Genomic DNA, 72,089 nt, shown 5'->3' with positions numbered 1-72,089 from the left:
CCCTGCATCCTCAAAATGTACTGGTCTGGGCCGCCATTTCTTCCAAAGGAATCACTGGCCCATTTTTCAGATCCGAAACGATTACTGCATCACGCTATCTGGACATTCTTCGTGAATTTGTGGCGGTACAAACTGCCTTAGATGACACTGCGAACAGCTCGTGGTTTATGCAAGATGGTGCCCGGCCACATCGCACGGCCGACGTCTTTAATTTCCTGAATGAATATTTCGATGATCGTGTGATTGCTTTGGGCTATCCGAAACATACAGGAGGCGGCGTGGATTGGCCTCCCTATTCGCCAGACATGAACCCCTGTGACTTCTTTCTGTGGGGACACTTGAAAGACCAGGTGTACCGCCAGAATCCAGAAACAATTGAACAGCTGAAGCAGTACATCTCATCTGCATGTGAAGCCATTTCGCCAGACACGTTGTCAAAGGTTTCGGGTAATTTCATTCAGAGACTACGCCATATTATTGCTACGCATGGTGGATATGTGGAAAATATCGTACTATAGAGTTTCCCAGACCGCAGCGCCATCTGTTGTTGAAAATTGTAACTACTGTAATTTCGAAAGTTTGTCTGCCTGAAAATGTACTGTTGCCCCAAGCATATTGCAACAAACGGTGTATTTCTATCGCTGCTCGTTTAGTTTTTATTGCCGTTTCAAATATACTGGTCATTTTTGAAACACCCTGTATAAAGTTCTTGGTAAAACTGTTTGAGTTTCTCTTGCATTTGACACATCATTTATATCTGTATGTTCAATGTAATAAATATTATAAAGCGTTAAAACCCCGTACTTGCATTCACAGACAGCAGCAATTCCGGCGGCTTAGAAGCGATTGTCATTAAAAGAGGGTGGCACTAATCTCCCGTCCCTGTCGGTTAGGGCCTTATTTATATCTGTTTTTCTTATGCTGTCCTATATTCATATGCTTAATTTTGATGTTTACTGTGTACGACAATTTTCATGTCCTCCTGAAAACGCGTATTTTTAGGTACAATTTATTGCGATAGCAGATGATAGTGACGTATCGTATGTTGTTAGGACTGCTAGCAGCGTCCGAAACTGCTCAGAGCCGTGACAGCAGACTTCAGTAAAAATATTACACGCTGTACATTCTTTAAGAAAGCAGTATTCACGTGACGCAGCAGCACTGTCCTAAATCATAAGAGCGAAGCGATGGCATCCATGATGTTAAATTAAAGAATAATATATTTCAAGTCAGCGCTAAGCTTTCTGACAAGTGCTTGGCTCGGCTGGTTGTCAGTAGGTGCAGTGATCATTGATGAAACACTCAGATTTCGGTTGTGCTGTTTCTTCTCACACCAGTTTAACGTGAGTGTTAAAACCGTTCAAAATAACCAGTTTCTGAAATAACCAATTTTCAGCTTTGTTCCTAGTATTTCCCGCAATTAACACAGAAGTCAAACAATGATTGAAAAACTTTGACCCTTTTAGTTTCAGAATTCATAGAAAAAAAAAAAAGCTCCGTCTTTAGGCCACAAGTGGCCCTTCCGGGACCGTCCGGCCGCCGTGTCATCTTCCGAGGAGGATGCGGATAAGGAGGGGCGTGTGGTCAGCACACCGCACTCCCGACCGTTAGGACGGTATTCTTTGACCGAAGCCGCTACTAATCGGTCGAGTAGCTCCTCAATTGGCATCACGAGGCTGAGTGCACCCCGAAAAATGGCAACAGCACGTGGCGGCGGGATGGTGACCCATCCAAGCGCCGGCCACGCCCGACAGCGCTTAACTTCGGTGATCTCACGGGAACCGGTGTAGCCACTGCGGCAAGGCCGTTGCCTAGAATTCATAGAATGAAAGCATTAAATTAAGTAGACAAATAAAAGGAAACTCTACATCTACATCTACATCTACATCTACATTTACATTTATACTCCGCAAGCCACCCAACGGTGTGTGGCGGAGGGCACTTTACGTGCCACTGTCATTACCTCCCTTTCCTGTTCCAGTCGCGTATGGTTCGCGGGAAGAACGACTCTCTGAAAGCCTCCGTGCGCGCTCTAATCTCTCTAATTTTACATTCGTGATCTCCTCGGGAGGTATAAGTAGGGGGAAGCAATATATTCGATACCTCATCCAGAAACGCACCCTCTCGAAACCTGGCGAGCAAGCTACACCGCGATGCAGAGCGCCTCTCTTGCAGAGTCTGCCACTTGAGTTTGATAAACATCTCCGTAACGCTATTACGGTTACCAAATAACCCTGTGACGAAACGCGCCGCTCTTCTTTGGATCTTCTCTATCTCCTCCGTCAACCCGATCTGGTACGGATCCCACACTGATGAGCAATACTCAAGTATAGGTCGAACGAGTGTTTTGTAAGCCACCTCCTTTGTTGATGGACTACATTTTCTAAGCACTCTCCCAATGAATCTCAACCTGGTACCCGCCTTACCAACAATTAATTTTATATGATCATTCCACTTCAAATCATTCCGCACGCATACTCCCGATATTTTACAGAAGTAACTGCTACCAGTGTTTGCTCCGCTATCATATAATCATACAATAAAGGATCCTTCTTTCTATGTATTCGCAATACATTACATTTGTCAATGTTAAGGGACAGTTGCCACTCCCTGCACCAAGTGCCTATCCGCTGCAGATCTTCCTGCATTTCGCTACAATTTTCTAATTTCAATCCTTCCACCGTTTGCTGCTTTTATCGAAAACTGGTAAGTGGTTGAATACTACAAAAAAATAAGTAGTATTGTCATACTGATTCGCTGTTTTTATCGAAAACAAATAAATGGTTGAATACGGCAAAAAATTACGATTATAATCCTATTAATTCTACGAGGGTGAGTCAAATGAAAACCTTAAATTTGTAATAACAAATCGAAAATTCGCGCCGTTATCCTGTAAGTTGGTAAGCGTGCTACAAACAGCGGGCAGAATGGCCTGTAGGTGGCAGCATAGTGCAGATGCACACATACCGTCGCAGTATCAGTATACAGATGGCCACCCCACTTGCGACTTGCGCGAGGGAAGAACAGCGTTCTGTTATTCGGTTTTTGCGTAGTGAAGGAGTGAAACCTATTGAAATTCATCGACGAATGAAGGTTCAGTACGGTGATGCATGTTTGTCACAGCAGCAATGGAGTAGGAAGTTCGCAAATGGTGTGACTTCAGTGGAAGATGCCCCTCGTCCAGGTCAGGCACAACGAGTTGTGACTACACAGAACATTGCAGCAGTTGAAGCCATAGTGAAGGAAAACCGCCGAGTGACACTGAACGACATTGCAGCAAGTTTAGAGATAAGTCATGGGTCAGCACACCACATTGTGCATGATGTGCTCCAGTTCCACAAAGTGTCTGCAAGATGGGTGCCACGGCAGCTGACTCCTGAAATGAGAGAGCGGCGTGTTGATGCTTGTGAAGAACTTCTTCGGCGCACTGAACGAGAATGTGATGGCTTCCGTGCAAGAATCGTTACTGGGGACGAAACCTGGGTTCACTTCCACCAACCGGAAACGAAGAGAGCGAGCAAGGAAAGGCGCCATTCCTCATCACCAAAACCAAAGAAGTTTCGAACAGAACCATCAGCAGGGAAGGTTATGCTGACTCTCTTTCGGGATCACTCAAAGACGCAATGGGAAGAAAGATGTTCCGTTCTGATGAAGAGTACGCCACGTAGTGCATGAGTGGTTGCGCGGACTACCAAAATAATTTTTTTCTAAAGGAATTTATGCACTTTGTAAGCGCTGGAGGTCTTGCATTGAGCGTGGGGGAGATTATGTTGAAAAGTGATACACCTTTGTACCATTTCTGCACTATAAATAATATATTAAAAATATTTAAGGCTTTCATTTGACTTTCCCTCGTAAGTTTTTGAAACTCTGCTCAAAAATAATGTTGTAATCGAAGATCGTAGTACTGTTTCCGTATTATGCATTGTAAGTGTAAAGACTGACATCGAAGAACTCTATTTTTCGTGTTAGTTTGTCCGTTTTCAAGGAGTGCAATCAGATAATGGCTTATTGTGTAGACAGGGGCAGGAGATGAGCTATTTTCTATTTTCATTGTGTACCGTGAATGAATTATTGTCAAGCTTATAATTCACTGGGCAACGACCTTGACGCAGTGGATACACCGGTTCCCGTGAGAGCACCGAAGTTAAGCGCTGTCGAGCGTGGTCGGCACTTGGATGGGTGACCATCCGGCCGCCATGCGCTGTTGCCATTTTTCGGGGTGCACTCAGCCTCGTGCTGCCAGTTGAGGAGCTACTCGGCCGAATAGTAGCGGCTGCGGTCAAAGAAAACCATCGTAACGACCGGGAGAGCAGTGTGCTGACCACACGCCCCTCCTATCACTGAGCTGAGGATGACACGGCGGTCGGATGGTACCGGTGGGCCACTTGTGGCCTGAAGACGGAGTGCTTATAATTTTTTAGTTATACCATAATTTCGTTTCTCTTTTATTATTTCATAGAAACGGCAGACAAATCCTCAACCTTTCAAAGCAAATGGAGCATTGTCTTTCATTGGTACATCATTTCGGAAAAATGCTTCCAGGCTAGAGTTGGTGCCATTCTGCACTAAAACCGATGTTCGAGGACCACAGCGAGGAACTACCGTGGAGACCAGGTGGGGGAAGCCACGCACACATAATATAAATTCATACCATGCAGCAGGCCACACCACACAGTAGCATGTACACAACTGTCTCAGGAACACTGTACCAATTCTTATACCACGTGGCCGGCCGCGGTGGTCTCGCGGTTCTAGGCGCTCAGTCCGGAACTGCGTGACAGCTACGGTCGCGGTTCGAATCCTGCCTCGGGCATGGGTGTGTGTGATGTCCTTGGGTTAGTTAGGTTTAAGTAGTTCTAAGTTCTCGGGGACTGACGACCACAGACATGAAGTCCCATAGTGCTCAGAGCCATTTGAACCATTTTTTATGCCACGTGTCTGTGGCTCATTTCTGTCGGCATTGTTATTAAAATAGCGCTGGTCGCTTTTCCCATCTATTACAACGCAATATTTGAAATGAATGTAAACTGTACGAATGAAGTTACTCATTTTTTAGGATTATTTAAAAACCAAAAATTTTTAGCACTGCTGCTGTGTCTCAGTTATACACGGTGTATCAAAAAGAATCATCCTATTTGACACGTCTATATTTCTGAAACTAATAAACATATACAATGAATTCTGTTTTTTGATGAACGGAAAACTCAAAAAGTTTTTTTTTCATACCCTTTCATAGGTATTCAATATGCCCCCCTCTTGAGACGCACGGCATATGTCAATGCGGTATCAAATTGTTCCCAGACTGCAGCGAGCATGTCTTCAGTTATAGCTTCGACATCTGCTATTATGCGATATCTCAGTTCATTGATTGTTGTTCGTAACGGAGGCATATAAATAGAGTGTTTTATAAACCCCCATAAGAAATGATCACACAGTCAGGACCGATGACCTTGGAGGTCAGTAATGTAAGGCTGAATCATTTGGTCCAGTGCGACCGATCCGTCTTTCAGTAAACCTTTCATTTAAAATTTCCCGTACTTCCCGATGCCAGTGTGGCGGTGCCCCATCCTGTTGGTAATCTACATCTACGTGATTGCTCTGCTATTCACAATAAAGTGCCTGGCAGAGGGTTCAATGAACCATTTTCAAGCTGCCTCTACCTTTCCACTCTCGAACGGCACGCGGGAAAAACGAGCACATAAATTTTTCTGTGTGAGCCCTGATTTCTCTTATTTTATCTTGATGATCATTTCTCCCTATGTAGGTGGGTGGCAACAGAATGTTTTCGCAATCGGAAGAGAAAACTGCTGACTGAAATTTCATGAGAAGATCCAGTTGCAACGAAATACGCCCTTGTTTTAATGATTGCCATTTCAATTCACGTATCATGTCTGTGACACTATCTTCCCTATTCCGCGATAATACAAAACGAGCTGCCCTTCTTTGTACTTTTTCGATGTCATCCGTCAGTCCCACCTGATGCGGATCCCACACTTCACAGCAATACTCCAGAATAGGGCGGACAAGCGTGATGTTAGCAGTCTCTTTAGTAGACCTGTTGCACCTTCTAAGTGTTCTGCCAATGAATCGTAGTCTTTGGTTTGCTCTACCCACAGCATTGTCTATGTTCTCTTTCCAATTTAGGTTATTTGTAATTGTAATCCCTAAGCCTTCAGATTTGTGTGACTTATCGCGTAACCGAAATTTAGCTGATTTCTTTTAGTACTCATGTGAATAACTTCACACTTTTCCTTATTCATGTCAAATGCCACTTTTCGCACCATACAGATATCTTATCTAAATCATTTTGCAAGTCGTTTTGATCATCTGATGACTTTACAAGACGGTAAATGACAGCATCATCTGAAACAATCTAAGACGGCTACTCAGATTGTCTCCTATGTCATTAATATAGATCAGGAACAATAGAGAGCCTATAACACAACGCCAGGTATTACTTCTGTTTTACTCGATGACTTTCCGTATATTACTACGAACTGTGACCTTTCTGACAGGAAATCACGAATCCAGTCGCACAACTGTAGGAAAATTAAGTTCTCAAGCATATCGAGGTATGTGCTTCATGTAAACTGAGTTCTCGCCAAAGAAAAATGGACCATACACCTTTTCCCGTGTAACTGCACAAAACACATTAAATTTTGGAGAGTCCCTCCCATGCTGTACAACATAATGTCGTTGTTCCGTACTCTATATTCCCACATTATGACGGTTCACCTTGCCATTTAAATGGAATGTTGCCTCGTTACTTAACACTAAGCGTGCAATAAAACTGTCTTCCTCCATCTTGCCCAGAAAAAAATTACACAACTCCACACGTTGTTCTCTGTCACCTACAGGAAGAGCTTTCAGTAGCTGAATTTTGTGTTCTTTCATGTGTAAACGTCGACGCAACACATGGCAGACGGACATCGGGGGCATGTTGAGCTGTCGAGCTGTACGGCGAACGGATCTCTTTGGACTCCTTTTGAGACTATGGCGCATGCTTTCGACGTCTGTGTCAGACATTCGGGGACGGCCCGGCGATATGCCTTTACACAAACGACCTGTTTATCGGAACTGTTCATGCCATCGCCTAATACTCTGTGCTGTACGTGGATCTATGCTGTACCTCACACGAAAATTACGCTAAACAGTAGAACAAAAAAAAAAAAAAAAAAATGTTCAAATGGCTCTGAGCACTATGGGACTTAACTGCTGAGGTCATCAGTCCTCTACAACTTAGAACTACTTAAACCTAACTAACCTAAGGACATCACACACATCCATGCCTGAGGCAGGATTCGAACCTGCGACCGTAGCAGTCGCGCGGTTCCAGACTGTAGCGCCTAGAACCGCTCGGCCACTCCGGCCGGCAAACAGTAGAACAAAAATCGCTTTCTGTTGTCCCGACACCAGTTTTACTAGAACTGAACACTGTTGCTACCTAGTGAGAACCATGTAAAACTCGAGAGTTTGCTCTTTGCAGCAGTACGTTGTTCACGCGCATATCCCAAATAACATAAGAGTTATGATTTTTATAAATCGGATGTTTGTTTTTGATACAACTTGTATTTTGGTTTATACCCAGTTATTAGTAAAAAATAAGAAAATAACAATTGTTAGAACCGATACGAAACAAATACCGAGAAATCCAGAATGTGGTTTTCACTCTGCTGCGGAGGGTGCGCTGATATGAAACTTTCAGACAGATTAAAACTGTGTGCCGGACCTAGACTCGAACTCGGGACCTTTGCCTTTCGGGGGCAAGTACTCTATCATCTGAGCTACGCAAGCACGACTCACGCCCCGTCCTCACAGCTTTACTTCCGCCAGTACCTCGTCTCCTACCTTCCAAACTTCACAGAAGCTCTCCTGCGAACCTTGCAGAACTAGCACTCCTGAAAGAAAGGATATTGCGGAGACATGGCTTAGCCACAGCCTGGGTGATGTTTCCCGAATGAGATTTTCACTCTGCAGCGGAGTGTGCGCTGATATGAAACTTCCTGGCAGATTAAAACTGTGTGCCGGACCGAGACTCGAACTCGGGACCTTTGCCCTTCGCGGGAAAGTGCTCTACCAAGGGTCCCGAGTTCGAGTCTCGGTCCGGCACACAGTTTTAATCTGCCAGGAAGTTTCATATCAGCGCACGCTCCGCTGCAGAGTGAAAATCTAATTCTGGAATCCACCATACTCACCAAACCTTGTCCCAAGTGATATCCATATGTTTGGACCACTCAAAGACGCAATGGGAGGAAAGAAGTTTCGTTCTGATGAAGAGGTGCCCCACGCGGTACATGAGTGCTTACGCGGACTAGCAAAAGAACTTTTTTATAAAGGAATTTAATGCTCTTTGTAAGCGCTGGAGGACTTGCACTGGGCGTGGGGGATATTATGTTGAGAAGTGATACAGCTTTGTACCACTTCTGCACAATAAACAATATTTTAAAAAATATTTGATTTTTTCATTTGACTCACCCTTGTAGTAAAAATTAAGAAAAAGAAAAATAGTTGTTAGAGCCGAGACGAAACAAATACCGAGAAATACCGGTATCGGTATCAACCGGCATCGGTATTAACCGGTCGGTTTCTGCCACCACTACTTGTCAGCCGCCTTCATCACTTGTCATCCGCCTCGAGGTGAGTCACAGTGCGGAGTGCAACCTAGGTCACAGGCGTGGCGCCCGCCCGTCGCTTTCCCACGGCGCGGTTCCAGCCGGCGCCACGCCGCCACCCAGGCACAGGTATAGGTATAGGTATAGCTGGAGGCAGGGTAGGGGTGGGGAGCGGCGCCTCGCGTCGCCTCTCCACGGCGCCAGCTCCGGTGTCGCCGACCGCCTGCCTTGTGCCGGGTCGCTGAACACGACGCGTGCTGCCAGCCGGGGTTCGCCTTCTCACAGACCCCCCTCTCTTCTACTCACGCGTCCTGTCGCACCCACGGTGGTCCACACCCAACAGCCACACTCAGTGCTCAAAATTCCCACCCGACACACGCTATGCTACTACAGTGTCCACAGGGACTCCAATAAGAAGTGCAACACATTTTTTTCTCGACCAATTTAGGTGGAAAAAATGTGGAATTTGTAGTGGGACGACGTGGAATATTACTGCTACTGTGCTATACGTTACGTTAAAAATTGACGTCTGTAACAGAGTTGCGCTCCAGGCATACAGCTTTCACTGTGTTTTGGAGGCAAACCGGAGCATCTCAGATATTCACAGGCGCTTACAGAATATCTACGGAGACCTGGCAGTGAACAAAAGCACGGTGAGTCGTTGGGCGAGGCATGGGTCACCATCGGATCAAAGTAGCGCAAAACTGTTCGGTATCCCGTCTACCGGCCGGCCGCGCACACCTCTACATCTACATGGATAATCTGCAAATCACATTCAAGTGCCTGGCAGGGGGTTCATCGAACCACTTTCAAAAAAAGGCTATGAGCACTATGGGACTTAACTTCTGAGGTCATCAGCCCCCTAGAACTTAGAACTCCTTAAACCTAACTAACCTAAGGACAACACACACTTCCATGCCCGAGGCAGGATTCGAACCTGCGGCCGTAGAGGTCGCGCGGATCCACACTGTAGCGCCTAGAACCGCTCGGCCATCCCGGCCGGCGAACCACCTTCACAATTCCCTATTATTACAATCTCGTATAGTGCGCGGAAAGAATGAACAGCTATATCTTTCCGTACGAGCTCTGATTCCCCTTATTTTATCGTGGTGATCGTTAGTCCCTATGTACGTCGGTGTCAACAAAATATTTTCGCAATCGGAGAAGAAAGTTGGTGATAGGAATTTCGTGAGAAGTTTCCGTCGCAACGAAAAACGCCTTTCTTTTAATCATGTCCATCCCAAATCCTGTATCATTTCTGTGACGCTCTCTCCCATATTTCGTGATAATACAAATCGTGCAGCCTTTCTTAGAACTTTTTCGATGTACTCCGTCAGTCCTATCTGGTAAGGATCCCACACCGCTCAGCAGTATTCTAAAAGAGGACGGACAAGCGTAGTGTAGGCTGTCACCTTCGTAGGTGTGTTACAGCTTCTAAGTGTCCTGCCAATGAAACGCAGTCTTTGGTTAGCCTTCCGCGCAACATATTCTGTGTGTTCCTTTCGACTTAAGTTGCTCGTAATTGTAATACCTAGGTATTTAGTTGAATTTACGGCTTTTAGATTAGACTGATTTATCGTGTACCCGAAGTTTAACGGGTTCCTTTTAGCACTCATGTGGATGACCTCACACTTTTCGTTATTTATGGTCAACTGCCACTTTTCGCACCATTCCGACATTTCTTCTAAATCGTTTTGCAGTTTGTTTTGATCTTTTGATGACTTTATTAGTCGATAAACGACAGCGTCATCTGCAAACAACCGAAGACGGCTGCACAGATTGTCTCCCAAATCGTTTATATAAATAAGGAAAAGCAAAGGGCCTTTACCACTACCTTGGGGAACGCGTGAAATCACTTCTGTTTTACTCGATGACTTTCCGTCAATTACTACGAACTGTGACCTCGCTGACAGGAAATCACAAATCCAGTCACGTAACTGAGACGATATTCCGTAAGCACGCAATTTCACTACGAGCCGCTTGTGTGATACAGTGTCAAAAGCCTTCCGGAAATCCAGAAATACGGAATCGATCTGAAATCCCTTGTCAATAGCACTCAGCACTTCATGTGAATAAAGAGCTAGTTGTGTTTCACAGGAACGATGATTTCTAAACCCATGTTGACTGTGTGTTTTTCTTCGAGGTAATTCATAATGTTCTAACACAATATATGTTCCAAAATCCTGCTGCATATCGACGATAACGGTTTGGGCCTGTAATTTAGTGGATTACACCTGCTACCTTTTCTAAATATTGGTGTGACCTCTGCAACTTTCCCGTCTTTGGGTACGGATCTTTCGTCGAGCGAACAGTTGTATATGATTGTTAAGTATGGAGCTAATGCATCAGCATACTCCGAAATGAATCTACACTCCTGGAAATTGAAATAAGAACACCGTGAATTCATTGTCCCAGGAAGGGGAAACTTTATTGACACATTCCTGGGGTCAGATACATCACATGATCACACTGACAGAACCACAGGCACATAGACACAGGCAACAGAGCATGCACAATGTCGGCACTAGTACAGTGTATATCCACCTTTCGCAGCAATGCAGGCTGCTATTCTCCCATGGAGACGATCGTAGAGATGCTGGATGTAGTCCTGTGGAACGGCTTGCCATGCCATTTCCACCTGGCGCCTCAGTTGGACCAGCGTTCGTGCTGGACGTGCAGACCGCGTGAGACGACGCTTCATCCAGTGCCAAACATGCTCAATGGGGGACAGATCCGGAGATCTTGCTGGCCAGGGTAGTTGACTTACATCTTCTAGAGCACGTTGGGTGGCACGGGATACATGCGGACGTGCATTGTCCTGTTGGAACAGCAAGTTCCCTTGCCGGTCTAGGAATGGTAGAACGATGGGTTCGATGACGGTTTGGATGTACCGTGCACTATTCAGTGTCCCCTCGACGATCACCAGTGGTGTACGGCCAGTGTAGGAGATCGCTCCCCACACCATGATGCCGGGTGTTGGCCCTGTGTGCCTCGGTCGTATGCAGTCCCGATTGTGGCGCTCACCTGCACGGCGCCAAACACGCATACGACCATCATTGGCACCAAGGCAGAAGCGACTCTCATCGCTGAAGACGACACGTCTCCATTCGTCCCTCCATTCACGCCTGTCGCGATACCACTGGAGGCGGGCTGCACGATGTTGGGGCGTGAGCGGAAGACGGCCTAACGGTGGGCGGGACCGTAGCCCAGCTTCATGGAGACGGTTGCGAATGGTCCTCGCCGATACCCCAGGAGCAACAGTGTCCCTAATTTGCTGGGAAGTGGCGGTGCGGTCCCCTACGGCACTGCGTAGGATCCTACGGTCTTGGCGTGCATCCGTGCGTCGCTGCGGTCCGGTCCCAGGTCGACGGGCACGTGCACCTTCCGCCGACCACTGGCGACAACATCGATGTACTGTGGAGACCTCACGCCCCACGTGTTGAGCAATTCGGCGGTACGTCCACCCGGCCTCCCGCATGCCCACTATACGCCCTCGCTCAAAGTCCGTCAACTGCACATACGGTTCACGTCCACGCTGTCACGGCATGCTACCAGTGTTAAAGACTGCGATGGAGCTCCGTATGCCACGGCAAACTGGCTGACACTGCCGGCGGCGGTGCACAAATGCTGCGCAGCTAGCGCCATTCGACGGCCAACACCGCGGTTCCTGGTGTGTCCGCTGTGCCGTGCGTGTGATCATTGCTTGTACAGCCCTCTCGCAGTGTCCGGAGCAAGTATGGTGGGTCTGACACACCGGTGTCAATGTGTTCTTTTTTCCATTTCCAGGAGTGTAATTGGTATGCAGTCTGGACCACAAGACTGACTCCTGCAATGTTGGAACGTGCGGACACTCTCATTTGAGGTGGATCACAAACACTACGCTGTTGGTTCCTCGACATCTAACACAATACCATAAAAAGCAACGAAGGACCATCTCTGCGGAACTGCTTGCTCGCTACGAACCTGATTCTGACAAATTTTTGTCGAATATTATTACAGAACTTCAGCGGACTCTTCTTCCTCATCCACCGTACGGCCTGGATCTCGCGTCTTCCGTACTGTTTGGCCCAATGAAGGATGCACTCCGCGAAAGCAGTACGTGGATGAAGGAGAGGTTATTGATAAAGAAAGACTTTGCGACCGATCTAAGGCGCTGCAGTCATGGACTGTGCGGCTGGTCCCGGCGGAAGTTCGAGTCCTCCCTCAGGCATGGGTGTGTGTGTTTGTCCTTAGGATAATTTAGGTTAAGTAGTGTGTAAGCTTAGGGACTGATGACCGTAGCAGTTAAGTCCCATAAGATTTCGCACAGATTCGAACATTTTTTGAGAAAGACGTTTTGCTCGAACGTCAATAGAGTGGTACCAAGTGAAATATTGCGCTTAAGCACGAAGTTAATCACCTAAAAAGAACTTAGGGGTGGGAAGGATAATATAAAGCCAATATCGTCATTATTATGACTAGGTCAAGAAATTCTTAAGACGTAATTGTTAAGCACTTGCTTAGCTACGGTTACAACGCATGAACATCCTATTGACGTAGCACACAAATGGTCATGATTGAACTTATCAACAAGTCCATATCTAATCTGTAACATCCGGCAATAAGGGCCCTATAAAATAGATGGTCATTAATCAAGATTACTCTATTTGACGTGAAATGGTCTAGAATCAAGTCAAAAACAAATGCACGTGCCTGATTGAGCTTCTTGGCGAAGTTGTGGTTATGAGGTGCATAAAACACTACAGTAGGGGATAATGTGGCGGCAATGGGGTACTCAATTTGCCTTCATGGAGGTGATCCACACACATACTGGAAAAACTATGTGTGTACCCCTGCCATCATAATTCGGGCCTGGTGACCACTGCCACTGAACTTAGGGAATGACCAGCGGAATTATGTTTAAAGCTAAAGTGTGACTTGGCGAACACCGCCCCCGTCAACTCACTTAAAACTAATGACCGACAGAGGTCAATTATGCTCAAAGCTAAAGTGTGACTTGGCGAACACCGCCCCCGTCAACTCACTTAAAATAATTGACCGACGTATGTCAATATGTACTTAAAGGGCTAGTCTAAATTACGGGAGGATGACGGGAAAATGGTTAAATTATGATGTGATTTGGCGAGCAGCGCTCCAAGAACACCTTTAAACGTCATTGAGTAAGATCAATTCAAACTGATCCGGCTAGTCTGAACCAAAACTTCGTATCCAGTAGATTGGGCAAGGTGACGTTACCATCCAGTGATACTTATATGGATATGACTGCCAACAATTAAGTTAATAAAAAGTTGTGTATGACTAGGTGGTGGCATCACTGCTACCATATACACATAGTATTGACCACAATCGGTCATACTGAAGGATTATGTGGTAGCACCTATATTCTGTAAAGGGGTAGTGACTTGGTTCAAAATGGTTCAAATGGCTCTGAGCACTATGGGACACAACAGCTGAGGTCATCAGTCCCCTAGACTTAGATCTACTTAAACCTAACTAACCTAAGGACATCACACACAGCCATGCCCAAGGCAGGACTGGAACCTGCGACCGTAGCGGTCGCGCGGTTTCAGACTGTAGCGCCCAGAACCGCTCGGCCATCCCGGCCGACAGTGACTTGGTGATCGTCATTCCGTTTACTACACGTACATGCTATCGACTGATGAAGTTATTATCCACTAATTAAATCAAGTGTTGAAGCCGTTCTTAACTCTAGACGTGCTTACCGACTGTCGGTTGAGCATCTGTGTGCATGTTCAAGGTGCTCAATACGTCAAATATTAACCATTTACGCTGCTACCCTATATAATAATGAAATATTAATTAGGTAACTGAATATTAATATATAACTAGTAGACAACTTCATGATGGGTCCAATAATTTTTTACGGTGTTACACTAACAGGGTGCGATTTGTGCTTTTACCAGTGGGGGGGGGGGGGGGGGATGTCTTAGGGGATTAGTAGAATTATATATGTTACTAGCTTGGACCGTGGCGTTACGCATGGTTAGACAGCTATTTATAAATAGATGTTAATGCCGAAACTCACTATTGACGCGTATGCACTATCAGAAAAGCCATCCCTTGTTATGTCTTTAAAAGTACATTATAGGTAAAGCTTATTTAGAAAATTATCTACATACGGGTACAGATATACGAGGGGAATTCAAAAAGTAGAGGCACATTTGTGGAAAGTTGTACTTATTCTGATGATACAAAACTGAAACATATTAATAGTATTATTAAAAACTTTCAGTGTTCGGCTCCACAAATTTAAATTCTATGTGAAGTTTTACTCCAATGCGTGGGAAATAAACATCCCAGGTTGGGATGCATAAGCTAAAACCACAGGAGGGGATGGCCTGATGCAGAGGGGGGAAAATCCCCCACCCCCCATCCCCCCCTGCAAATCGCACACTGTAGACTAATATACCTAGCTATTCAACCTAAGGGAGTACAGACATATGTTGGTAAAGCATACCCCGCATTAACATTACGGTGGATGAAATGGGCTCATGCACCCAAACCCCCCCCCCCCCCCCCCCCCCGCCTTAGAATACTCAGATCTTGCATAGTGGAGTAAAAGGTGCAAGATTAGGCATTTTCGAGGTATTGCAAATTATTAAACATATACTACATGAAAAGAACAATCTTCTTAACGACCAACTGCAGCTGCGAAATAAAACTTCTTTGAAGGTTCAAAATGGCTCTGAGCACTATATGACTTTACTTCTAAGGTCATCAGTCCCCTAGAACTTAGAACTACGTAAACCTAACTAAGGACACCACACACATCCCTGCCCGAGGCAGGATTCGAACCTGCGACCGTAGCGGTCGCGCGGTTCCAGACTGTAGCGCCTAGAACCGCTCGGCCACCCCGTCCGGCTTCGTTGAAGGGTTACATCCATTAGTTCATCCACCGCAATGTTAATGCGGGGTATGCTTTACTATTGCCAACATATGTCTGTACTCCCGTAGGTTAAATAGCTACGTAAAACCATACTACACTGAAGAGCCAAAGAAACTGGTAGACCTGCCTAATATCGTGTAGGGGGAGCGCGAGCACGAAAAACGTCGCAACATGACGTGGCATGAACTCGACTAATTTCTGCGGAAGTGTTTCGTCGACAAATGTTTCGTCGAATAGAATTCGGTGTCCATTTTCTACGTTATCCAGAAAAATCAGCCGTGCCAGAACACGCCTTAGAAAATGGACACCGAATTCTATTCGACGAAACATCTGTGGTTATGAGGACGAAGGAATTTTGGGATAGCGTCATAAAAGAAGCTATTGAAATAAAAAGCTCTGAAAACACCATCAACAAGGACGGCGGTTTGCAGCTCAGCAAAGCCTGGGACCCGGCTATCGCGAGGTCAAAACGGGCGTGACGGAAACGGAATGAAATCATTACCATACATGGGGAGAAAGAGAAAACTAGTGACGTCACAGCGAGCAGTGCGGCTATATGACGACACGGTCACGGCGACACAGCAGTCAGTCTTACCACTTGATAATGGCCGGGGAGAGCTCGGTCGAAAGCTCGTGGAATTTTAACCACCTGACGCTATGGTCGCAGATTCGAATCCTGCCTCGGGCATGGATGTCCTTAGGTTAGTTAAGTTTAAGTAGTTCTAAGTTCTAGGCGACTGATGACCTCAGCAGTTAAGTCCCATAGTGCTCAGAGCCATTTGAACCATTTTTTAACCAGCTGACGCGGCTGGAAGCCCGAGAAAATTTTATTAACTCATATCGCCGATGAATCATGCTTTCATACAACACGCTATTCACTTGCTCAAAATGTGACCCTCTTTCTGTCGAATAAACCACCCAATTCTCCTAATATTCTAATAACCTGTTTGTCTATATATGTACACCACATCTACTGTACCACGCAAGCGGCTTCTAGGGAAACTGTATGCTAATGGAATATCGTCTCAGCTATGTGACTGTATTGGTGCTTTCCTGTCATGAGAGGTACCAGGTCGTAGTAACTGACGGAAAGTCATGGAGTAAAACGGAAGTGATTTCTTCGCTTACACGATAAGTGAGTCAAACTTAAAGGCCGAAAATTCAACTAAATAGCTAGTTATTAAAATCACTAACAACTTAAATTTGAAAGAACACGTAGAAAATGTTGTGGTGAAGGAAAACTAAAAGATAGCGTTTTACTGGCAGGACAGAAAACGAAACTGCGTAAAGTACACTCGTCCGTCCTCTTTTAGAATATTCCTGCGCAGTGTGGGATCCTTAGCAGATAGGGTTGACGGAGTGCTTCGAAAAGGTTCAAAGAAAGGCAGCACGTTTCGTATTATCGCGAAATAGGGGAGAAATGATACAGGATTTAGGGAGGACATCGTTAAAACAAAGGCGTTTTTCGTTGTGGCAGAATCTTCTCACGAAATGTGTGTTATCAACTTTCTCCTCCGAATGCCAAAATGGTTTGTTGACGCCGACCTACATAGGGAGGAACGAGCACTATAATGAAATAAGGGAAATCAGAGCTCGCACGGAAAAATATAGGTGTTCTGTTTTTTTCTGAGCGCTATACGAGGTTGGAACAATAGAGAATTGTGAAGGTGGTTCGATGGAATGCCGGACATTTGCCACGCTGGACATTTGCCACGCCGGACATTTGCCACACTTGCCCCTTCGCCAGGTAGCTTGAGTAGCCATCGCTCAGGTAAGGGACGCCCTTCCTCGTTCTTCTGTCCGCTTTCAAACCGCCGTCTCCACATCTTACTCGATACAACCAGTACGTAAGGGACCCTCTTCCTCGACATATTGGCGAAATACAGAGCTTCTTTTCCGAAATCTTATAACTTTTGGGAAACAAAGCAATTCCGACGATTATGTCAGTATGTAATTAGTTCTGCCAAGTGTAAAAATAGATCCCTCTGCCTGTACGGTAGCTTCCTTTCACGCTTACTGATTGCGATAGAAACAGTCCATAGCCATGGGAGCAACAAGAAAGGAACGATGTAAAGAGAATGCGAATGTACGCTAATCATTTCTTTTTGATCACTGCATTTGTGCCTACTTTAATTACTACAACTGCACGCCTAAAAGACAATAAGGAAAGGAGAAACGGGTATGTGAATGTTTGAAAAGAAGAACAACGTACTCCATATTAATTTACTCTCTAAAATCCGATATCCCTTGCGGCGAAACATTAGTTAATAAAGTGTAGCGGGACAATGTTCAAAACATGACTGAAAGTACGTTCATCAACAGAAATAAGAAAATTTATGATTGACATGTCATCTAAAGTCGACGTACAATTTTAAAATGTTAGAAATAAGGAAACACAGAAGGTTATGTTTGTAGCGTACGTTGTTGCATTACATTGTTTAGCTCTGGTATTTACAGGGTCATAGAGAAAGCATCCTAGGTTTTGGAGGGAAACGCCGTAATTGTAATGATCTGCACTACAACAGAAACAAGAAGCACAACTTAAGGAAAAATAATGTAATGTGTGTTCCAGCTCACAAGCGACATTGAAGCAGATAATTGCTGTGACTTAGTATGGGCGGAGGTTATATTCGACAATCAGAATAAATTAATAACTGGCTCCTTTTACCGACCCCCGGTCTCAGATGAAACAGTTGCTGAACAGTTCAAAGAAAACTCGAGTCTCATCGCAAATATGTACCCTACTCATACAATTGTAGTTGGCAGTGACTTCAGTCTACCTTCCGTACGTTGACAAAAATTCGTTTTCAGACCCTATTGTAGATAGAAAACAACTTCCGTAATTGTTCTAAATGTTTTTTTTAATTTATTTTGAACGACTGGTTCACGAGGCCATTCAAATTGTAAATGGTTACGAATCCACACTTGACCTCTTAGCCACAAATAATCCTGAGCATCACGACGGATACAGGGATTAGTGAACACACAGTCGTAGCGAGGCTCAATTCCCTAACAAAGAAAATCGCCAAAACTAAACGCAAAATATATATATTTATAAAAGCAGCTAAAAATTCGGTTAACTTCTTTCTAAGAGACAGTCTCCAATCCTTCCACACTATGTAAGTGGAGACCATCTGTGGCTTAAGTTCAAAGAAATAGTATCAACAGCACTCTAGAGATTGATACCAAATAAATTAATAAGAGACGGAACTGATCCCCCATGGTACACAAACACGACAGAAAGCTGATGCAGGGGCACCGAAAAAGGCAAGTATAAATTAGACGAACGCAAAATCTCCAAGATTGGCGAAGTTTTACTGAGGCTCGAAATTTGGTGCGGATTTCAATGCGAGATGCATTTAATAGTTTCCACAACGAAACTCTGTCTAGAAATGTGGCGGAAAATCCATAGAGATTCTGGTCCTATGTTGAAAAAAATCCAGCGAAAAGGCTCAGTAAGTACCTTTACTGCGGGTCGGGCGGCAGGTGAGGAGGAGGAGGAGGAGGAGGAGGAGGAGGAGGAGGGGCAGACAAGGGACCTAACCCTTCGGCGCAGGTAAAATCATGGCAAATGTCCGGCGTGGCAAATGTCCGGCGTGGCAAATGTCCTGCGTGGCAAATGTCTGGCGTGGCAAATGTCCGGCGTGGCAAATGTCCGGCGTGGCAAATGTCCGGTGTGGCAAATGTCCGGTGTGGCAAATGTCCGGCGTGGCAAATGTCCGGCGTGGCAAATGTCCAGCGTGGCAAATGTCTGCACACCGGTTCAATGAACCCTCTGCCAGGCACTCAAATGTGGCTCGCAGAGTATCAATGTAGATGTAGACTCGGATAATTCCATTATGGTGTGTCATTCTTTTTTGTCTTAGGGTGTATTTGTTGCTCCTGTGTGTCACCGCCAGACACCACACTTGCCAGGTGGTAGCCTTTAAATCGGCCGCAGTTCCTTTAGTATACGTCGGACCCGCAGGTCGCCACTATCAGTGATTGCAGACCGAGCGCCGCCACACGGCAGGTCTAGTGTAGAGAGACTCCCTAGCACTCGTGCCAGTTGTACAGCCGACTTTGCTAGTGATGGTTCACTGTCTACACACGTTCTCATTTGCAGAGACGACAGTTTAGCATAGCCTTGAGCTACGTCATTTGCTACGACCTAGCAAGGCGCCATATTCAGTTACTATAATCTGAACAGATAATATTGTGAATCATGTACCGTCTAGAGCGACGTTCATCATTAATGGATTAAAGATAAGTGTTGTTGTTGTTGTTGTGGTCTTCAGTCCTGAGACTGGTTTGATGCAGCTCTCCATGCTACTCTATCCTGTGCAAGCTTCTTCATCTCCCAGTACCTACTGCAACCTACATCCTTCTGAATCTGCTTAGTGTATTGATCTCTTGGTCTCCCTCTACGATTTTTACCCTCCACGCTGCCCTCCAATGCTAAATTTGTGATCCCTTGATGCCTCAAAACATGTCCTACCAACTGATCCCTTCTTCTAGTCATGTTGTGCCACAAACTTCTCTTCTCCCCAATCCTATTCAATACCTCCTCATTAGTTACGTGATCTACCCACCTTATCTTCAGCATTCTTCTGTAGCACCACATTTCGAAAGCTTCTATTCTCCTCTTGTCCAAACTGGTTATCGTCCATGTTTCACTTCCATACATGGCTACACTCCATACAAATACTTTCAGAAACGACTTCCTGACACTTAAATCCATACTCGATGTTAACAAATTTCTCTTCTTCAGAAACGCTTTCCTTGCCATTGCCAGTCTACATTTTATATCCTCTCTACTTCGACTATCATCAGTTATTTTACTCCCTAAATAGCAAAACTCCTTTACTACTTTAAGTGTCTCATTTCCTAATCTAATCCCCTCAGCATCACCCGATTTAATTTGACTACATTCCATTATCCTCGTTTTGCTTTTGTTGATGTTCATCGTATATCCTCCTTTCAAGACACTGTCCATTCCGTTCAACTGCTCTTCCAAGTCCTTTGCTGTCTCTGACAGAATTACAATGTCATCGGCGAACCTCAAAGTTTTTACTTCTTCTCCATGAATTTTAATACCTACTCCGAATTTTTCTTTTGTTTCCTTTACTGCTTGCTCAATATACAGATTGAATAACATCGGGGAGAGGCTACAACCCTGTCTCACTCCTTTCCCAACCACTGCTTCCCTTTCATGCCCCTCGACTCTTATAACTGCCATCTGGTTTCTGTACAAATTGTAAATAGCCTTTCGCTCCCTGTAATTTACCCCTGCCACCTTCAGAATTTGAAAGAGAGTATTCCAGTTAACGTTGTCAAAAGCTTTCTCTAAGTCTACAAATGCTAGAAACGTAGGTTTGCCTTTTCTTAATCTTTCTTCTAAGATAAGTCGTAACGTTAGTATTGCCTCACGTGTTCCAACATTTCTACGGAATCCAAACTGATCTTCCCCGAGGTCCGCTTCTACCAGTTTTTCCATTCGTCTGTAAAGAATTCGCGTTAGTATTTTGCAGCTGTGACTTATTAAACTGATAGTTCGGTAATTTTCACATCTGTCAACACCTGCTTTCTTTGGTATTGGAATTATTATATTCTTCTTGAAGTCTGTGGGTATTTCGCCTGTCTCATACATCTTGCTCACCAGATGGTAGAGTTTTGTCATGACTGGCTCTCCCAAGGCCATCAGTAGTTCTAATGGAATGTTGTCTACTCCCGGGGCCTTGTTTCGACTCAGGTCTTTCAGTGCTCTGTCAAACTCTTCACGCAGTATCTTATCTCCCATTTCATCTTCATCTACATCCTCTTCCATTTCCATAAGATTGTCCTCAAGTACATCGCCCTTGTATAAACCCTCTATATACTCCTTCCACCTTTCTACCTTCCCTTCTTTGCTTAGAACTGGGTTGCCATCTGAGCTCTTGATATTCATACAAGTGGTTTTCTTCTCTCCAAAGGTCTCTTTAATTTTCCTGTAGGCAGTATCTATCTTACCCCTAGTGAGACAAGCCTCTACATCCTTACATTTGTCCTCTAGCCATCCCTGCTTAGCCATTTTGCACTTTCTGTCGATCTCATTTTTGAGACGTTTGTATTCCCTTTTGCCTGCTTCACTTACTGCATTTTTATATTTTCTCCTTACATCAATTAAATTCAATATTTCTTCTGTTACCCAAGGATTTCTATTAGCCCTCGTCTTCTTACCTACTTGATCCTCTGCTGCCTTCACTACTGCATCCCTCAGAGCTACCCATTCTTCTTCTACTGTATTTCTTTCCCCCATTCCTGTCAATTGTTCCCTTATGCTCTCCCTGAAACTCTCTACAACCTCTGGTTTAGTCAGTTTATCCAGGTCCCATCTCCTTAAATTCCCACCTTTTTGCAGTTTCTTCAGTTTCAATCTGCAGTTCATAACCAATAGATTGTGGTCAGAATCCACATCTGCCCCTGGAAATGTCTTACAATTTAAAACCTGGTTCCTAAATCTCTGTCTTACCATTATATAATCTATCTGATACCTATTAGTATCTCCAGGATTCTTCCAGGTATACAACCTTCTTTTATGATTCTTGAACCAAGTGTTAGCTATGATTAAGTTATGCTCTGTGCAAAATTCTACAAGGCGGCTTCCTCTTTCATTTCTTCCCCCCAATCCATATTCACCTACTATGTTTCCTTCTCTCCCTTTTCCTACTGACGAATTCCAGTCACCCATGACTATTAAATTTTCGTCTCCCTTCACTACCTGAATAATTTCTTTTATCTCGTCATACATTTCATCAATTTCTTCATCATCTGCAGAGCTAGTTGGCATATAAACTTGTACTACTGTAGTAGGCATGGGCTTTGTGTCTATCTTGGCCACAATAATGCGTTCACTGTGCTGTTTGTAGTAGCTAACCCGCACTCCTATTTTTTTATTCATTATGAAACCTACTCCTGCATTACCCCTACTTGATTTTGTATTTATAACCCTGTAATCACCTGACCAAAAGTCTTGTTCCTCCTGCCACCGAACTTCACTAATTCCCACTATATCTAACTTTAACCTATCCATTTCCCTTTTTAAATTTTCTAACCTACCTGCCCGATTAAGGGATCTGACATTCCACGCTCCGATCCGTAGAATGCCAGTTTTCTTTCTCCTGATAACGGCGTCCTCTTGAGTAGTCCCCGCCCGGAGATAAGTATCAAACTAATTATGTCCTCTTTCTGAATTCTTGAAAGTTAGATTGCGTTGTGCTAAAAAATATTGTGTCAGTTTAGTGTTGATCAGAATAAGTAAAGAGAGTAATGTCTGAGTACGTTAAGTTTTGCTCAGCTGTTTGAAAAGCAAATAATGTAAGAGGTTTATCAGCACAGTCATTCATAAATTTTTCTAAGGGGACGTTTCATATGGCGACCCTGCCAGGATTTTACATTGGGTGTCGCCCAATGAAACGTCCCCTTAGAAAAATTTATGAATGACTGTTCTGATAAACCTCTTACATTATTTGCTTTTCAAACAGCTGAGCAAAACTGAACATACCCAGACATTACTCTCTTTACTTATTCTGATCAACACTAAACTGACACACAATATTTTTTAGCACAACACAGACTTTCAATAATCCCTACAAAAGAATGGCCCTGACTAACATTAACCTATACCTTTCACAAATCACTTACCTCACAAAAATCTTCGTTACTCAAGCTACTGCAATACAGCGAGCGCCACTACTGCCAGCTAAATAAAAGATTCAAACTACTGAAGGCACTAACTACTGATAGGCATAGTTAGCAAATGATAGATTTTGATACAGAACAAACAATGTATTTACCTTAATAGTGTTCAAAAGTCATTATATATATATATATATATATATATATATATATATATATATATATTTATTTATTTATTTATTTATCGCGAATGGACCCAGAAGGATCACGCAAAGCTTTCTGACGTCGTTTCTTCCATACTTCTTTCATTCGTTCTCCATGTTTTCTTTTTCTTTCTTCTGTCCATTTTGTTCCTGGTCTCTTTAGTGCTTCCTTCTCCGACAATACATTCCACTTTTCCACCTTATTTCTAAAAGTTTTTCTATCTTTGACATCTTTAAGTTCAATATTTGCTTTTTGTAAATCTAATTTTACTTGGCTAATCCATGGTGGTGTTGATTTGACTTTTTCTATGTAAGTGAGAATTCTGTTGGTGAGTCGTGTGGGGGGAAGTCTAGTGACATGTCCATAAAATTTTAATCTTCGCCTTCTTATGTCTGCTGCCAGGTTTGATATAGTTTCTGTGGTTCTTCTTGATTGTATCCGGTATCCTTCTTCTGTTAATTTTGGACCTAAAATCTTTCTCATAATTTTTCGTTCTTCTTTTAGTATTTTTTCTAAATCACATTTTGTGTGGAGTGTGAGCGTTTCACTAGCATATAGTGCTGCTGGCTTAATTACTGCGCAGTAGTGTCTGATTTTTGTGTTCGAGGAGATGCATTTTTTATTGTATATTTCATGTGTCATACCATATGCTCTCTTCATTTTCTGTTGTCTGATCTTCTGTGCAACTTTCTCTCCTCCGGTTGGCTCCAAAATTTCACCTAGGTATTTAAAATGTTTTACTCTATTTATTTTTCCATATTTTGTGTTCAAACTGTGTATATGGAATTTCGTACAGAAAAATTCTGTCTTTTGAAACGAAATTTGTAAACCTACTTTATCCGCGCATTCCTTAAGGATCTCTATTTGTTTGGTGGCGATTTCTTCATCATCTGCAAGTATGGCCAAGTCGTCCGCGAATGCTAAACAAGATATCTCCACGTTGTCTTTGGTTCTACCAAGATGGATTGGTTTCCAGCAGGATTGATTTTTTAATTCTTTTTCCCATTCCTTAATGACTTTATCCAGGACTATATTAAACAAAAGTGGAGATAGCCCGTCATATATATATATATATATATATATATATATATATATATATATATATATATATATATATATATCAGTTCATGATATCCAGTCTTACAAATTTACTGTCTCTGTCCAGATCATCCGCTATCAAACCTCCGCCATCTCACTCCCCACATCCACCACTGCTGATGGCTCACCTACAACTGCGCAACGCTACGCGCTGTTAACATCCAGCTGCCCAACACTACAATGGCAGACAACAATGCAAACCAGCCACAGACTGTACACAGCACAGCCAGTGATTTTCATACAGAGCACTACGTGGCGTTACCAATATAAAAACCAAATAACCTACTTACAAGTTCTTTCCTCCTCACGCCAGCCGGCGTGAGCTAAAACGCGTGCATTTCGGCCTCAACTAGTAACACGGTGTTGGCTCTTCTGTCAACACAACAGACATGGTGGATTTGGACGAAGAGTGGGATGTGCGGAGGCAGCGGACACAGAAAGCAGGCATTGAGGCGATCCCCGAACACGAGGTAATCCCGCTCTGACACGGCCTTAGCCTTGTGATCCTGTGTGCCGTTGAGACTGCGGCGCTCTTCAGAACGCCGTGGCGCGCGCAGCCGCTCCTGGCCCCGGCTGGGCCCCGCAATTAAAAGGATTTCTGTGTCCGCCGTATGGACAGGTAGCGGCGAGCCATCCCAGGGGACTGTGTGCTGTGCCAGCGTAGGGCGGTGACGAGGTGGGGGGGGGGGGGGAGAGGGTGTCTCAGCGATATGGCGACGGAGACGGCGCCTGCGCCCGCGTGTCCCACGTCAGGGCCCCGTGTCTGCTGTCAGGACGCAGCAGATAAGCTGAGGGCCTGCCCTCGAGTATCCAGGACGGCTATTAAAAATGACAGCGACCGTCGGTTGGCGGTGATCGTGGTACAAACGAGCAGGCTCGGCGATCGCCACTGCGGCGTTTGAGAAACAAAAATTCACAAGAACCTCAGGGTACAATGTGTGGACCACATTTATTGTTATTATGTTTGTTGTAGCAACAAAAGCAAAACGAGGATAATGGAATGTAGTCGAATTAAATCGGGTGATGCTGAGGGAATTAGATTAGGAAATGAGACACTTAAAGTAGTAAAGGAGGTTTGCTATTTGGGGAGCAAAATAACTGATGATGGTCGAATATGAGAGGATATAAAATGTAGACTGGCAATGGCAAGGAAAGCGTTTCTGAAGAAGAGAAATTTGTTAACATTGAGTATAGATTTAAGTGTCAGGAAGTCGTTTCTGAAAGTATTTGGACGGTGTGTAGCCATGTATGGAAGTGAAACATGGACGATAAATAATTTGGACAAGACGAGAATAGACGCTTTCGAAATGTGGTGCTACAGAAGAACGCTGAAGATTAGATGGGTAGATCACATAACTAATGAGGAAGTATTGAATAGGATTGGGGAGAAGAGGAGTTTGTGGCAGTCTCAGGACTGAAGACCACAACAACAACATGTTTGTTGTATATGTAAACTTTTCCCATTCTTAAGCATTCATCTATCTCTGTGCTGCAGTCTGAATCTCAACAACGCAAGTGGTGTGATGAAATGAGACGCCAAATTCAACTGGAACTGTACAGCTGTACTGCAATAAATTTGTACCAGATACAATGAGAAAACATACACTGAGGTGTCCAAAGTCATGGAATAGCGATATGCACATACTCATAGGGCAGCAGTATCGATTACACGAGTTATAAAAGGGCAGTGCATTGTTGCAGCTGTTATTTGTACTCACGTGATTCGTGTCAAAAGGTTTCCGACTTGATTATTGCCGCACGACGGGAATTAACAGTGTCTGAATGTGGAAGGGTAGTTGGAGCTACATGCATGGGGCATTCAGCTTCGGAAATCGTCAGCAAATTCAGTGTTCCGCGATCCACTGTGTCAAGTGTCTGCCGAGAATACCAGATTTCAGCCATCACCTCTCACCATGGACAACACAGTGGCCTGCAGCCTTCACTTAACGACCGAGAACAGCGGCGTTTGTGTAGAGTTGTCAGTGCTGCTACACAAGCAACGACAAGTGAAATAAACGCTGAAATCAACGTGGCAACTTCGATGAACGTATCCGTGCGTTTGTTACCAGCACGACATCATCTCCAGCACCTCTCCCGGACTTGTGACCATATCGGTTAGATCAGTCCTGATTTTAGTTGACAGGAGCTGATGTAAAGATGGTAAATTTATGAGTGCAAAGGAAATCCTACAGTTAAATGCAAAGGAGAGTGTGGCTAGGTGGAAAAAGAACATTGTAGGCCTCTATGATGGGGAGGACTAGCCTCTTTCCTGCAACATATCCTGCATATACACTCCTGGAAATGGAAAAAAGAACGCATTGACACCGGTGTGTCAGACCCACCATACTTGCTCCGGACACTGCGAGAGGGCTGTACAAGCAATGATCAGACGCACGGCACAGCGGACACACCAGGAACCGCGGTGTTGGCCGTCGAATGGCGCTAGCTGCGCAGCATTTGTGTACCGCCGCCGTCAGTGTCAGCCAGTTTGCCGTGGCATACGGAGCTCCATCGCAGTCTTTAACACTGGTAGCATGCCGCGACAGCGTGGACGTGAACCGTATGTGCAGTTGACGGACTTTGAGCGAGGGCGTATAGTGGGCATGCGGGAGGCCGGGTGGACGTACCGCCGAATTGCTCAACACGTGGGGCGTGAGGTCTCCACAGTACATCGATGTTGTCGCCAGTGGTCAGCGGAAGGTGCACGTGCCTGTCGACCTGGGACCGGACCGCAGCGACGCACGGATGCACGCCAAGACCGTAGGATCCTACGCAGTGCCGTAGGGGACCGCACCGCCACTTCCCAGCAAATTAGGGACACTGTTGCTCCTGGGGTATCGGCGAGGACCATTCGCAACCGTCTCCATGAAGCTGGGCTACGGTCCCGCACACCGTTAGGCCGTCTTCCGCTCACGCCCCAACATCGTGCAGCCCGCCTCCAGTGGTGTCGCGACAGGCGTGAATGGAGGGACGAATGGAGACGTGTCGTCTTCAGCGATGAGAGTCGCTTCTGCCTTGGTGCCAATGATGGTCGTATGCGTGTTTGGCGCCGTGCAGGTGAGCGCCACAATCAGGACTGCATACGACCGAGGCACACAGGGCCAACACCCGGCATCATGGTGTGGGGAGCGATCTCCTACACTGGCCGTACACCACTGGTGATCGTCGAGGGGACACTGAATAGTGCACGGTACATCCAAACCGTCATCGAACCCATCGTTCTACCATTCCTAGACCGGCAAGGGAACTTGCTGTTCCAACAGGACAATGCACGTCCGCATGTATCCCGTGCCACCCAACGTGCTCTAGAAGGTGTAAGTCAACTACCCTGGCCAGCAAGATCTCCGGATCTGTCCCCCATTGAGCATGTTTGGGACTGGATGAAGCGTCGTCTCACGCGGTCTGCACGTCCAGCACGAACGCTGGTCCAACTGAGGCGCCAGGTGGAAATGGCATGGCAAGCCGTTCCACAGGACTACATCCAGCATCTCTACGATCGTCTCCATGGGAGAATAGCAGCCTGCATTGCTGCGAAAGGTGGATATACACTGTACTAGTGCCGACATTGTGCATGCTCTGTTGCCTGTGTCTATGTGCCTGTGGTTCTGTCAGTGTGATCATGTGATGTATCTGACCCCAGGAATGTGTCAATAAAGTTTCCCCTTCCTGGGACAATGAATTCACGGTGTTCTTATTTCAATTTCCAGGAGTGTATATTCGAAAAATATATTGGACACACCTTATTCTATCACTCTTTGTGTCCATCTATCTCTCCCTCTATCTGTCCATCCTCCCATCTTCATCTGTCTCTTAATCTCTTTCTTCACCTCCCTTTTCCCATTTCCCTGCATCCACTCTCTTTTATTATACCTTCCTCCCCCATCCCTCTGTCCATATCGTCGTCTCCTTCTCTCTTTCCAACTCCACCACCCTAATTTCCTTTTACAGTTGCCCATTGTCCCTGTACAGCTTCCACGTACCTCAAGCATTTACCCTTCCTTTCCTCTCTCTATCTTTTTCCTCCTCCTCTTACTCTGTGCATTTCCTCCTCCACCTCACTCTGTCCACCTCCTTCCTACCACCATAACCTGTTTCCAGCCATGCCCATGTACACGTATAGTCCCTGCAATACAGTTAAGTAAAGCAGGTTGATACCACTCTCACAACACATGTATCATACAGGTCAGGCTACACATCAGGAACTAACGAGGCAAGTTTTTTAAGTAAGCACCATTCTGAAATTAAGAAAAAAGATGTGCTAAGATATCTCAATAATTTTATTTTTACTTGAAAGCCTGTACCTTTATCCACTTTTCTACATAATGTCAGTCAATTTTCAGGCATTTGTCATAACGTTGTACCAGTTTTTGAATACCCTCCTCATAGAAGTCTGCCGCTCGACTTGTTAACCACTGCATCACCACTGTTTTGACTTCGTCATCGTCTTGAAGACGCTGACCGAAGTGCAGGAACAGATGGTAGTCACTGGGCGCAAGATCAGGGCTGTACGTAGGATGATCTAGAGTTTTCCATCGAAAAGATGTGATGAAATCTTTGGTCTGATTAGCCACATGCGGACGGGCACTGTCTTGCAGCAAAACGATGCCCTTGCTCAACTTCCATGGACTGTTGCTTTGATTCTAGAGTGACGTAAGCCACCAATGTTTCATCGCCTGTAACAATTTGGCTTAAGAAATCATCACCGTCGTTGTGGTACCACTCAAGGAAAGTCAATGCACTGTCTAAACGTTTGGTTTTTTGCACATCCGTCAACATTTTCGGTACCCAACATGCGCACAATTTTCGGTAATTCACGTGCTCAACCACAATGCCATACAAAACACTACGAGAAACATTAGGAAAGTCATCCCGCAAGGAGGAAATTGTAAGGCGTCTGTTTTCTCTCACCATATTGTCCACTTCCTGCACCAAACTTTCATTAACGACCGTAGGACGCTCACTCCATTGTTCATCATGCACATTTGTGTGGCCATCTTTAAATAATTCACCAACTTTCTTACCATTCCACCACTCAATGTATTCTCCGTAAACTGCACAGATCTCACGATGAATATCGATCGCTTTTAGGCGTTCAGCACTAAGAAATCTTATAACAGCCCGTACTTCACAGTCAGCAGGATTCACTATTACCGGAGGCATCTTAAACACTCAGTACACAACGTAAACAAGGAAGAATCGGACTGTAATGGCGTCAGTTCGTAGATTAAGGCTTTCATGTAAAAATAAAATTATTGAGATATCTTAGCACATCTTTTTTAAATTTCAAAACAGTACTTAGTTTAAAAACACGCCTCGTATTTGTACTGTTTTACTGGCCACCACGAAAGCAGATCGATAAAGCACTCTGGTACTACTCCAACAAATGTGCTTCTCATGCAGGGCAGATTACCTGTTGGGGACCAAAAAAACATTTCTTGCACCTGACATGCTGGCTGCCCTGCAAAACAGGTTAATTTGGCAGACTGTCACTATTCCCACACAACATACTTCTACTGCAGGATAGCCTATGTGCCAGGGTCTGGAAAAAACAAGCCTTTACCTGCACCTCCATTCCTATTGGAGCCAGGCACCCTGCTGTTTCTGTGCCACATTTGGTTGAAATCGATCCAGGGGTTAGGGAGGAGATCCTGGATATGCACACATACCTGTATTATTTGTATATATAAAAACAGTAACACAGTCGTACAAATGATGTGAAAATTAGAATTATATAAAAGGCAAAAAAATTGAAAACTATGGCCTGAATCATAATAACAGCACTATCAACAGACCAACAGAAGTGGTCAAGCAGAAACTGAAAATCTATTACCAATGTAACCAGAGACTAAATAGTAGAAAATATCGTGAACTAAGAAATACACATGTGGTATAATCACAAACGAATGTCTCCACTATTTAATGGAGACTATCACAACTGTGCAACTTCACTCAGGAATTTTTATACAAATGTTGCCCAAACGACTAGAGCCTTGTCCATTCACACCGATGGATAGAGACACACAATATATAGTTGCTGCTCAGTTATATAACCCCTCAGTTCTCCTGAGGTGCGTCATGTTCGCCGTGTTATCCATGCCACAGGTGGAGTATTGTCGACAGACTAGCACTGTGTCAAACGTTCAGTTGCTGGAAATGAATAAAAGCTGCAACATGTAATTATTGCCGGCCGCGGTGGTCTAGCGGTTCTGGCGCTGCAGTCCGGAACCGCGGGACTGCTACGGTCGCAGGTTCGAATCCTGCCTAGGGCATGGGTGTGTGTGATGTCATTAGGTTAGTTAGGTTTAAGTAGTTCTAAGTTCTAGGGGACTTATGACCTAAGATGTTGAGTCCCATAGTGCTCAGAGCCATTTGAACCATGTAATTATTCGGCCAAGAACAGTAAAATTTCTTTGTCATTTGGCTTTCAATGGGCGTGTGCAAACCTATATCTGTGTGTGTGTGTGTGTGTGTTCTCTCTCTGTCTCCCTCTCTCTCTCTCTCTCTCGCTCTGGAAAATTGGAAATTTGTGGTAAGGTCTTATGGGACCAAAATGCTGAGGTCATCGGTCCCTAAGCTCACACACTACTTAAGCTAACTTAAAGTTACACTAGGGACAACACACACACACCCATGCCCGAGGAAGGACTCGAACCTCCGACGTGGGAACCGCACGGAGCGTGACAAGACGCCCTAGACCTCGCGGCTACCCCGTGCGTCTCTCTCTCTCTCTCTCTCTCTCTCTCTCTCTCTCTCTCTCTCTCTCTGTGTGTGTGTGTGTGTGTGTGTGTGTGTGTGTGTGTGTGTGTGTGTGTGTGTGATTCATGCTTCTGATCCCTTACCTGGGTCTGAAATGTGTAGTTTATGTAGCACTTTGCACAATTGAGTACCGCAATGCTCTTAATTGAGTGAAATTATTGGTTCAAATGGTTCAAATGGCTCTGAGCACTATGGAGTGAAATTCCAGAATGAGATTTTCACTCTGCAGCGGAGTGAGCGCTGATATGAAACTTCCTGGCAGATTAAAACTGTGTGCCCGACCGAGACTCGAACTCGGGACCTCTGCCTTTCGCGGACAAGTGCTCTACCATCTGAGCTACCGAAGCACGACTCACGCCCGGTACTCACAGCTTTACTTCTGCCAGTATCTCGCCTCCTACCTTCCAAACTTTACGAGATACTGGCAGAAGTAAAGCTGTGAGTATCGGGTGCGTGTCGTGCTTCGGTAGCTCAGATGGTAGAGCAATTGCCCGCGAAAGGCAAAGGTCCCGAGTTCGAGTCTCGGTCGGGCACACAGGTTTAATCTGCCAGGAAGTTTCGTGGAGTGAAATTATTACCCAGGAAAGAAGATGAGAGCATTAGCATTAGATTATCAAGCCCTCGTATAATTTACGGTTGCAGTTGGTACCAATTCGTGGTCCACAACAATCTAATGTTGTCAGCATATGGTGTAAAACATAGTATTTTATACCTTTTTTGTATATGACATACCACCGGAGACCTTATAATTGTAATTGACTGGAGCATAAACTCTAAATTATGACTTACTTTGAATTAAATATGGAAAAGTAAATTTTGATAGTTTAACAGCAATGTAAAATTCCCTCCCCCCCTTTAATATTCTAGCGTGAAAGGGCCGCAACAACAGCACAAAAATTCCTGTATTCGGTGTTTTTACCCCAAGATTTCTTGTTAGGTCAACAAAAGTGTTGTACCACTGAATTCACTGATTCGGCATGTAGTTAATTTCTTCAAATGTTTCTCCTGCATATTATAACTGTAATAATTTTCATAAATATGTACATTTCGCTATTAGAAAAAGTAATCGATAGTTGAATAGTCAACTGTAGTAAAAATACGTTTTATAATTTACAACCTTATATCCATAACTTTATCCAATAACGCTGTAACAAATCTGTGTGCAAACTCTTTGTGAAGCCATAGTGTCATAATATCTTTGAAGAATGTTTTGTAACCAAGCAGTGTGGTGATTTGCGAGTGTGTGATATTTTATATTTATCCGATTTTCCGATTGCAATCTAACTTCAAGAAGACGCAAGAGAGGCATTAAACCACACATACAAACATCGCCAAACGTATTCATGTAAACAATTGTACAAATGCACTTGAAAATGAGAATAAATCCTCGAAACGCGTTGTGCTGAGTATACAAAAAGAGTAACTGGTGCGGTTTTCATTATTTAAATCATGATTGACACAGCTGCACGCTTTCCAGAATCACCTAATATGATGAACGAAATTAAACTTAAAAAAAGGTCCAAATGGCTGTGAGCACTTTGGGACTGTCATCAGTCCCCCAGAACTTAGAACTACTTAAACCTAACTAACCTGAGGACATCACACACATCCATGCCCGAGGCAGGGTTCGAACCTGCGATCGTAGCGGTCACGCGTTTCCAGACTGTAGCGCCTAGAACCGCACGGCCACCACGGCCGGCTGCAATTAAACTTATATTTTACTTTATAACTGTCAACAGTATGGTGTGCCTGTGATGTATGCTTGTGTGTGTGTGTGTGTGTGTGTGTGTGTGTGTGTGTGTGTGTGTGTGCGCGCGCGCATATGTATGTAAGCGCGCGCGCGTTAGTTTGTGTGTGTGTTTGTGCGTCTTGTATTTATGTTGAGTGTTTTCTAATTATTGAGTGCCATCGTAGCTCAGTAGTAATACGGATATATTTGACTGTCTGCAGTTTTTATACGGATTTCCGGTGAGTAAACATTTGTCACAGTGCTATTCTCTCCGTAACATTCAACTCACGGCATGGGCAACAGAATTAGGATGCAATACGTCAAGCACGAAAACTCGTGGGTAACATAACTCAGCAATGCTATATACGCCTGTCCAGCGGTATAAATGGATAACTCTTCTTTATAGAGGGCAACATGGATAAGATTGTAGACGTTTCCCGACTGAACCCGAGCAGATGTGTACGAGGCTACATTGAACAACAGAATCAATTCTTCACGATTAGACCATACGCCTTTTTGCTAGTTCCACGGTATTTTTTACTGTTGACACTCTGGTAATATTTGTAACAAACGTTCAGTTTTTATATACTGGGTCTCGTTACTGCTTGATTGCATTTTTTTGTTGAAATTCCTTCATGTCAAATTTTCGTGGCTTCTAGTGGAGTAACGACTGAACCTGGTTGTTTTTTCTATTGGGCTGACGATCATGTTGTTGCTATGTGTCAGGCCAAAGTTTTTATTTGTGTTATCTTTTTTATAATTTCCAATTTCGTTTCTTTTACTTCATTTGTCGTATGGTATTAATAATTATATAAAATCTTCTCAGCTCCCAGCTACATCAAGTGCCCCTACATCCACGAGCTGACGGCCGAGTACTTCACAGCTGTTGCGAAGTGGCAACTGATAACCATGTTTTCTTTTTGTTTTCAACTCTAAGGGTTGAGTCACTGACAGTGTTTGTTCTAATCGCCAGCTGGTGCAATTCTTACAATTTTACTGACATCATTTTCTTTTCTTATACAATACCTCCTAGATACTAAACTTACTAACTCTGATAAAAGTACACTTTTGAAATTTCACTTAGCATAGAAATTTTTGTAGCACTTACTAGCTTTGTACCCGACATTGCCCTGGTGTCTATTTATTGCAGTCTTATATTAGTCTATCTCCTCCATCTCCCCTCTCTGCCTCCTGCTTCACCCCTCTCTGTCCATCTTCTTCAGTCCAGCTCCTCCACCACCACTCTCTGTCCATCTCTCCTGCTTCTATCTCTGTTCTTCTCCACCCTTCCTCTGCCAGTCTGCATCTCCCCTCTCTTCCCATCTGCTTCTTCCCCCTCCCCCCTGTCTACCTCTTCCTTCTCGCTCTATACATCTGCTTCTGATTTCATGTCCTCCTCTTTTTGTCCATCCCCTCCTCCCCCTCTCTCTACCATCGCATCCACCCCAGTCTCTCTATCCATTTTCTCCTACCTCTTCTCTTTGTTCATCTCCTCCTCTTTCCTTTCTCTGTCCACCTCCTACTGTTTCTGTTCATATCTTCCTCTCCCCTCTCTAGTTCAATCTTCTCCTCTTCCCTTTCACTGTATATTACCTCTTAACACCCTCTCTCTGTCCATCTCCTTCTCGCCCCTCTGCCAGTCTCTGCCTTGTCTCTATGCTACTCCTTCTCTTCCCTTTCTCTTTCCATCTCTTCCTCTGTCTGTCCACTTCCACCCACTCCTCTCTCTTTCTTCTCCTTCCTCATCCCATTTGTGTTATCTCCTCCTTGCCCCTCGCTGTCTGTCCATTCCTTCCTCCTCTTCCTCCATTCTTATTCCATGTTGTCACACTCACGCCATAGGAGGATGGTGGTTCTTACACCCCACAGTACTTCATTCTAGATCATAATTACTATGTGTACCAGTACTAAAGTGTAGACTTTCACGGCCGGAAATATCATGTCCATTATAATTATCCGGGCTGTTATGCCGTGGTCGGTTGATGAATTCTGTGTCGATTCCCAACGTTTCGTCTCAGACTGCGGGAAACATCTTCAAGGGGGTCCGTAGCTAGATGGAAGGTCCAACACACCCACTGGCTCGCTACTGACTGCCGCTAAATTCCGTGTCCGCGCGCTCCCACGCCGCGGCGTGACGTCACGTGTTTTGAAAACGTCAGTGCAATTGGCCGCTGTCCGTCGCCGTCGATCGCCGTTGCCATCACCCAGTAGTGGACGGGTGGTACACATCTTCTTTAACACCGGCATCCATATACCGTTTAATTTCACACCCTCCTCCTTTCGGTTGAAATTATTTGAGTGTTTAGCGATTTCGACTGCAGTACAGGCTACTGCAAAATCTAAGGTTTTCCTGCCGTTTGTTAAAAATGTAACGGAAAGAATAGGGAGGATCTTGACGAAGCGGAACATTACCGTTATTTACAAGTCCACCAGGAAGATACAGGAATACCTTAAGGCTGCCAGGGACGCTCGCAAACCATTGGAAAAAGCTGGAGTGTATAGGATCCCATGCAGCTGTGGTGATGTTTATGTGGGTACCACTAAAAGAACTGTTTCTAAACGTTTGGAAGAGCACAAGGGAAATTGTAGAAGAGGAGAAACGGAACGATCAGCTGTTGCGGAGCATGCTTTCCAGCCAGGGAACCACAATATTCGTTTCTAGGAGACGCAAGTACTAGCGGCCACAAGCGGATATTACGAAAGACTGTACAGGGAGGCAATCGAAATCGCTAAACACTCAAATAATTTCAACCGAAAGGAGGAGGGCGTGAAATTAAACGGTATATGGATGCCGGTGTTAAAGAAGATGTGTACCACCCGTCCACTACTGGGTGATGGCAACGGCGATCGACGGCGACGGACAGCGGCCAATTGCACTGACGTTTTCAAAACACGTGACGTCACGCTGCGGCGTGGGAGCGCGCGGACACGGAATTTAGCGGCAGTCAGTAGCGAGCCAGTGGGGGTGTTGGACCTTCCATCTAGCTACGGACCCCCTTGAAAATGTCTCCCGCAGTCGGAGACGAAACGTTGGGAATCGACACAGAATTCATCAACCGACCACGGCATAACAGCCCGGATAATTATAATGGATATGTGTACCAAATTCGGTTGACATCGTTCCAGCTTTTTACCCTTGTGTTTGCCCACGTACACACATGTTAAATATATTTCACATATATCTGACATATTTCACCTAGATTTGTACACATATTTCACCTGACTCTCTAGCAAATTTCGCTCTACAGTTTCATTTTTACGCAGGTCAGTGTTTATCACGTCGTATATTGTGAACTATGTGCTATACAATGATACAATTTTGCAAGTACATCTAATGGCATATGCGGGTACTGTCTGCAAGATATGTTGTGAATAGAATTTGTAACAAGGAAGCAATAAATTGAAATGTCATACATGATTCTCTAATTTCTCACACATCTCAGTGTTCATGACGTCATATCTTCTGAAACATATATCGCACAATGATATAATTTTGCTGGTACATTCAGTGGTATATGTGGATACTGTCTCTACAATATGTTGCGAATGCATTTTTTAGTAAAGAAGTAATAAATTAAAACATTATGCTTCATCCGGCAGATTTAGTGCATGAATAGCAGAAATGTAGTAAGTGATGAACTTTTTTACTTTAATCATTTTGTGGAGATCGTCAGCAAGAAAAAGCTTCGTAAAGGCTTAGAATTATGTGGAAAGTTTTTTTTAGTCTCTATGTGCTATGATTCTCAAATACCGGATGACAAAAGTATGGGCGGTCACGCGTAGTGGGTGTTAAATTCTATCCTCGAGTCCCACCCCCACCCCTTTGATAACTGGGTGATTCCTGTCCCCTCATCGATTCTCTTGATACAGTAAGTGATACGTGTACCAAGTTTGGCTGAAATCGGTCCTGTGGTTTCCGGGCAGATGTGAAACATACATACGCTATGCGATCAAAAGTATCTGAAAACCCCCAAAACATGCGTTTTTCATATTAGGTGCATTGTGCTGCCACCTGCTGCCAGGTACTCCATATCAGCGACCTCAGTAGTCATTAGACATCGAGAGAGAGCAGAATGGGGCGCTTTGCGGAACTCATGGACTTCGAATGTGGTCAGGTGACTGGGTGTCACGTGTGTCATACGTCTGTACGCGAGACTTCCACACTCCTAAACATCCCTAGGTTCACTGTTTCCGATGTGATAGTGAAGTGGAAACGTGAAGTGACACGTACAGCACAAAGGCGTACAAATGTACCTCGTCTGTTGACTGACAGAGAGCGCCGACAGTTGAAGAGGCTCGTAATGTGTAATAACAGACATCTATCCGGACCACTACACAGAAATTCCAAACTGCATCAGGATCCACTGGAAGAGCTAAGACAGTTAGGTGGGAGGTGGGAAAACGTGGATTTCATGGTGGAGCGGCTGCTCATGAGCCACACATCACGCCGGTAAATGCCAAACGACGCCTCACTTGGTGTAAGGAGCGTAAACATTAAACATTGGGAATACGTTGTGTGGAGCGACGAATCACGGTACAGAATGTTGCGATCAGAATTGCAGCATGTGGATATGGCGAATGCCGGTGATCTGCCAGTGTGTGTAGTACGAACAATAAAATTCGGAGGCGGCGGAGTTATGGTGTGGTCGTGTTTTTCATGGAGGGGGGTTGCACCCCTTGTTGTTTTGCATGGTACTATTACAGCACAGGCCTACGTTGATGTTTTAAGCACCTTCTTGCTTTCCACTGTTCAAGAGCAATTCGGGGATGGCGATTGCATCTTTCATCACGATCGAGCACCTGTTCATAATGCACGGCCTGTGGCGGAGCGGTTGCACGGAAATAACATCATTGTGATAGACTGCCCTTTACAGAGTCCTGCCCTGAATCCTACATAACATCTTTGGGATGTTTTGGAACGCCGACCGTTGCAGGCCTCACCGGCCGACATCGATACCTCTTCTCAGTGCAGCACTCCGTGACGAATGGGCTGCCATTCCCCAAGAAACTTTCCAGCAACTGATGGAATGTATGCCCGCGAGAGTAGAAGCTGTCATCAGGGCTAAGGGTGGGCTAGCACCATACTGATTCCAGCATTACCGGTGAAGGGCGCCACGAAATTTAAGTCATTTTCAGCCAGGTGTACGGATACTTTTGATCACACAGTGTACATGTATACACAAGTGCATCTGTTTTTATAATATGTAAAGATTTAAGTAACCGGTAACTCTTAATTCAAAGACGTTCGAAAGTGCGATATCATACTAAAGATGGCAGAAGCCGAAACGAAAGGAACTGTAATACAAACAAAGATGGTTCAATTGGCTCTGAGCACTATAGGACTCAACTGCTGAGGTCATAAGTCCCCTAGAACTTAGAACTACTTAAACCTAACTAACCTAAGGACAACACACACATCCATGCCCGAGGCAGGATTCGAACCTGCGACCGTAGCGGTCGCGCGGTTCCAGACTGTAGCGCCAGAACCGCTCGGCCACCAGCGGCCGGCAAACAAAGATGAACTGTTTAATAAGTGTGTCATACAGCGGTGCTAAAACAGCGTTCATCCATATCCACCGATGATTCACGTACCGATAATCAAATCAGATATTTTTGTGGTGTTTGACAGATACGTAGTAATCCCGGATTGCTGTATGTAAACAACGGTTGACAGAGAAATGAATTATATGGATTAGTGGAAACCGTACAAACTGGAAAAAAGTTGGGCCTTCTCGGTAGATTCTTTGTATTTCCATTCTGTCTTTCTTGATGGTAAAGGAACGACCAACCACGTCACAGACGCGAAGAACGAGAGAGTATCCGTCGCTACCACACATAAACGCTTCAACAACTCCCTGAACTAAATGTGAAGAACATTTAAGACTGCAGAGGGCACATGACAGTCATTTTTAGGATAATGTATTGGACGCTTTGCAACTTCAGAGTGTTGCGAAACATTGTCATGAAGTTTTAATTTTATTTCTTTTTTTTCTTCAATCTTATGACTGGTTGGATGCGACCCATTACGAATTTCTTTTGTGCACCAACTTCTCGATCTCATATAGTTGCACCTTACGCCCTGAGTTATTTGTTGGGTGTATTTTAGTCTCTGTCTACCTTACAGTTCGAGTGGTCGGCTTTTGTTTATTGGGAGAATTTTACGAAAGTATAGATCCCCAGTAAAGCAGACGGTATAGAGGACGCTAGTGAGACCTATTCTTGAGTACTGTTGGAGTGTTTGGGATCCGCACCAGGTCGCATTGAAAGAACACATCGAAGCAATTGAGAGGCGAGCTGCTAGATTTGCTACCGGTAGGTTCGATCAGAATGCAAGTGCTACGGATATGCTAGGGGAGCTCAAGCGGGACTCTCAGGAGGGAAGAATATATTCATTTCGAACAACACTGCTGACAAACTTTGGAGAACCAGCATTGGAAACTGACTGCAGAACAATCCTACTGCCGCAACATACGTTTCACATAGGGACCACGAAGATAAGATACGAGAAAATAGGGCTCGCATGGAGGCATATAGATAGTCGTTTTTCCCTCGCTCTATCTGCGAGTGGAATAGGAAAGGTAACGACTAGTTGTGGTACATGGTACCCTCCGTACGGTGGCTTGAGGAGTATGTATGTAAATGTAGACATAGATACGGTTTTTACTGTTTACAGCTCCCTCTGGTAGCATGGTGTGTACTCCCCTCTTGTCGGTGTTTTCCATAATTTTAACCCCACTCTGGAGTCTATCTTTCCGTCACTGCGTCTTCGATGTATAAACACTTGAACACTAGGAGTGAAAGACTACATCCCTGTCTTTCTTTCATCCGAGCCCTTCATTCTTGGTCTTCGAATCTTTTTGTTCCCTCATTATTCTTGTAGATATTGCATACGTCCCACATTCCTCTACAGCTTACACCTATTTTTGTAAGAATTTCGAACATCTTGCATCATCCAGAACGAGATTTTCACTCTGGAGCGGAGTGTGCGCTGATATGAAACTTCCTGGCAGATTAAAACTGTGTGCCGAACCGAGACTCGAACTCGGGACCTTTGCCTTTCGCGGGCAAGTGCTCTACCAACTGAGCTACCCAAGCACGACTCACGACCCGTCCTGACAGCTTTACTTTCGCCAGTACCTCGTTCCTACCTTCCAAACTTTACACAAGCTCTCCTGCGAACCATGCAGGACTAGCACTCCTGAAAGAAAAGATATTGCGGAGACATGGCTTAGCCACAGCCCAGGGGATGTTTCCAGAATGAGATTTTCACTCTGCAGCGGAGTGTGCGCTGATACGAAACTTCCTGGTAGATTAAAACTGTGTTCGGACCGAGACTCGAACTCGGGACCTTTGCCCGGGCAAAGGTCCCCAGATCGAGTCTCGGTCCGGCACACAGTTTTATTCTGCCAGGAAGTTTCAAATCCCAACTAGATGGTACACTCGCAAGAGAGACCCCTAAATTGAATGTCTTTTGTGTCATATCCCGGCGGAAAGTTTACCGGCGTTTCTTTTTCGGTGAAGCAACTGTGAGTGGTGTTTCTTATCTTAGTGTGCAAGAACTATGGGTCTTTCTCAGCTGGAAGAAGCTGAACCACAGAACTTCATTTGTCAGCAAGATGGTGCACCGCCTCGCTGACGTAACTCAGTAAGCGACTGGTTAAATGACGTTATAGCTGACCGTTCGGCTGGCGCAAGGGGCCGGATGTCAAGAGCTTGTTTTTCATGACCTCCACGTCACACACTCTCTGACGCCATGCGATTTTTAGCTTTGGGTGTTTATAAAGAATCAGGTGTATTTGCCTCCGCGACCAACTGAACTACCCGACTTTACATACAGCGTTGTCGCAACAATTACTCCAGACACACTGATCAAAGTTTGGGAAGAACTCGACTATCGATTCGATGTTTGACGATTGGTGCTCACATGGAACACTCGTAGGAAAAACTGTTTGGGTTGCTCTTTAATCTGATGTATTATTTGTAATTGTAAGTTGAATGTAACAAAAGCAACAAAGTCTTAAAACTCGTATATTTATTTTGAAACACCGTGTATTTTTTCCGTGATGTATCTGCTGTGTTTTGTATAGTAATAGAGCACCTTTGTAATAAATTTGCACTTCTAGTATACGAGAAGTGTGAGGAAAAATAATGAGACTGATTTTATATCTAGGGAAGTTTTTATTTTTTTTTTTTCAAACAAAAATATTGTCCCTTTCAAAGTAGTTCACTTCGACATCCATACACTGGCAGAGCCACTGTTACGTCTTGGTAGCACCGCAGAAAGCCTTCAACTGGTACGACCTTCAACATGTCGGACACGTTCTGTTTAATGTTCTCCAGAGTCCCAAAAATTACATATTTTTAAGACTTTTTCAATTTCGCGGAAAGATCATGTGAATGGGGGGGGGGGGGGGGCGCTGTAGAACAACAGGACTGAAGTGGGCCTCTAACATAGGGCCTTTTGAGGTCAAAAAATTCTGTCACTAAACTGGGCCTCTAACATTGGGCGTTGTCACGATATAGCAGCATCCACTTGTCTGCAATGTCCTGTCTCATCCAACGCCCCCTTTCCCTGAGTCCTTGAAGGACTTCTTTATAAAACACTCGGTTGACAGTTTGTCCTCGAGGAACAATCTCACAACAGCATGTACGCATTAGGTATTTTCGTCAGTTTTTGAAGTTGGAGGTTTCTTTGAGTGAGCTTCATCACAACGTGTTCTTGGTCTTCCAAAAAATGATCTGTGCCACCGAAAAACTTGTGGTCTGGATAAGAAATGTTCCCTACAGGTCTGTTTCAACTTTTCAGAGCTCACACTCCTAGATTCCCAAAGTTTAAAACATGATGGCATAACGTAGCTCTAAACTCCGCTGTTCCATTTTCGTAACACACGACAGAAACATAACTTCACTGATGGCTCTCTCAAAAATCACGTTATGGCGATGCGCAACTGAAACTCGGACTGAGCATCTGGAAGGGATGAACACACCGTGTGCCCAAGTCTCATTACATCTCTAACACACCTCGTATGATCTGCTTTTGGCGTTATTCCTCACATGCTCATGTTTTCATGGTGAATTCTGGAAGTTTTTATATCTGATCCAAGAGATTTTCTTGTCATAAAGAATTCAGAAACGGCTAGTTGCCCCGCTATGCATCATAAACCCTCAAAGAATCAAATGTCACTATGTAGCCGTGGCAGAGACATAGCGGTTTCCGTTGAGCACTCGAAACGGTTCAGTTATTTACGGAGAGCTGTCGATATTTAAGCCGCTACAAATCTTGGCCAGCTTTCTGAGACTTGAACGGCACAATTTCTCTAAAGCTTCTGTCCACAGCGATCAATTTCTGCCTCTTAGGATTACGCCTGTTCGGAATCTTATCTCTGTATCGTTACGTCTTCTCGTCACTACACCCTGCTGCCTAACAAATGAAATCCATATCTGCAAGTCCTTATGAAGAGTAAGGCCACATCGTCGGTAACCAGCCATGATCTATGAACAACGAAACAATGACAAACTTTACTATGACCATCTGTAAACATTTATTTTATATGAAAGTGGTACCACTGACGGTAATGAGTGATTTCGATTAGGAAGTGAGATTTGGGCAGCAGAATAAATAACGCCAGTTAAAGGAGATATACACTGAAGCACCAAAGAAACTGTTATAGGCATGCGTATTCAAATACGGAGATATGTAAACAGGTAGAATATGGTTATGTGGTCAGCAACGCATATATAAGACAGCAAGTGTCTGGCGCAGTTGTTGGATCGGTTACTGCTGCCACAATAGCAAGTTATCAAGAATTAGGTGAGTCTGAACGTGGTGTTATAGTCGGCGCACTAGCGATGGAATACAACATCTCCGAGGTAGCAATGAAATAGGAATATTCCCATACGACCATTTCACGTGTCCTCCGTGAATATCAGGAATCTGGTAAAACAAATCTCCGACATCGTTGCAGCCGGAAAAAGATCCTGCAAGAACAGGAAGAGAATTGTTCAACGTGACAAAAGTGCAACCCTTGCGTAAATTGTCCGCCGCGATAGCTGAGTGGTCAGGGCTGCGGTCTGTCACGCCAAGGGGCCCGGGTTCGATTCCGAGCTGGGTCGAAGATTTTCTCCGCTCAGGGACTGGGTGTTGTGTCGTTCTATCATTTCATCATCATCAGTGGAAGGCAACGGGAAACCACCACTGGAATCACTTCCCTAGACGCTCATGCAGTGGACCTCTCTGACGAGGCTTCCCGCATGACCAGACCTGTCGTAAGGCAGAATACAAAGTTTCGCAAATTGCTGCAGATTTCGGCAAAGCGAGCGAACCATTCAATGAACCATCATCAGTATGGGCTTTCGGAGCAGAAGGCCCACTCGTGTTCCCTTGATGACTGCACCACAAAAAGCTTTACGCTTTGCCTGGGCCGTCAACACCCACACTGTACTCCTGATGACTCGAAAAATGTTGCCTGGTTGGACGAGTCTCGTTTCAAATTGTATCGAGCGGATGCACGTGTACGGGTATGGAGACAATATCATGAATCCAGAGACCTTGCATGTCGGCAGGGGACGGTTCAAGCTGGCGGAGGCTCTAGAATGGTGTGGGGCGTGTGCAGTTGGAGTGATATGGAACCCCTGATTCGTCTAGATACGACTCTGACAAATGACAATTGCGTAAGCATACTCTCTGATCACCTGCATCCATTCATGTGCACTGTGCATTCCGACGGACTTGTGCAATTCCAGTAGGATAATGCGACACCCCATACGTCCATAATTTATACAGAGTGGCTCCAGGAACACTCTTCTGAGATTAAACACTTCCACTGGTCACTAAACTTCCCTTACATGAACATTATTGAGTCTATCTGGGATGCCTTGCAACGTGCTATTCAGAAAAGATCTCCACCCCCTCGTACTGTTACTGATTTATGGACAGCAGTGGAGGATTCATGGTCCATCCAACACTACTTCAGACATTAGCCGAGTCCGTGCCACGTCGTGTTGTGGCACTTCTGCGTGCTTCCGTGGGCCCTACACGACATTATGCAGGTGTACCAGTTTCTTTAGCCCTTCAGTGTAACAAACAACACCGAAAGGACGGCTCCAGGTGTTCCATTTTATGATATAAATGAACCTCGGAAGTCCGTCAAACCTTCAGTAAGAAGGAGGACTTAGAGGAACAGTGTGTGGTGCTGCAGAAGAATGCTCGGGATTAGGTAGGTAGATCGATTACACAATGAAGACGTTCAGCATCGAAGTCTAAAGATGTATATGACTCAAAGTTCATTGGGCTTATTCTTAAGCATCAAGGAATAATCATATTGGTAATGTGGGGATTTAAGTATGTATAGAGAGACCAAGGTTGAATGTGGGTATTATTTTCATAAGTCTTCTGACTGGTTTGATGTGACCCGCCAAGAGTCTTTCCTGTGCCAGAATTTTCATCTCAGTGTAGCAATTCCAGCTTACGTCCTCAATTATTTGCTTGATGTTTCCTAATCTGTGCCTTCCTCTAAAGTTTTTGTCCTATACAGCTCGCTCTGTTGCCTTTGGTAGCTATTCCCTGATGTCTTCACAGATGTCATCCTGCTAGGGTTTTCCGTATATTCGTTACCTTTCCGATCCTACGGAGAACATCCTCATTACTTACCTTATCAGTTCACCTAATTTTCAACATTATTCTGTAGCACCACATCTCAAATGCTTCGATCCCCTTCTGTTCCGATTTTCCCACAGTCCACGTTTCATTGCCATGCTATGCTCCTAGTGCACAGTCACAGAAATTCCTTCCTCAAATCAAAGTCTATGTTTGATACTAGTAAACTTCTCTTGCCTAGGAATGCCTTTTTGCCAGTGCTAGAGTGCTTTTTATGTCCTCCTCGCTTCTTTCATCATAGGTTTCCTTGCTGCCTAGGTAGCAGCGTTCCTTACCTACGTCAACTTCGTGACTTCCAATTCTGATGTCAAATTTCTCGCTGTTCACATTTCCGCTAATTGTCGCTACTATGTTATTTTTCAATTTACTCTCAATCCTTAATCTGTACTCATTAGATTATTCATTCCATTCAACAGATCCTGTAAGTGTCCTTCACTTTCACTGAAGATAGCAATGTCATCAGCGAATCTTATCACTAATATCCTTTTACTCTAAATTTTTATCACACTTGTTGAATCGTTCTGTTATTTCCGTCATAGCTTTTTCGATCTATAGATTGAGCAGTAGGAGCGGAAGGCTACATCCTTGCCTTACATCCTTTTGAAGCCTAGCATTTCCTGCTTGGTCTCCCACTTGGTTACAGGAAGCAGGTTCTAATAAATGTTGCGTGATGTAATGGACTGGGTAATGCCTACATATGTAAAAGGATGTGAATTCGAATGCAGTCAAGTACTCCGTCGTCAGGCCACAAGTGGCCCATCGGCACCATCCGACCGCCGTGTCATCCTCACTGAGGATGCAGATAGGAGGGGCATGTGGTTAGCACACCGCTCTCCCGGTCGTTATGATGCTTTTCTTTGACCAGAGCCGCTACTGTTCGGTCGAGTAGCTCCTCAATTGGCATCACGAGGCTGAGCGCACCCCGATAAATGGCAACAGCGCACGGCGGCTCGAGTGGTCACCCATCCAAGTGCCGGCCACGCCCGACAGCGCTTAACTTCGGTGATCTCACGGGAACCGGTGTTACTACTGCGGCAAGGCCGTTGCCAATGCAGTCAAGTACTATAAATATATTTTCATTTTTAAATTTTTATTGAAATAACTTTTATTGTTATTTTTATCCAATTAATTGGTTTAAATGTAATCTTTTTATTTCTGTTCTTCGGTCACATCATTTTAATAACCATATTAACTTCTTCATCTGCTCTCAATATTTTTCCAGGCGTTCTTTTGACGCTTGAAATATTTCTTCACGTGGTTTTAATTAAAGCTATACGTTAATTTCGATTTAATTTCTTTCGTTTTATCCTTCTATTTTTTCATGTATGTCACTGCATTAATTATTTCAATTCTCATTTTGCTTGAATTTCATTATACTTATAATCCCTTCTTTCATTTCAATCTTCATCTGCGTTATTTTGTCCATAGCGCAGAAGAAATTTTCAAATGTGTGTGAAATCTTATGGGACTTAACTGCTAAGGTCATCAGTCCCTAAGCTTACACACTACTTAACCTCAATTATCCTAAGGACAAATACACACACCCATGCCCGAGAGAGGACTCGAATCTCAGCTGGGACTAGCCGCACAGAGCGCAGAAGAAATTTAGGATAAATTTTAGAAGTTTCTATGACAATTACCATAAAAAATGCATATCTTGTAATGAGAAATACTTTTTTTGACACTACTGCATAGTCAATTTAAATGGGTTATTTATCTTTTTTTTAAAAAAAATCGAGGGATTGGCTTTTTCAAATATTCAAATATTGTAATAGATAAATACAATGAAATTCACATTCACAAAAACTCCGATTTGAAAAGTAACGATAGGAAGAAACTGAGAGCAAATGAAGAAGTTGATCAATGATTAAAATAACGTGGCAAAGGAATAGAAATAAAAAAAATTACATTTAAATCAACTTAATATAAATAATGATCGAAAAACTTTCGATAAAAAAAAAACGTTAGACGCCCAGTGAGATTCGAACCTACAACCTTCCACTCATAAAGCCTTTACTCTATCCATTACACGACACAGTTTGCAAACTCTTTTTTAATACTTTTGAGTGCCACGTAAAATGCCGAATTACTTTTTCGCCAATTGCTCGCAAACGAAAGCCCACCAGGGTGAATTGCTGCAGGATACGATGCCTGGAATCTTAACCTACATCATTGTATAGGAGGTTTCAAAAAGTCGAACCCTCCACTGGTTCCGTGTTGGTCCGACATACTGCAACAACTAATCAGGAAATTTTACTGTGTCCCTTCACACCAGGAACCACATTCCGTCTGCTTCTTTTTAGTCAGGAAAAGCGTTGGAAGTCCACTCAGCTGCCTTTTAATTCTATACGTACACAGGTTCTTTGTACGACGATGTCCTTTCCTACTGACGTACTTTCCCATTAGCTACTACTTCCCTTAGAGGAGCAACAACAGTACGTATTTAAGACTGGCTTATATCGACCGGTATTACTCGCCATCTGTCAGCAACAGTAATCCGCTCATCAGTCACTCTTGCAGTCGTATCTGTCCAAATGTGCTTTGCGCGGGCAGTATCGGAGATTATGCTGGTAAGACCGCCCAACACACAATCTTTGCTCAGCTTATAATCGTCACTCTGCCTCACTTCAACTTCAGTGCAGGACACTTTACAGCATGAATGTGTTGCAATGTTTGCATCTACAGCATCAACGTGTTGCACTGTTTGCATCTCGATTGTACTTATTCATGTATTTTTTATTTTGTCACTGGTATCTATTTCAACATGCTATGCTGCGGCCATCTGCATCACCACACTTATCTAGTCTGTAGCCAGCTGTCAATCTTTTTCCAGAGAGACATTTCTCCAGCATATTGGTCCAAGACAGTGCTAGATGTATCGCATGAGGCAATTCCAGTTTGCAGATTTGGCACAGTTCACTAGCCTCCAGTTTTATTCACCAATACGACCTTAGCGTTCTTCCTACGAAGATTTGTCACAGGCAAATTTTTCTGTGCGCCTGTGAACAATAGCAACGATTCTGAAATTCTAGTCGTTTACAGCGCAGAAGCGCTGTAACAATGAGCTAGGAACATAGGGTAAAACGTTTTTGTAATTTGAAGCCATATAAATTATTAATCGACCGTGATTGTTTCAAAAAGATGAAAAGATTTTCATACACCGCTACCAGTCACAAAACTGATAACGGTATTTGAAAAGCTCTCCATAAAATGTTTTTGGTTTAGCCCCGACCAGCGGCTATTTGAGTAGCCATTCGGACACCTGTCTTACTGTAGCGATGTTACCGCATATTAAGCAAGATTTAAACGAAGAACCTGGGCTAGCGTCAAGACAAATTGTACTAATCGATTAATTCTCCTCGTAAAACACGTTAATTAGGCTGAAATTATTTCTCAGCTAATATCAACATCTGTTTTGTACCGTTCGGATTTTAAGTGCAAAGAGACGTTTTCTGTTACTCTTTTTACGGGCGCCAGTTATGTGTTTCACAGTTGTGGGAATCGGTTCAAATTTTGTAGGAATGTAGGGAAATTCATAGAATTAATAGTGATCCTGTTGTTTTGTGGAAGCTACACCCGTTGCCCCAATATAAATAACGTGGTTAGAAAAATAAAAAGACCTGTATCGGATCAGCCGTGGCTAGGGTCAACAAATGTCCACATCGGTCGCCAAGCTACGGCGCTCTAACGACAAAATTATCGTAGAATAAAAGTTGGGAACCAGAATAAAAAATGGTTCTATCATAGCACAAAAAAGGCTAATATGTCCTGGGCAGAGTTATGGATTAAAAGAAGGGATCTAGCTTTTGTCACAGCTTCAAAGAGATTTAAATAATTACAAAATTGTTAAGGCTTTCGTGGCCACTTGTTGACAAACTGCCTATTGGCTTCTGTCTCGGGTTCTTCGGCCGACGTTCATCTAATGATTTTTCTGACGTTTCGCCAGCACGAGTGGCTGGCATTGTCAAAGCTTCACCCTCCATTGCCGGTGGTGAACTGGGGGCGAGCTTTTTTTTTTTTTTTTTTTTTTTTTTTTTACTATTCATTTCCGCTCCTGAAGGGAGGCGGATGGGCCGCTGGAGAGCTTGTTGCTCTATTGGGGCCAGAGATGAGGGTATTACATTTTTTCCTTTTCTTTATTTATTTTGTACTTATTGCTAACTTACATACTAATTACTGTTTTCTCAAAACAGTGTTTGGCAGTTTACAATTGTTTTGTTATCTTACAGACTAGTTACATTGTTTTGTTATCTTACAGACTAATTACAATTTTTACAATTTTTAAGTTGTAGAAGTCAAATAGAATTGGAGATGGAGCTATTAGTAGAAATGAAAATAGAAAAATAAAAACAAAAATACAAAAGAATACAAAAGTCAGGGCGACAGTGGAGGCGTGTTTATGTGCCGTATTGTTGCTATCGATTCGGTAAGGTTTATGGTGGCGGGCGGTCGGGGTTCAATGCCTGGAGGTGTGGGGGGGTAGGAGTGTCGTTGTTCTGTATGTGTAATTGTCTTGCGTGTTCGTGTTGGTGTATAGTGTCAGGGAAGGTGTGGAGGGTGTTGTTTATGATTGTTCTTGGTGGGTAAGTGTATTTGTGTTTGGGTTTGTTTCTGTGTCTGGGTCTGTGGGTGTATATTGTGTGTAGGTCAGGTCGGGAGGTGAGGGTGGTTTTCCCATAGCGGGCTCTCAGGATGGCTAATCTTGTTTGGACAGGGGTGACTTTTGCTTCCTCAAAGACCTCTTGTCTGGGGGTGGAGGGTGGGAGTCGTAGTATGCTGCGAAGTATTCGCCTTTCGGTGCGAAAGATTCTTTCTGCTTGGGTCTTGGAGATGCAGGCGAGAGGCGCTGCCGCGTATTCAAATAGTGGGCGGACAAAGGTTTTATAGGTGTTTACAGCTGTCTTATCATTGCAGCCTGTAAACTTGCCTTGTACCCGCCGTATGAGTTGTTGTCGTTGACGGGCTTTACTCAGGGTCTCCTTGATGTGGTTGCTTAGGTTGAGATACTTGTCAAGGTGGACGCCTAGGTATTTTGCGTTGGAAGAGGGGAGGAGCTGGGTGCCCCACAGCGTGAGGGAGATGTGGTCGGGATTTTGATTTTTCTTTTTGTGTATGTTGCGATGTTTAAATAGGATGAGTTGGGTTTTGGTGGGGTTGGGTTTGATGCGCGAGCTCGCGGCCGCAGACTATATGTACCTGGCGCGCCAACGTCCGAGGGCTTCTCCGCGGTCATTTCCGGTGCGGTTCTCCTCTTGCTACCTGCAAAAAATAGAGATGGGGCCCCTCCACGCCCGCACCAACGTGGTGACCAAACCAAAAGTTCTACTGTCACCTCCGTAAAACATGTTAGTTATCTAGTAAGTGGATCACAGGATGCTGGGCTGTGATGTTGTCCGTGCGTCTGGGTTAAGGCTACGCATTAACACGGTCCATCAGGTGATAGATAGTGGACGAAACGCGAGTGAGGGATGCGATTTGAAGAGCAGAGGGAAAAAAGTGCCATGGCTCGTGCCGTGGGAAAAAAACCTCTGCGACAGTGGGATGGGTAGTAAGAGCAGTAGTGGCTTACTAGCTGCGATAGCTCATGCAAGGTTGGATTTGTTAGTATGGGTATCATGCATCATTACCGTGACAAGCGATGGCGATGTATCCCAGTGGCTGCAGCTGCTACATTCCTGGAACATTCAAGATCGTTATACAGTAGTGGGAGATCGGCCATAGATCGTCTCACTGTGTGGGGGATGTGTGGAGCTTGTTTGCATGCGGTGTACGGTACGGCTTCCCTGTGTGGTGCCAGTTATTCGGCAGTGTATTTCAGCTGGATATCCAGTAATAGCGTCTGATTAACAGGGGCTCGCCTGTGCCGTTATGTTTGCGTATGCTTGGCCATAGATGTTATGCCCTTACAAGTATGTCTTTTGGTCTTTTATGTTTCCATCTATGGTTATGGTCGTAGTTCCCCAGATTCAGAATAAACGGGTTCTGCGAATGTCTGGAGTTTCTGTATAGTCTTGTGGTGAGTTTGTGGATTACCTCCGTGAGAGTCTCAAGTCGGTATTCCCGGTGAAGGTCCGCGATGCGTGTGTATCGTGGAGCATTGCTTATGATTTTGAGTACTTTGTTTTGTATGAGCTGCAGACGGCGCAGGCGTGTAGGCGCAGCGTATCCCCAGACAGGAGCTGCGTACGTCATCAGGGGTCGGATAAGTGTCATGTACATGGACCTCGACACCCTTCTGTTCAGTGTGCTACGCCTGTTGAGCATAGGATAGAGCTGTTTGAGCCTCGCGCTAGCTCGGTTGGTCATGTGTTGTATGTGGTCCCCCCAGAGTAATTTCCGGTCCAGCCAGACACCGAGGTATTTGACTTTCTCGCGGAAACGTATTGGACGTGCATGTAGGGTTATTGGTCTGCAGTAACGGTGTTTGCGCAGTTGCTTCGGTCTTCTAGTGAACAGAACGGCTTCGCACTTGTCGACGTTTACTCTAACACGCCATTTCTCCAACCAAGGCTCGGCCACTCTGAGTGCAGTCTGTAGGCGTGACGTAATGTTTGATGGTTTCCAATCTTGCGCAAGGATGGCTGTGTCATCCGCGTAGATTGCCATCATTGTGTTGTGTGTGGTTGGGATATCGTTTATGTAGAGGTTAAACAGTAGGGGCCCTAGGATGCTTCCCTGGGGTACTCCCGCGTGTATACCGTGTCGTGTTGATTGTTTTCCCTGCACATCAGTGTTGAAACTCCTGTCTGTGAGGTATGAGTGTATTAGACGCAGCAGCCCGTCGGGGAATCCCGCGTCGCTGAGTTTGCGGATGAGGCCGTTGTGCCATAGACGGTCGAAAGCCTTTTCGATGTCCAGGAACACTGCCCCTGTAGCTTTGTTTATGTTGAAACCATGTGTTATATGTTCAACGACCCGTAGGAGTTGTTGTGTTGTGGAGTGGTGATTCCTGAAGCCGAATTGCTCCGGTCTCAGGATGTCATTTGTTATGCAGTGCCTAGTGATGCGTTTGAGAATCACCTTCTCAACGATCTTACTGAGCGAGCTCAGAAGGCTGATGGGTCGGTAATTTCGTGGGAGGCTGTGGTCTTTCGCCGGCTTCCTGAACATCAGGACCTTGGCCGTCTTCCAAAAGGCGGGGAAGTGTTGGTGTTTTAGTATGGCGTTCGTTATGTGTGTTAGGTACTCAGTTGCTTTATCCGTGAACTCCTGGAGGACACGGTTTTGAATGCCATCATGACCAGGGGCTTTCCTAGCGGCGGAATGCATTATAGCCCAGGAGACTTCGGCTGTGCTAGCATGTCGAATGTCGTCGCGCGATGGTTGGGCTAGAATGCGTGTAACCTCTTGGTCAGAAGCAAGTGTGAACACTGGATCTGATGGTACCAGGTTCGGTGTGAATGACGCTGCGAGTGTTCGGGCCATTAGTTCTGCTTTCTCTTCCGCTGAGTATGCAGGGCCGTCGGGCCCTTGAAGCGTTGGGGTGTATATTTTCTCCCTCGTGAAGTGTCGGGCTAGTTGCCACACGCCAGGTCGTGTGGTGTCCAGCCCTTCGAGTTTTTGGTTCCACTGTTGTGTTCTATGTGTTTGTATTTTATCGTGTATGATGCCCTGTAGTCTTTTAATGTGCCGTTTGAAGTACGGACGCCTGGTGCGCTGCCATTGTCTCCTGAGGCGGTTCCTCATTGAGATTAGGCCCAGGATTTCCTGGGGCAGGGCCGCACTGCGTTGTTGTGAGGTGCGATCAGGTGTGGTGCCTGCCATTGCGTCCTGGACGGCGTTGGTGAGGGTTTCTACTGCCTCGTCAATTTGTGCTGTTTCATTAATTTCGTGTATAGGTGGGATGTGGCTATCGAGCGTTTGCTTGAACCTTGTCCAATTCGCACGCCCGTAGTCCAACATCTTGCGTTGTTCCGTGTGCTGCAGTGTTTCCTCAATGTATAGTATTACAGGTTGGTGGTTTGAGGGCAGATCGTTTTCAACGGCAACGTTGAGTGTCGTTGTAATGCCCTTGATGAGGGCCATGTCTACCACGTCTGGCCTGAGTCCCCTCTGATAGGGAATGTGCGTCGGTTCAGTCGGCGCTAGTATAATGTAGTTTCTGCCAAGTGAATGTTCGTACAGTTTTTTGCCGTTGGGATTTCGTATACGTGAATTCCATTCTGGGTGTTTTGCGTTCAGATCTCCAGCGACGATTACTCGCGGTGAGATGTTGAGTAATGTGCTGATATCACGTGTTGAAATGCCTACAGGGCTGTTGTATACCGATATCAGTGTGGTGTAGGCTCCGTTGAACTTGACTCTGACGGCCGTAGCCTCGATTTTTTCCAGTTCAGGGAGCTCTATGTTTGTGTGCTCAATGTCTTTGTGTATGACGATTGCAGTTCCACCTGCCACGGCGTCGCCCGGTCGGTCGGTACGATAGACACAGTAGCCAGGAAAGTTTAATTGTTTGTGCGGTTTAAGTTTAGTCTCGCTCAGTAGCGCGACAAGGATTCCCTTGCGCTCCATGAACGCGGCAAATTCTGCCCTTTTGTTGTGGATCGAGTCTGCATTCCAGAACAGGATCCGTGATAGTGTGTGCGGGTCTGCGTTATGGGCCAGGTGTGGTGTATTATTCATGTAAGAGTGTGAAAGAGTGTTGTGATGGCAGTGTGTATGACAGCCCAGTATTGCCCGGGTTCGGCGCTCATGAGCTGGATGATGAGTGTAGTGACGGCCATCAGCACCTTGGTAAGGATTTCAATGGTCGTGTGACGGGGGAATAGTGTTTCCAGTATTCCCCCAGGTGGTGTGTTGGTGTTGGGTGTGGCAGCCTGAGGTGCTGTTGTGGGGTTAGCGGCCGCTTGTGTGGGTATTGGTGTGTTGTTTGGGGCGGCATTTGTGTTTTGTAACAGAGGTTGTGGCGCCTGCGTTACTTCTGTGGTGAGGGGGATGGTAGTGTGAGTTACAGTCTCGGTGTCTTGTTGACTCTTTTCCTGTGTGTTGCTGTTCTGTTGTTGCTGCGTGGCCTGTTGTGGTGATTTCGTGTTCCCCGCCCTGTGTTTGCGTGTACGTCTATTCCTCCTCTGGGCTTGGGGTTCGGGGGGTTCTTGTGTGGATGTGTTTTCCTGTATATGGTGCGTTTCTTCGCAGCTCGTGATTTCCGGGAGTGGGGTCGTGTTGTTTGGGGGCATAGGTGTTGGTACCGATGCTTGTTGGGTTTCAGGTGTTGTCTGTGGCTGTTGTGTGGCTGTTGCAGCGGTTGTTTCACGTGTGTGTGTAGGGCGCTGAGGTTCCGCAGCCTGTGTCGTTCCGCCAGGGCGTGCAACCGTGGCAAACGTTACGCCGTTCCTTACTGGGTTCGGCGCTGGCCTTGGGCGTGGTATGTCGTACAGTACCCTGATTTTGTCTTGTTTTCGCTTCAGCGCCTGTTTGTATGAGTTGCACTGTCTGAAGTTGGCCGCATGGGGCCCACCGCAGTTGGCACAGCGTCGCTGGTTTGGTTGTGTTTGTGTGCAAGTGTTGGATCTGTGGTTGCCAGCGCATCCGCGGCAGCGAGTTGCCAGGCCGCAGCGGAGGGCCGAGTGGCCGAACCGCTGGCAGTTGTTGCATTGTTGGGGGACGTTGGGTGGTTCGTAAAGTTCTACACGTACGTCCATCCGCAGAAAGCTCTTTATCTGCAGGATGGCGCGGGAATCAGCCGTGTCGGCTAACTCAACCATGTAGTGTGGTAACGGTGCGTGTGTACGGAACCCTGTCATCCGGGAGGCACTTTTACAGTCGAATTCCAGATAACAAAGAGCCTCATGTACTGTCTCGTTGGGGGTGCTGGGGTCCACTCCCTTGCTCACGTACTGCTGGGTTCTCTCGTCCAGCGTTCTGTACGTGTAATGTTCGATCTTCCGATCTTTGAGGAAGGTCAGAAGATCTTTGTATTCGTTGTCTGTGGCAACGTACAGTGAGGCCCTATCCCCCGAGTACTTTGCATGTAATGTGCTGTTTATGTGCCTCTCCGCGAATGCAGTGTTAAGGGCACTAAGGTTCCCGTAGTTTTGTATAACAACTGGGGGGAAACCAGTCTTGTGTTGTGTGGGCACTGTTGTGGCTTTGTGTGCTTTGTTGTTGTTCGCCACAACTGTGTTTGCGTTTTGTTGTGTGTTAATGTTGCTAGCTTGAGGTGAGCTAGTGGGTGTAGGCAACAGCGCCTTTCGGTTGCCTAGCGAGTGTGGTTGCTCGCTTGTTTGTGCTGGTGTTTTTTTGGGTCTGCGTTTTGGGCCCTCCACCTGCCAGGGCTCTGTGTAATAGTTTTCTGTGTCCACATCCGCCGTCGCTGCCTCGATCTCTTGAGGCTGCGGCGTCGGTGGGAGAATGGTGCATGACTGTCCAGTGACAGGTGAGTGTAATGTGATGCTAAGTGTACTTGTTTTTGTGGGAGAGACGTCCGCCCCGAAAAGTTCGGTGATTAGCCGGCGCGACTCGAGCTACTTTTGCGCTTTCGCGCCAAGCTGTCGAGCGTCGCCAGCCGCTCCCTTGCCTTCGGTAGCGGGCGGGGCGCGAGTTCCGGCGGGTGCAGTCGATCCTCGCGCCTCTTGTGTTGCAGTCTTGCTGCGGACGACAGCGGGGGAAGTGCTAGTAGCGTCCGCCATCTCGCACTTAGGATTATTTATTGGGTGGGAAGGGGGAAACGACAATTTTACTTTTCTCGAAAGGCGAGAGAAGTGTTGCTTGTTCCCTATGGAAGTGGGTGGTCCCTACTTTTCGCTAACATGCGCTGTTCGTGCAAGCGCGGCACCTAAAGGAGGTGCGGAAGAAGAATGGCCTGCAGCACGCGGGCTTGGTCCCGTGAAGGAGCCCTGGTACTGCCTCAGAGTCCCTAAAAGAACGTGAGAATCACGTTGGGGGCGTTGGGTAACCGGAGGCTACCGGGAGCTGCGAGCCGAAGCTCTTTCGCGGCAGTCCGCGACTGGTTGCGCGGCTTTGCGTCGAAGGGGAGCGGGCTCAACCCTTCGGCACTCGGCCGGTAGCCGCTGGGCGGCTGCGCCGGGAGCGGCTGATGCGCACTCCCCGGGCGACTGGCTGCGGAGCGCTGGTAGCGGCCGGCTGGAGGGGGTAGCGGGCGAGCTACGGCTGCTGGCGGTCGGCGGCTGCGCTGCGAGGTCCTCTCCGCTCGGCGTCCACGCGACGACTGTCTTGCTACCTGCGACGGTCGTTCGCTGCAGTACGGGAAAGCCTTAAGGTAAACGGATCCTGGCTTCCCGTACTGCAGCGAACGACCGTCGCAGGTAGCAAGAGGAGAACCGCACCGGAAATGACCGCGGAGAAGCCCTCGGACGTTGGCGCGCCAGGTACATATAGTCTGCGGCCGCGATACCTCACAGACAGGAGTTTCAACACTGATGTGCAGGGAAAACAATCAACACGACACGGTATACACGCGGGAGTACCCCAGGGAAGCATCCTAGGGCCCCTACTGTTTAACCTCTACATAAACGATATCCCAACCACACACAACACAATGATGGCAATCTACGCGGATGACACAGCCATCCTTGCGCAAGATTGGAAACCATCAAACATTACGTCACGCCTACAGACTGCACTCAGAGTGGCCGAGCCTTGGTTGGAGAAATGGCGTGTTAGAGTAAACGTCGACAAGTGCGAAGCCGTTCTGTTCACTAGAAGACCGAAGCAACTGCGCAAACACCGTTACTGCAGACCAATAACCCTACATGCACGTCCAATACGTTTCCGCGAGAAAGTCAAATACCTCGGTGTCTGGCTGGACCGGAAATTACTCTGGGGGGACCACATACAACACATGACCAACCGAGCTAGCGCGAGGCTCAAACAGCTCTATCCTATGCTCAACAGGCGTAGCACACTGAACAGAAGGGTGTCGAGGTCCATGTACATGACACTTATCCGACCCCTGATGACGTACGCAGCTCCTGTCTGGGGATACGCTGCGCCTACACGCCTGCGCCGTCTGCAGCTCATACAAAACAAAGTACTCAAAATCATAAGCAATGCTCCACGATACACACGCATCGCGGACCTTCACCGGGAATACCGACTTGAGACTCTCACGGAGGTAATCCACAAACTCACCACAAGACTATACAGAAACTCCAGACATTCGCAGAACCCGTTTATTCTGAATCTGGGGAACTACGACCACAACCATAGATGGAAACATAAAAGACCAAAAGACATACTTGTAAGGGCATAACATCTATGGCCAAGCATACGCAAACATAACGGCACAGGCGAGCCCCTGTTAATCAGACGCTATTACTGGATATCCAGCTGAAATACACTGCCGAATAACTGGCACCACACAGGGAAGCCGTACCGTACACCGCATGCAAACAAGCTCCACACATCCCCCACACAGTGAGACGATCTATGGCCGATCTCCCACTACTGTTTAACGATCTTGATTGTTCCAGGAATGTAGCAGCTGCAGCCACTGGGATAAATCGCCATCGCTTGTCACGGTAATGATGCATGATACCCATACTAACAAATCCAACCTTGCATGAGCTATCGCAGCTAGTAAGCCACTACTGCTCTTACTACCCATCCCACTGTCGCAGAGGTTTTTTTTCCCACGGCACGAGCCATGGCACTTTTTTCCCTCTGCTCTTCAAATCGCATCCCTCACTCGCGTTTCGTCCACTATCTATCACCTGATGGACCGTGTTAATGCGTAGCCTTACCCAGACGCACGGACAACATCACAGCCCAGCATCCTGTGATCCACTTACTAGATAACTAACATGTTTTACGGAGGTGACAGTAGAACTTTTGGTTTGGTCACCACGTTGGTGCGGGCGTGGAGGGGCCCCATCTCTTTTTTTTTAAAAAAAAAAAAAAAAAAAAGCTCGCCTCCAGTTCACCACCGGCAATGGAGGGTGAAGCTTTGACAATGCCAGCCACTCGTGCTGGCGAAACGTCAGAAAAATCATTAGATGAACGTCGGCCGAAGAACCCGAGACAGAAGCCAATAGGCAGTTTGTAAATAATTACACCTGAACATATTCACGGTTTTGTACGAGTTAACCCTACTTCCTCAGCTCAGTGAGCTCACTTAGCTGCAAAGTGTTGGCAGGTCTGTATCTTCCAATTTATTGATTGAGATCTCTGATCTTGTGCCCAAGAAGAGTGGCTAGTGATAGTAAGTAAAATATGATATCAGATAGCTGTAGGGAAAACATGTCATAGCTAAAAACGTTTTCTGGACGGACTTACGTGACATGGGTACTAACACTAACAAGTAAAAAAGCGCGAATACCTCAAAATGTTTTGATGTAAATGCCTTACAAGCTGCCAGATAAGTAGAAAAGCTAGTTCCCTTCTTTTACACTCCTAACTCTCCCCAGAACATATTCGCTTTTTTTGTCCTATGATAGGACCGTTTTCCACTGTGGTAAATCATACAATCACGAAATTTTGTACCGTGGATGGATAGAGGGTAGTACGTTTCAGGAATCTTGTTTTCCACAAACTCTGCTTTATGACAGTATGCATTCTCATCCTGATACAACCAGTGTCTCCGAACATGAGGTCGTCATTAACTGGACATTTGCATAATACGTACAGTATTACTAAAAGGTATCCGAAGAAAAACAATGTACCGTTAAAAAATCCAAGTTTATTACATTAAAATACTGATTATGATCACTCGTGAAAAAAGACCGTGAAACATTTAACAAATGCTATCTGTATGAACTTACTAGTATTAGGTCATTATGGACAGCGGTGTTACTCAACTACCTACAAAAAGTCGCACCCTGTTACTTCAAATCCCGATCTGAGACTCAAATTTGACCCCAAGAAATCCTAATGATGTCTGCAAGTTTGTTTACTGGTGAATCAGATCATACATTCAACACATGAACGTTGAACCTGAGGCGGGCAGTCATACGAAATTCCACAAGAACGCAGCAAAGTGACGTAACTTGCTAGTGCCATTTCTAGTGCTTACCGTAAAATTTCTCATTTTCCGAAATGAACGCCGCTGGTATCAACATGGCTACCCAGAGAAGACAGGGGTATGACGTGAAGCTCTCGACTGAAGTCCGTGATCGAAATCAAAATTTGACGGCTCTCGACCAGGGTCAAAAATGGTTCCAATGGCTTTGAGACCGATGGGACTCAACTTCTAAGGCCATCAGTCCCCTAGAACTTAGAACTATTTAAACCCAACTAACGTAAGGACCCAGGCTGTGGCTAAGCCATGTCTCCGCAGTATCCTTTCTTTCAGAAGTGCTAGTTCTGCAAGGTTCGCAGAAGAGCTTCTGCAAAGTTTGGAAGGTAGGAGACGAGATACTGGCAGAAGTAAAGCTGTCAGTACCGGGCGTGAGTCGTGCTTCGGTAGCTCAGATGGTAGACCACTTGCCCGCGAAAGGCAAAGGTCCCGAGTTCGAGTCTCGGTTGGGCACACAGTTTTAATCTGCCAGGAATTTTCATAACGTAAGGACATCACACACATCCATGCCTGAGGCAGGACTCGAACCTGCGACCCTAGCGGTCGCGCGGTTCGAGACTGTAGCGCCTAGAACCGCTCGGCCACCCCGGCCGGCTCTCAACCAGGGTCCCCAATCATATCCTCAGACTCTTACCTTCCCTTTACACTTCTAAGCTACATCGGGCCGTTTATTGAGAACTGCTTTCAATGATTATACCTGTATAGAGTACAATCACCCACAATGCGACAATCTTCCAAAGAAGAAGGACCACTAGCCTTCACCCATAAGTGAATACTACAATCAGAATTTATCTTCATAGGTCTACGACAAGACAAAGACAAACTCCCGTGAGGTAAAAGGTAGGAACCCTCACTAGCAATAACAATTTCAGAAACAGGTATAGTACGGTAAGCTAAGATTTCCCGACTTTCAAAGGATTCCAAACCGGCTCTACCAGCATTTTTGCAAGCAACGAATGCTACAGTTAGCCATCCGTTACCCAAACTGGAGGAAGAAGAAACTTTCATTGAAGAAAAATTTAATCTCGCACCACAAAATAAAGTAGGTCCATGAATAAGAACAAATTGAGCAGTTTTAGAAACTCCTCTGGTTTCGTTCTTTTTACCCTTAGCAGAAGATGTCGAAGCACCAAGAGTGCCGTCCACATTAACAAGTGATTTGTAAACCAACATTCGCCGGCGACGACGGAAATAGCGTTTACGCATCATTGTAAGAAGCAGTGCCTCAGTGGCTATTCACCCAAACCAAGTGAATGCGCTAGACAGAACAGTGTGCTATTTATAGCATCAGTCCTGGCGAACGCAGCGGATGTGGACTCTTATCAGCTTACGCAACCGCACCGGATGTGAATTTTCCAGCAACACGCTCCTAGTAATACTAGGTAGCGTGTTGCTCCAAACAGACATACGTAAACAGGCAGAATACGGCGCTGCGGTCGGCAACACCTATATAAGACAATAAGTGTCTGGCGTAGTTGTTACTTCGCTTACTGCTACTACAACGGCAGGTTATCAACATTTAAGAGAGTTTAAAGGTGGTGTTATAGTCGGCGCAAGAGCGATGGGACACAGGATCTCCAAGGTAGCGATGAAATGGGGATTTTCCGGTACGACCATATCGTCAATATCCAGAATCCGGTAAAACATCTAATCTCCAATATCGTTGTGACCAGAAAAAGTTCCTGCAAGAACGGGACCAACGACGACTGAAAAGAATCGTCCAACGTGAGTTCGAGACTGTAGCGCCTAGAACCGCTCGGCCACCCCGGCCGGCTCTCAACCAGGGTCCCCAATCATATCCTCAGACTCTTACCTTCCCTTTACACTTCTAAGCTACATCGGGCCGTTTATTGAGAACTGCTTTCAATGATTATATAGAGTACAATCACCCACAATGCGACAATCTTCCAAAGAAGAAGGACCACTAGCCTTCACCCATAAGTGAATACTACAATCAGAATTTATCTTCATAGGTCTACGACAAGACAAAGACAAACTCCCGTGAGGTAAAAGGTAGGAACCCTCACTAGCAATAATAATTTCAGAAACAGGTATAGTACGGTAAGCTAAGATTTCCCGACTTTCAAAGGATTCCAAACCGGCTCTACCAGCATTGTTGCAAGCAACGAATGCTACAGTTAGCCATCCGTTACCCAAACTGGAGGAAGAAGAAACTTTCATTAAAGAAAAATTTAATCTCGCGCCACAAAATAAAGTAGGTCCATGAATAAGAACAAATTGAGCAGTTTTAGAAACTCCTCTGGTTTCGTTCTTTTTACCCTTAGCAGAAGATGTCGAAGCACCAAGAGTGCCGTCCACATTAACAAGTGATTTGTAAACCAACATTCGCCGGCGACGACGGAAATAGCGTTTACGCATCATTGTAAGAAGCAGTGCCTCAGTGGCTATTCACTCAAACCAAGTGAATGCGCTAGACAGAACAGTGTGCTATTTATAGCATCAGTCCTGGCGAACGCAGCGGATGTGGACTCTTAGCAGCTTACGCAACCGCACCGGATGTGAATTTTCCAGCAACACGCTCCTAGTAATACCAGGTAGCGTGTTGCTCCAAACAGACATATGTAAACAGGCAGAATACGGCGCTGCGGTCGGCAACACCTATATAAGACAATAAGTGTCTGGCGTAGTTGTTACTTCGCTTACTGCTACTACAACGGCAGGTTATCAACATTTAAGAGAGTTTAAAGGTGGTGTTATAGTCGGCGCAAGAGCGATGGGACACAGGATCTCCAAGGTAGCGATGAAATGGGGATTTTCCGGTACGACCATATCGTCAATATCCAGAATCCGGTAAAACATCTAATCTCCAATATCGTTGTGACCAGAAAAAGTTCCTGCAAGAACGGGACCAACGACGACTGAAAAGAATCGTCCAACGTGAGTTCGAGACTGTAGCGCCTAGAACCGCTCGGCCACCCCGGCCGGCTCTCAACCAGGGTCCCCAATCATATCCTCAGACTCTTACCTTCCCTTTACACTTCTAAGCTACATCGGGCCGTTTATTGAGAACTGCTTTCAATGATTATATAGAGTACAATCACCCACAATGCGACAATCTTCCAAAGAAGAAGGACCACTAGCCTTCACCCATAAGTGAATACTACAATCAGAATTTATCTTCATAGGTCTACGACAAGACAAAGACAAACTCCCGTGAGGTAAAAGGTAGGAACCCTCACTAGCAATAATAATTTCAGAAACAGGTATAGTACGGTAAGCTAAGATTTCCCGACTTTCAAAGGATTCCAAACCGGCTCTACCAGCATTGTTGCAAGCAACGAATGCTACAGTTAGCCATCCGTTACCCAAACTGGAGGAAGAAGAAACTTTCATTAAAGAAAAATTTAATCTCGCACCACAAAATAAAGTAGGTCCATGAATAAGAACAAATTGAGCAGTTTTAGAAACTCCTCTGGTTTCGTTCTTTTTACCCTTAGCAGAAGATGTCGAAGCACCAAGAGTGCCGTCCACATTAACAAGTGATTTGTAAACCAACATTCGCCGGCGACGACGGAAATAGCGTTTACGCATCATTGTAAGAAGCAGTGCCTCAGTGGCTATTCACTCAAACCAAGTGAATGCGCTAGACAGAACAGTGTGCTATTTATAGCATCAGTCCTGGCGAACGCAGCGGATGTGGACTCTTAGCAGCTTACGCAACCGCACCGGATGTGAATTTTCCAGCAACACGCTCCTAGTAATACCAGGTAGCGTGTTGCTCCAAACAGACATATGTAAACAGGCAGAATACGGCGCTGCGGTCGGCAACACCTATATAAGACAATAAGTGTCTGGCGTAGTTGTTACTTCGCTTACTGCTACTACAACGGCAGGTTATCAACATTTAAGAGAGTTTAAAGGTGGTGTTATAGTCGGCGCAAGAGCGATGGGACACAGGATCTCCAAGGTAGCGATGAAATGGGGATTTTCCGGTACGACCATATCGTCAATATCCAGAATCCGGTAAAACATCTAATCTCCAATATCGTTGTGACCAGAAAAAGTTCCTGCAAGAACGGGACCAACGACGACTGAAAAGAATCGTCCAACGTGAGTTCGAGACTGTAGCGCCTAGAACCGCTCGGCCACCCCGGCCGGCTCTCAACCAGGGTCCCCAATCATATCCTCAGACTCTTACCTTCCCTTTACACTTCTAAGCTACATCGGGCCGTTTATTGAGAACTGCTTTCAATGATTATATAGAGTACAATCACCCACAATGCGACAATCTTCCAAAGAAGAAGGACCACTAGCCTTCACCCATAAGTGAATACTACAATCAGAATTTATCTTCATAGGTCTACGACAAGACAAAGACAAACTCCCGTGAGGTAAAAGGTAGGAACCCTCACTAGCAATAATAATTTCAGAAACAGGTATAGTACGGTAAGCTAAGATTTCCCGACTTTCAAAGGATTCCAAACCGGCTCTACCAGCATTGTTGCAAGCAACGAATGCTACAGTTAGCCATCCGTTACCCAAACTGGAGGAAGAAGAAACTTTCATTAAAGAAAAATTTAATCTCGCGCCACAAAATAAAGTAGGTCCATGAATAAGAACAAATTGAGCAGTTTTAGAAACTCCTCTGGTTTCGTTCTTTTTACCCTTAGCAGAAGATGTCGAAGCACCAAGAGTGCCGTCCACATTAACAAGTGATTTGTAAACCAACATTCGCCGGCGACGACGGAAATAGCGTTTACGCATCATTGTAAGAAGCAGTGCCTCAGTGGCTATTCACTCAAACCAAGTGAATGCGCTAGACAGAACAGTGTGCTATTTATAGCATCAGTCCTGGCGAACGCAGCGGATGTGGACTCTTAGCAGCTTACGCAACCGCACCGGATGTGAATTTTCCAGCAACACGCTCCTAGTAATACCAGGTAGCGTGTTGCTCCAAACAGACATATGTAAACAGGCAGAATACGGCGCTGCGGTCGGCAACACCTATATAAGACAATAAGTGTCTGGCGTAGTTGTTACTTCGCTTACTGCTACTACAACGGCAGGTTATCAACATTTAAGAGAGTTTAAAGGTGGTGTTATAGTCGGCGCAAGAGCGATGGGACACAGGATCTCCAAGGTAGCGATGAAATGGGGATTTTCCGGTACGACCATATCGTCAATATCCAGAATCCGGTAAAACATCTAATCTCCAATATCGTTGTGACCAGAAAAAGTTCCTGCAAGAACGGGACCAACGACGACTGAAAAGAATCGTCCAACGTGAGTTCGAGACTGTAGCGCCTAGAACCGCTCGGCCACCCCGGCCGGCTCTCAACCAGGGTCCCCAATCATATCCTCAGACTCTTACCTTCCCTTTACACTTCTAAGCTACATCGGGCCGTTTATTGAGAACTGCTTTCAATGATTATATAGAGTACAATCACCCACAATGCGACAATCTTCCAAAGAAGAAGGACCACTAGCCTTCACCCATAAGTGAATACTACAATCAGAATTTATCTTCATAGGTCTACGACAAGACAAAGACAAACTCCCGTGAGGTAAAAGGTAGGAACCCTCACTAGCAATAATAATTTCAGAAACAGGTATAGTACGGTAAGCTAAGATTTCCCGACTTTCAAAGGATTCCAAACCGGCTCTACCAGCATTGTTGCAAGCAACGAATGCTACAGTTAGCCATCCGTTACCCAAACTGGAGGAAGAAGAAACTTTCATTAAAGAAAAATTTAATCTCGCGCCACAAAATAAAGTAGGTCCATGAATAAGAACAAATTGAGCAGTTTTAGAAACTCCTCTGGTTTCGTTCTTTTTACCCTTAGCAGAAGATGTCGAAGCACCAAGAGTGCCGTCCACATTAACAAGTGATTTGTAAACCAACATTCGCCGGCGACGACGGAAATAGCGTTTACGCATCATTGTAAGAAGCAGTGCCTCAGTGGCTATTCACTCAAACCAAGTGAATGCGCTAGACAGAACAGTGTGCTATTTATAGCATCAGTCCTGGCGAACGCAGCGGATGTGGACTCTTAGCAGCTTACGCAACCGCACCGGATGTGAATTTTCCAGCAACACGCTCCTAGTAATACCAGGTAGCGTGTTGCTCCAAACAGACATATGTAAACAGGCAGAATACGGCGCTGCGGTCGGCAACACCTATATAAGACAATAAGTGTCTGGCGTAGTTGTTACTTCGCTTACTGCTACTACAACGGCAGGTTATCAACATTTAAGAGAGTTTAAAGGTGGTGTTATAGTCGGCGCAAGAGCGATGGGACACAGGATCTCCAAGGTAGCGATGAAATGGGGATTTTCCGGTACGACCATATCGTCAATATCCAGAATCCGGTAAAACATCTAATCTCCAATATCGTTGTGACCAGAAAAAGTTCCTGCAAGAACGGGACCAACGACGACTGAAAAGAATCGTCCAACGTGAGTTCGAGACTGTAGCGCCTAGAACCGCTCGGCCACCCCGGCCGGCTCTCAACCAGGGTCCCCAATCATATCCTCAGACTCTTACCTTCCCTTTACACTTCTAAGCTACATCGGGCCGTTTATTGAGAACTGCTTTCAATGATTATATAGAGTACAATCACCCACAATGCGACAATCTTCCAAAGAAGAAGGACCACTAGCCTTCACCCATAAGTGAATACTACAATCAGAATTTATCTTCATAGGTCTACGACAAGACAAAGACAAACTCCCGTGAGGTAAAAGGTAGGAACCCTCACTAGCAATAATAATTTCAGAAACAGGTATAGTACGGTAAGCTAAGATTTCCCGACTTTCAAAGGATTCCAAACCGGCTCTACCAGCATTGTTGCAAGCAACGAATGCTACAGTTAGCCATCCGTTACCCAAACTGGAGGAAGAAGAAACTTTCATTAAAGAAAAATTTAATCTCGCGCCACAAAATAAAGTAGGTCCATGAATAAGAACAAATTGAGCAGTTTTAGAAACTCCTCTGGTTTCGTTCTTTTTACCCTTAGCAGAAGATGTCGAAGCACCAAGAGTGCCGTCCACATTAACAAGTGATTTGTAAACCAACATTCGCCGGCGACGACGGAAATAGCGTTTACGCATCATTGTAAGAAGCAGTGCCTCAGTGGCTATTCACTCAAACCAAGTGAATGCGCTAGACAGAACAGTGTGCTATTTATAGCATCAGTCCTGGCGAACGCAGCGGATGTGGACTCTTAGCAGCTTACGCAACCGCACCGGATGTGAATTTTCCAGCAACACGCTCCTAGTAATACCAGGTAGCGTGTTGCTCCAAACAGACATATGTAAACAGGCAGAATACGGCGCTGCGGTCGGCAACACCTATATAAGACAATAAGTGTCTGGCGTAGTTGTTACTTCGCTTACTGCTACTACAACGGCAGGTTATCAACATTTAAGAGAGTTTAAAGGTGGTGTTATAGTCGGCGCAAGAGCGATGGGACACAGGATCTCCAAGGTAGCGATGAAATGGGGATTTTCCGGTACGACCATATCGTCAATATCCAGAATCCGGTAAAACATCTAATCTCCAATATCGTTGTGACCAGAAAAAGTTCCTGCAAGAACGGGACCAACGACGACTGAAAAGAATCGTCCAACGTGAGTTCGAGACTGTAGCGCCTAGAACCGCTCGGCCACCCCGGCCGGCTCTCAACCAGGGTCCCCAATCATATCCTCAGACTCTTACCTTCCCTTTACACTTCTAAGCTACATCGGGCCGTTTATTGAGAACTGCTTTCAATGATTATATAGAGTACAATCACCCACAATGCGACAATCTTCCAAAGAAGAAGGACCACTAGCCTTCACCCATAAGTGAATACTACAATCAGAATTTATCTTCATAGGTCTACGACAAGACAAAGACAAACTCCCGTGAGGTAAAAGGTAGGAACCCTCACTAGCAATAATAATTTCAGAAACAGGTATAGTACGGTAAGCTAAGATTTCCCGACTTTCAAAGGATTCCAAACCGGCTCTACCAGCATTGTTGCAAGCAACGAATGCTACAGTTAGCCATCCGTTACCCAAACTGGAGGAAGAAGAAACTTTCATTAAAGAAAAATTTAATCTCGCACCACAAAATAAAGTAGGTCCATGAATAAGAACAAATTGAGCAGTTTTAGAAACTCCTCTGGTTTCGTTCTTTTTACCCTTAGCAGAAGATGTCGAAGCACCAAGAGTGCCGTCCACATTAACAAGTGATTTGTAAACCAACATTCGCCGGCGACGACGGAAATAGCGTTTACGCATCATTGTAAGAAGCAGTGCCTCAGTGGCTATTCACTCAAACCAAGTGAATGCGCTAGACAGAACAGTGTGCTATTTATAGCATCAGTCCTGGCGAACGCAGCGGATGTGGACTCTTAGCAGCTTACGCAACCGCACCGGATGTGAATTTTCCAGCAACACGCTCCTAGTAATACCAGGTAGCGTGTTGCTCCAAACAGACATATGTAAACAGGCAGAATACGGCGCTGCGGTCGGCAACACCTATATAAGACAATAAGTGTCTGGCGTAGTTGTTACTTCGCTTACTGCTACTACAACGGCAGGTTATCAACATTTAAGAGAGTTTAAAGGTGGTGTTATAGTCGGCGCAAGAGCGATGGGACACAGGATCTCCAAGGTAGCGATGAAATGGGGATTTTCCGGTACGACCATATCGTCAATATCCAGAATCCGGTAAAACATCTAATCTCCAATATCGTTGTGACCAGAAAAAGTTCCTGCAAGAACGGGACCAACGACGACTGAAAAGAATCGTCCAACGTGAGTTCGAGACTGTAGCGCCTAGAACCGCTCGGCCACCCCGGCCGGCTCTCAACCAGGGTCCCCAATCATATCCTCAGACTCTTACCTTCCCTTTACACTTCTAAGCTACATCGGGCCGTTTATTGAGAACTGCTTTCAATGATTATATAGAGTACAATCACCCACAATGCGACAATCTTCCAAAGAAGAAGGACCACTAGCCTTCACCCATAAGTGAATACTACAATCAGAATTTATCTTCATAGGTCTACGACAAGACAAAGACAAACTCCCGTGAGGTAAAAGGTAGGAACCCTCACTAGCAATAATAATTTCAGAAACAGGTATAGTACGGTAAGCTAAGATTTCCCGACTTTCAAAGGATTCCAAACCGGCTCTACCAGCATTGTTGCAAGCAACGAATGCTACAGTTAGCCATCCGTTACCCAAACTGGAGGAAGAAGAAACTTTCATTAAAGAAAAATTTAATCTCGCGCCACAAAATAAAGTAGGTCCATGAATAAGAACAAATTGAGCAGTTTTAGAAACTCCTCTGGTTTCGTTCTTTTTACCCTTAGCAGAAGATGTCGAAGCACCAAGAGTGCCGTCCACATTAACAAGTGATTTGTAAACCAACATTCGCCGGCGACGACGGAAATAGCGTTTACGCATCATTGTAAGAAGCAGTGCCTCAGTGGCTATTCACTCAAACCAAGTGAATGCGCTAGACAGAACAGTGTGCTATTTATAGCATCAGTCCTGGCGAACGCAGCGGATGTGGACTCTTAGCAGCTTACGCAACCGCACCGGATGTGAATTTTCCAGCAACACGCTCCTAGTAATACCAGGTAGCGTGTTGCTCCAAACAGACATATGTAAACAGGCAGAATACGGCGCTGCGGTCGGCAACACCTATATAAGACAATAAGTGTCTGGCGTAGTTGTTACTTCGCTTACTGCTACTACAACGGCAGGTTATCAACATTTAAGAGAGTTTAAAGGTGGTGTTATAGTCGGCGCAAGAGCGATGGGACACAGGATCTCCAAGGTAGCGATGAAATGGGGATTTTCCGGTACGACCATATCGTCAATATCCAGAATCCGGTAAAACATCTAATCTCCAATATCGTTGTGACCAGAAAAAGTTCCTGCAAGAACGGGACCAACGACGACTGAAAAGTATCGTCCAAAGTGACAGAAGTGCAACCCTTCCGCAAACTGTTGTGAATTTCACTGCTGGGCCATTAACAGGTATCAGCGTGCGAACCATTCAATGAAAAACCATCGATATTGGATTTCGGAGCCGAAGACTCACTCGTGTACCCTTGATGAATGCAGGACACTAAGCTTTATGCCTCGCCTGGACCCGTCAGCATCGACATTGGACTGTTGATGGCTGAAAAGATGCTGCCTGGTCTGACGAGTCTAGTTCCAAATTGTATCCAGCGGATGGACGTGTGCGGGTATGGAGACAACCTCATGAGTCCATGGACCCTGCATGTTCGCAAGGAGCTGGTGGAGGCTGTGTAGTGGTGTGGGATGTGTGCATTTGGAGTGACATGGGGTCCCTCATACGTCTAGATACGACTCTGACAGGTGACTCATATGTAAGCATCCTGTCTGATCACCTGCATCCATTTATGTCCATTGTGCATTCCAACGGACTTGGACAGTTGAAGCAGGAGAACGAGACACCTCTCAGGTCCAGAATTGCTACAGAGTGGCTCCAGGAACACTCTTCTGAGTTTAAACACTTCCGCTGGCCACCAAACTCCCCAGACATAAATATTATTGAGCATTTCTGGGATGCCTTGCAACGTGCTGTTCAGAAGAGATGTCAACCCCACGTACTCTTACGGATTTATGGACAGCCGTGCAGGATACATGGTGTCAGTTCCCTCCAGCACTACTTCCGACATTAGTCGAGTCCATGCCACGTCGTGCTCGCGAGAGCTCTACACGATATTAGGCAGGTGTACCATTTTGTTTGACTTTTCAGTTTATGTTCTCCTCCGAATAGTGTCTGTTGGCAATAGGAAAACTAGAAAAACAGTGCAGGATAATAGAGAGGTTTCCCTCCAGAGTGCAGAGTCCTGCCGAAACAGCGCCTCATTTTCTAGATGCCAATCCTATCTCAAGACACTCTCCTGCTACAAAGAAACATCCATTCCAGCTCAAACGTGAACAAACCAATCCGGTGTTAGCGTCGTATTCGACAGCCACAGATATTACGACATGCTGCTCACGATGCTGCTCCATTATTTTGGCCACCTCGTGTTTTCGAAAATGGCTGATGACTGTCTACAAAGCAGGTCTGCGTATTTCCTTTTCCGTCCACAGTAGAAGACAGCGACTCCGAAACTCGCTCGCGTTTGTAACACTAATCCCCTTTCTAAACGCGTGTACAGACGAAGGCGCGCATCGTCGAATCGCCCACGGATTTTTAATTACTACGCCCAAATCCGTAGTTTTGTTTCAATTTCTTTATTTTAGCTTTGGGTTACTAGTACCTCACCGACCACGACGCTTCTAAAGTGCCAAAGAAACATAATCGCAAAAAAAGAAAACGGAATAGCACAAAATTACGTTAGTATACAAGCACACTCTTAAATTAAAATAAAAGCGCAACTAAACAAACAGCAGACAGCCGCCGGCAGTGATGACAGTGGCACTGGAGCGGAATTACAAATCGCTCTATATAACAACATTATGAGAAACATGTGTGCTGTTATAGAAAAAGACAAAACATGAAAGAGCAAACACCGCACATCATACAATAAATACAACAATAGCTGAAGAGCAAAATTGCAAATTACATCATATAACAATGTGAGAAGTGAAGCATACAGTCAGACGCACTTAAAATAAAAGAAAAATGCAAAATGACAAATGCAATACAATCAACGCAATAGTGCTAGTAGAACAGCGACATAAAATACACAAGAGAGCAATAATGAAAATTTAATGTGGAAATGGAGGTTTGTACGCAAATTAAAACACGAAATTATGCACCCAATTATGAACCATGCTGATGCCATGTGAAAATGAAGACCTCGACAACTCATTAATTAAATCTGGACGATGGTGACTTTCAAATAGTCTGCGAGCAAGTCATATTTATCAAAACGATGGGAAAAAACAGTAATACTGGTGGGGAGGGAGTAACTTCTCGCAACCAATTTCTTATACAAGTCTCACTGTGCAGTTGCATACTTGGAACTTGCCAGTATAATGGGTTAAGGTCCGCTACTGCTGTTGTGTCCTCATGGCAGTGTCCAGATGTGAAAAGCCTCATGCCAATAACAGAAGTCACATGATGTCTACGATCCTGCACCGAGGCGAACCATGGTTGAGAAGCAAATCCCTATTTGTTTTGGGGCATGTTTTGTGTGTGACTAATGGATAGTAAAACGCAGCATCTTTCAGAATTTTTATTACTTGGTGTGGAAATAAAACTGCGTTCAAATTTGTAGACAGTATGGAAGGCAAACAATATAAGTAGGTACATATGAAAATATAATTATTTATAAGAAAAATCAGTGTTTTTGAGCAGGAGGTTCATTATCATCAATATTCGATGCAATTTTGTGAACACGTTTCCTTTTCATCACTTTGGACTTGGCTTTAATATTTTTAACAGCACTATCAAAGTTTTCATTACTGTGCTTTCTTCTCGATTTATTGGAAGTTTTAATTGTTTCCACACAGCACAACACAGAGATGTTCCCTATCTCCAATTGGACAATCACACTTTACTAGTACTTTGATGAAGTAAGTATTGTCATGCACTTATACAGTATCTTCAGTACTGCTATATGCTTGACAAAATTTTTCATACGCTAGCGTAAGATTTATTGGAAAACTGGAAAACTGGATCAACCTTTACTTTTGGTATGCTTGAAAGGTCTTCGCCATGAACTCCACTAACGCGCACATGTTAAACACTTACACCGTTGCAATTTTACGTCTTTAAATATTCGCATTGAGAATTCACAGTAATTATTTATGTTATTGCCCCGAGTTAAGATTGGTTAGGTGGTTGATTCTGGGGAGGTGACCAAACAGCGAGGTCATCGGTCCCACAGGATTAGGGAAGGAAGTCGGCCGTGCCCTTTCAAAGGAACCATCCCGGCATTTGACTAAAGCGATTTACGGAAATCACGGAAAACCTAAATCAGGATGGCCGGACGGGGGTTTGAACCGTCGTCCACCCAAATGTGAGTCCTGTGTGCTAGCTACTGCGTCACCTTGCTTGGTCCCGTGTTAAGAAACTGATGCGATACGCTGAACACCATTCCTCACGCCGTCCTCAAAAATGTGATAGATGTTTTCCTGGGTTTTTATTTTTCTTCACTTTTTCCTGAGTTAATAAATCAGAGATTGATGTCTGTTCTTACATTAATGCAAGCATTTTTCTCACATTCGGCCGGCCAGCGTGGCCGAGCGGTTCTAGGTGCTAGAGTCTGGAAGCGCGCGACCGCTACGGTCGCAGGTTCGAATCCTGCCTCGGGCATGGATGTGTGTGATGTCCTTAGGTTAGTTAGGTTTAACTAGTTCTAAGTTCTAGGGGACTGATGACCTCAGAAGTTAAGTCCTATAGTGCTCAGAGCCATTTGAACCATTTTTTTCCTCACATTCCTCAATTATAGCCACTTTATGATAAGATTTAGCTGCTGCTGTCATACCACCTTCAAAATACAGATGGCTTCGTAGTGACTTTAGAGCAATATAGCAGACTCAATGCTTAGGCG

The 72,089-nt window shown here is 45.2% G+C and overlaps 1 pseudogene; it reads right to left on the bottom strand.

Moving 5' to 3' along the window:
* Positions 1-45,551: 45,551 nt before the first annotated feature.
* On the bottom strand, positions 45,552-45,669 carry LOC126215438 (5S ribosomal RNA; annotated as a pseudogene).
* Between the last annotated feature and the right edge of the window lie 26,420 nt (positions 45,670-72,089).

This window comes from Schistocerca nitens, chromosome 12 (assembly GCF_023898315.1).
Source record: "Schistocerca nitens isolate TAMUIC-IGC-003100 chromosome 12, iqSchNite1.1, whole genome shotgun sequence".
In the NCBI taxonomy this organism is placed as follows: domain Eukaryota; kingdom Metazoa; phylum Arthropoda; class Insecta; order Orthoptera; family Acrididae; genus Schistocerca; species Schistocerca nitens.
The sequence above is the reverse complement of the archived record's forward strand: the minus strand, read 5'-3'. Positions and strand labels throughout refer to the sequence as shown.